The 64,163-nt window shown below is 42.3% G+C and overlaps 1 protein-coding gene across 6 annotated transcripts; it reads right to left on the minus strand.

Moving 5' to 3' along the window:
* Nucleotides 1-18,364: 18,364 nt before the first annotated feature.
* C8H10orf71 (chromosome 8 C10orf71 homolog) lies at nt 18,365-49,828 on the minus strand. Of its 6 annotated transcripts, none has more exons than XM_032694819.1 (4): nt 49,767-49,828; nt 34,867-35,097; nt 30,005-30,175; nt 18,365-28,247 (listed from the first exon to the last, which is right to left on the minus strand). In XM_032694819.1, exon 4 carries the CDS (start codon nt 28,069-28,071, stop codon nt 23,428-23,430), a length of 4,644 nt encoding a protein of 1,547 aa, XP_032550710.1. In that variant the 5' UTR covers nt 28,072-28,247; nt 30,005-30,175; nt 34,867-35,097; nt 49,767-49,828; the 3' UTR covers nt 18,365-23,427. The 6 variants fall into 6 exon arrangements, 5 of the variants coding, with proteins under 5 accessions (XP_032550710.1, XP_032550707.1, XP_032550706.1 ...); XM_032694816.1 differs by lacking the exon at nt 49,767-49,828 and adding an exon at nt 40,752-41,031 and having other exon boundaries at nt 30,072-30,175; XM_032694815.1 differs by lacking the exon at nt 49,767-49,828 and adding an exon at nt 40,752-41,031.
* Between the last annotated feature and the right edge of the window lie 14,335 nt (nt 49,829-64,163).

The following is a 64,163-nucleotide window of genomic DNA, read 5'->3' on the forward strand; positions in this document are numbered from 1 at the left end:
GATCAGTTTACCTGTGACTAAAATCCTTGCACTAGCCTCTATGTGAACATCAGTCTGTTGCTCTTGCCATTCCCTGGGTTAGATGTAAAAGACATATGACTTCAAAATGGCATTCATAGCTTCGAACTGTAATGCTGATATTTAATAAAGAGTGTGGTTGTCTCTAGATCTGCACAAGGCTGGGGGGTTTTAGCATCACTGTCTTAGAAAAAGAGACTGGAAGACAAAAGAATTCTGCATTGCAAAACTGGAAATATATCTTTCCATGTTTTGTGTTTAATAAAGAGTAAATTAAACTTGGAAGGGTATTCCTTTATGCCATCCAAAATCAGACTATTTCATTTACTGAAAACTTGTAATGAATCTAGGTATGAAAATGTATTAATTATTACAGAGTGGACACAGTGCACAGGAGAAATTGATGCTTTATGAAATATAGTATTATCTCACACCCAAACCTCCCCAAAGCAAAGAGGACTAAGATCTAAAGAGCAGTCATTTTAATCTGTTTTTTTCCATTTTAATCTGTTTTTTTAATCATATTTTTTCCATGGGAAATGCACATGCAGATTTAAACTTAGTAACAAGGACTTGCATTTTTCCGGTGCCACTTGCAGGCTCCTTAGACTTGTCCACAGATGTCCCTGGAGAACCTGGTGTAACAAACTGTTCTGAGACTTGACCAAGTAATGTGGAGGCTAGTGGAAGGATTCCTGTCACCTCTGATCCTGCATGTTTTCCCAAGGACCTCCTGTAATGTGCTGAGCACATGATTTTACATGGGGTTTTGTTCAGCTGTTTATAGGATCTAAGTTTGGGAATGTGCTTGGAAAGCAATCCTGAGTAATGCTGGCAGCAAAATTTTGTCTCCTCCACATAAGTGATCTCAGCCCATGAATTTCAGAGAACCTGGGACTTCTCTGGGGCTCTCAGGACCCTCCCACACACCCTGGTGCATGCCTTCCTTTCCATGAGGCAGGGTTTGGTGTCAGCATCCACTCAAAGGGTGGAAGCCCTGGTATTGGCAGCACCAAGCACTTTCATTGCTCCAGGTATGAAGGGTACCAGGCACGTCCAGAGTGCAGTTTGTGCCTTCCGGACACAAACCAGCAGAGAGGGCATTGCTGGCTCTGTCCTTTGATCTGAACATAAACAAAAGTCAGACAGGGCCAACATTCATCACCTGGAGTCATTTTGCTTTACTTTTGCCACACAGCGTGTTTCTTTTGGGGATCCTTAACTGTCCTAATTGCAGGGAGGGGAACATGCAGTAGTCTGACATCTGCCTTTGTGTTCCAGCTTCAGGAGCTGCTCTGCTGAACTGTGGGGGAGGTGGCTTCTCTGGCTGCAAGTTATGGCTTAGTTTAAACAACAGCAGCAACCTTTTTCTTCCACCAAAATAAAAGAGATCTCTGTGTGCTTTGTTGTGGGGAGTGGTTGGAGGAGAGAAAATCACTGTTTTGTCAGTGATCTTCCCAATTGTAATTTTTGTACCCTCCCTTTCCTAAAAAAAGACTAAAAATATATTCCAGTCCAAAGAGGCAGGCCCAACTTCATTTCAACATAATTACCTTGCATTCAGTTGAACTTCAGCCCTTCTGTACACTAACTCTTCAATCTAATTGTTTGATTAAACTCGTATTTCCTCCAGAAAGGTACATAAATAAGTGAATTGTTGAGCAAATTAAGAATACTTAACAGCATTGCATCTGAAAAGTAGTTATGCTGATTAAATTTTCTGTCCTTGAGGATTTTCAGGAAATTACTTTTGATCGTCAATAACACAATTAAGTAAACTACACGCACATTAGCATGAATAATTGATAAGAAATTATGTATTACCACGAAGCACTGATTTAATAATTCATGATGCGACACTCTAGTGACTGTGCAAAACTGGATAACATTGACAAGTCTGCCTGATGTTGCTGGAAATGCTGCAAATGCAAACAAGTCCACAGTTTTGTTGTACAATAAAGAAAAGTATCTGATGCATGCTGTAGTTTCTGTTTGTTTAATATTTGAATAAATTTAGAAAGAAGACCCTGAGAAGTTCCTGTACTCTTTTCGTTCAGATCAATTTATCTGTTCAAGCATCTGTTTTCACATTGACGGCTCTCCAGTTCTGCTTAGATCAAAGAGAGGTTGCAGAGTGGGGGAGGCTCTCCCCTGCACAACTGAAACCTCCAGGATGTCTCATAACCAGCAAAATTAGGGAACACAAACTTTACAGAGCCTCCTGTTAAAGGGGCAAAGCACCATCAGTCCCCCTGAAGACTGAGCACAAAATCTTTTAGACTCTTTAGTATCTGATGTGTCTGTGATTATAATTATGCAGTAAGATGATGTAGGTGGTTGCTCTGAGTCAGCCACAAATTAAGCTCTTAGATTTGTGTGTTTTGAGTCTACGCTATGCTGTGTTAAACCCTAGGCCAATTTGCCAACAATTCTTGCAACTTGCCTAGGGGAGGCAGATAGACGTTTGTGTTCTCTTTAGCATGTTGGGGAAAGCAGAGCATGGTGAGCCAGGTTTTCCTCTCAAGTTTTGATCCAAGACCCGTCTGCCTCAGGGCATTGCAACCCAAGGGAACTTGCTTGAGGTCACTCAGCAGTAGCACAAGGGCAAGAGTAAAACTCAAGAGATCTGTGTCTCTGTCATGCTTGTTTCTAGCCACCAGACCCTGCTCCCTTCCAGATAGGCTTTCCACTGCAGATCAACCACCTGCCTACTTTCTGTGCTGTCATATATCAGGGCTATGCCACTTAAACCACTCTGTAATGGCCATTTCAGTAGCTCTGATTAAGCCTGGTATTTAAAAGTTTATAACTCAGCTATAAAAAGTCACTCAGGCTGAACCCCAGCATGAGAGGCCCAAGCCCAAGGGGATGATTTACATGCAAGCTACTCCAAAATTAACCTGCATGATATTTTTTCAGTTATATGAGGGAAAAATGGAAACCCAAGGTGTGAGGGATGGATGTAAGACAAAGATGTTTTGTTTGACAGCTAACTGCATTTTCACCAGATCCTATGCAGTAATTTTCTCTGAATTTCCGTACTAGCATGATCCGTGCATAGCATCAGTGGTCACTGTGCAAATGTCAATTGTTCGGGTTTGGCAAAACATCGCCAGTCCTGGGCTCCTTTCTCAAGAAATTACAGACATCCACAACACTCGGATTTCCCCTCATCCCTCACCTTCCCCTCTTGGCCATCCCCCAGCATCCTATTCACGACCGCAGAAAGCCTATGGTCCTGCCTCCAGCTCTGGTGCTGACTTTTGGCTTGTGCTGTCCCCATGCTGCAGTTCCTCCTGATCCAGTGCTGAGCCTGGCAATAGGGAGACTACAGCAGGGCCATCTGGGACAGAGTCCATGCTCAGGACATGCTCAGGGCATGATTGCAGCATGTTGGACCAGGTTTTGTTAATGGGGATTGATGCACAGTACCAGACCATGGAACCTCTTTATAAGGTTGCATGCCTTTCTCTCAGCTCTCCAGGCTTGTTATCTCTTACACATCTTTTTAAGTCTCCTTATGCCTACTTACATTATAGCAGGAAATGTGGAGCTGTGAATGCACCTTTGCTCAGTTATGCCATAGGCTAGTCCTTCTTACACTGCATGTTGGATAGTAATGAGATTGTTGGTCTAATTGGCTCTTTATTAGGAGTATTATTTACAACAATGCTGAAGGCCATGTGCATGCAGATAAAGATCTTGGTTTACCATTAAACTCTTCCCTCTTGCAGTCAGTGCCCTCCCCTCTTCGATCCCCATAGATTGCTGCCCTTGGGGAGTTTGAGCTGACCTTCTCTCCACGTCCCAGAGGAGTCCCCCATCCCAGGTCATGGCCAGGGATAAAAGCTTGCTGTCTCTGGGAAGTCTGCCCTTCTGCTGCGTGCTCAAGCTTTCTGCTTCCCTGCAGCAGAAAGAAGGCAGCGCAGTGTGGGAGGAAGTCATTTGCTGCTGGGTGGACCACGAGGGAAAAAGGGATGGAGATTAAATGCTTGTGGTGTGCTGCTGTGGCACATTCTCCCTCTAAAAGAGCTGCTACTCGATAAAGATCCTGTTGTACCTGGCTGGCGGTGTGGTGGAAGCAGAGTGTGAAGCAGGGGAAGTGAGAAGCCCTGAACTGATACCTGAGCTCTGAGTACATAATTCAGACCTCTCCGCTGAAGAGTTTGACACCCCTCTCTGAGATCATAGTGTGGCCTGAGAGGGGGGGAGTTGCCTGCCACAATGCCATAAATAAAAGAGCGGTAGAGTACAATAAACAATGCTTTATTCTTTCCAGTTAAAAACTTCCTTTGCAATGTAGTAAAATATTGACTTTAGGTGACCATATTACCACAAAACAAGACCTTTTCCTGATAACAACCAAAGAAGCATTTACACAGATATGGCCTGTGAGAATGTGAATTTTATTGTCGTTTACTAACACTGAATTTCACTGGCATAGAGTATATAAAGCTTTAGTTGAGAGTGAGGTATTGACAGTATTTTAATAATCCAACCACAATGCCCTTGTTTTCTGCCCTAAGCTCTCTGCCACAAGTAGGTGCTGCTCTGCTGTTTCAGAAATCTGAGTGTCATATTTTGGAGCTGTGAGAAGTTTCCTGTGGTAAACTCATAATAGTTAAAAAACACACCAGGATTTAAAGTATTGGCCTGCATAACTCTTTTAGTATTTAATTTCGATGGCTTCTTCTGTAGTCAGTGTTTTTTATTGTAACATCCATAATATGAAACAGAGAAGTTAAAAAACACCACTGCTTGTGTCATTTTAGCCAAGAAGAGTTCTCACATGCAGAGCAACAAAAGGCAGCTCTTTTATGCAGGCTGAGTTACTTCTAGATCTAATGCCCACCCCAATCCTGTTCTGATGGCCTGGAAATTATTGAAGTTGTTTCTGGTCTTGGATAGTTCAGCTAAATCATCTTACAGTCACCTGGAGCACCTGAGACTGCGGCAGCTGTTTGTAAAGAGAAAATACCCACTCCTCTGGGCTGGTCTAATGTCAGGGTGGCTGCTTTCTAAGTTCCAGCACAAGCCAGTGTATTGTGGCATTAATGCTGTGTACAGGTGGACACCTGGGAGTATGTCATCCTTCACGACTTACACACCCATCTTCTGCCCCACCAGTGGCCTGAACATACATGGTTCATCAGCTGCCAAGGTCAATTCTGGTATGCAAGTACCTGTGCCTTCCGAGCAGCGCCTTCAGCCCAGGCTGGGAGACCTCTGATAGTATGGTCAGAAAATGCACCATGAGAGCAGCCTTCAGAAGGCAGGCCAGACAAAGCCAGCCTGAGAACCGGTCCTTGGGACTGGTCAAGGCCGGAAGAAAACTTTTAATTTCTAATTAAATTGTGTTTGCTTTCTCAGCTAAACCAGTTTACCTTTCAGTTCTCCTGTTTCAGAATTCTTTTTTATTAAACTCCAGCACTCAATGTTGGCCCTAGAGACTAACACTTGCTACAGTGGCAAATTTATTAGGACTCCCCTAGGTACAAATAGGCTGAGGTTTTTATTATGTGCACACAGCTTCTTTACACCCGCATTGTACATGAGGCGATGTGTTAAATAAGATCCAAAGCCCATTAAATGAAGAAGCCCATCTCTGCAAAGAAGACTCCCCAGGAACCTAAACTCTGTCTGTTATATCACAGCTGGCTCACCCTTGCTCCGTCGTGCTGGCTAAAGCCATCAGGTTTTGGCAGATGCTTGAAAACCAAGATGCTGATATGATCACCAGTCCTTGGCACAACACGGGTAGGAGCATCCCTGGGAGTTGTTAGTTTTTATTAGAAATATTTCTGTAGCAGTGCGCAAGAAATTGGCTGCTGGCAAGGAAGGGAGATGTACAGGAGAAAAGTGCTGATCCTATTTCTCCTCTGAACCATCACTTTAGAGCTAAACCCAGCTGAGATTGAGCCTGAGCTCCTCCAGGGAGGATCTGACAATCACCATCCAACAGGGGTCAGAAGAAAATCAAAGTCCCTCTCAGAAAGCCAAATACTTGAATACTTCTCCTGTGGCTCTGAACCAGGGAGTAAACCAGACCAATGTTGCAGCTTGTTGTTCAGACAAATAACACATACAACAAGCAGCCAGGCATTTGTGTGTGCGTGTCTGTGTGTCTGTGTGTGTCTGTTTGTGTGTATGTGTGTCTCTGTAGGCGCACACAAACTGCAATTTCATCTTTTTTTTTGGTGGGGTTTCCCTCCACAGGGGAGGAGCAGCATTTAGGTGAGTCAGCTTCGTGCACCCCACAGAGCACTTTGTCAGCAAAGCCCAGGACTCAAGGCACAATGTTTTATCCCTACCTCCACTGTGAGGCTGTGGGGTGGAGCTCACAACATGGGTCCAAGCTGGAAAGAAAGGGAGAAGGAGTGTTTTTTATTCAGTGGTTTTTTCCTAGTGATCTGTTTGCGCCATGACAAGCCAATGTGATCCCTATGTTACTCTGTTTTATTCAGTACAGACACATCAAAGGGAGGTATTCCTTGCTAAGGAGTCCCCCTTTTCAGTAACTGAACCAGCCTCCATAGCTTGGGAGGTGACTTGTCCCTTCATTGGGACCCCCAGTGACTCTGTGTCACCCTGCTGCTCAATGCCATACTGCCTTGTCTGCATCACATCATCACCAGAGATAAGTAGTAGTACAGCTGAAGATGAAAGTGATACTCTTTGTTCCTCACAAGGGATTACTCGATTTTAGCTGAAATTGAAGTAGCTGGTTGGTGGGATTAAATTTTTTGGGGTTAAAATATTGTAGGTCTGCTGCTCTGTACAAATCTCAAGTGCCTAGAGAATTGCTGAGACTGGGAAGCCACCTCTTGTGAAGGAAGGAAACTTTGTGTTTCTATCCAGTTCTGATCAAATCAGACTTTAAAAAATAAAATCCACTGAGTTAAGAGCTATGCCTTTGTACCAGTCTGATGAATCAGATACATATTAAAATTAGTGACACTGGGACTCTTCTGTTCTGCAATACACTGTTAGCCAGGCACTGTGAAAACAGTAGAGGAGTGAATAAATGAGAGTCGTTATTAACTAGATTTTAGAATTACATTAATGAGACAGGAAAAGAGGAGCCAAGGTACTAGAGACATCTTGCTCCTGCTGCAGCTGCATGGGCAGGTGATTTAGCTTAGATTTCATAGTCTCTGTGAGAAACTGAGAAAATGATTCGAGCTAATTAAGAGAAAACAGTGTAAGGTCAATATGACCTGGAGAGAGAAAAGAAAAACAAATTGTAAAACTTAATTGGGCCCCTACAAAGAGGTAAAACAAGTTACCTCCCTTTTACCTTGTGTAGGATTTATAGTGAGAGAATTTTGTTTAGTTAGCTAGATAATAGCACCTTTCTTAAAATTTATAGATAACAAGCAAACATCTGCTGAATGTCTGATTTAACAATATTATGCTTATAGATAACATTCTTGTTAAGAAATAATGTTTATACTCATGTACCTAACAATGTATAATGTTTATACTTATGTATAATGAATATTCATGTAGTAGCTGGAAATAAATGTAGAACAACTGTCTTCTTTGGGTGTGACAGGCGTTGGGAGTTGTTGAACCCCTTCCCTGATCACCCAGCGCTGATTTTGCTTTTATCATATAATAAATTCTGATTGGAAATTGCCCGATTGGGTTTCTATTTCTCACAAAACTTGGTGACTTCGCCCGACGTGATACCCTTTGTGTTCTGGGAGATACTTAGCGCCTGAGATAGGAGCGCGCCCGCTGTTTTTCAGCGGCCTATTCACAGGCCTAATATTTCAACAAGGGCCAAGGGTAACGCATGCATATGATAAAAGCAAGGAATTAAAAAGCTCCTGGAGTGCTGCAGCAAAAAGCCCATAATTCTTGTGCACGAAGACCCGAGTGAGAAAAACGGACTGTGAGTATCACTTCGGGGGGGCGGATAAAGAGGTCGGAGTGAATGAGTGAATGAGACGCAGCGTAGCTGTGAATCAAGAGTGGAGTCCTTCTAACCTCGTTTCTGTCTCGCCGCGAGGAGAGCAGCGGGTGAAGGGATGAAGCGGAAGAATTGATGAGGGGACCTCTGGGGTCGGTGAGAGTTTTTCAGGAAGGACCGCTGAGTCAGTGAAAAATCCTAAAAGGGATCCCAGAGGATCGGTGGGAAGGTAGGAAACTTTAGAAGGGACCTCAGGAATATGGGGCAGGGAATTAGTAAATTCAGTTGCCCCAGGAAGGAAAGGAGCAAGCAGGCATTGCCGGATATACCCTTAGACAGTCCTCTAGGGGTGGTACCTATTGGGTTAGTTAGCAGCTGCGGGAAAGTTTTGTGTTTTGTGTTCCGGGAGATAGGGAACACGGGTTCCTGAAAAGTTTGCTTAAAAGACTTGGGCCCTCGGAATAGTCGGAAAGTCACTTTTCAGGAGGCGAACGGGTAGTTCGCCATCCCAGGTCAGAACCAGTCAGCCTAGGGCTGTTTGGTTTGGAGGGGACGCCCTCCGGTGCTCTGACACTGTGGAAGAGCCGGTGGGGCTCTGGAGTCAGTGTGACTCGGTAAATAGCTGAGAGGTTACGTTAACAGCGTCGTAACCCCAAGGTAACAAATTCGAATCTCAGTTGTGTGACAGTGGTTTGTTTTTGTTTTGCAAGCATGGGTTGTGTGGATTCAAAATTTAAGATCCCTGAAGAATCCCCCCTAAGTCTGGTTTTAAAACATTGGAAGACTTTAACTGGTTCTGAAACAACTTTAAAGAAGGAAGAACTGTGTAGGCTGTCTATAAATACCTGGCCGTTGTTTGGACAAATGAGAGGAGTAGCATGGCCAGAATTTGGACCGTTTGAACTGAACGCAGTGTTTCAATTAATCTCGCTTTTACATGTAGAACAGAGGTGGCGGGAAATTTGATACGCAGAGTTGTTTTTATTCCTATTAACACGCCCTGGATTGGGGGTGGAAGATAAGAGAAACGAGAGCTCAGAAAGGGCAGAAAGATCAGAAGTAGAATTAGAAAAAGAGGGAAAAGATCGAGTTAAAACTACCCCCGTCTCACGAGTTTTATTTAAAAACATGGAGAATGGTGATGTAAATGTGTTAATATCACCGGATGGGAGAGAAAATAGCCCGGGAGCTGCAGGAGGAGCGGCCCCGGGACCGGCTCCTGCTGAGCCGGCAGGAGCCATTGGCGGACCCCCTGGTGTGGATATGGCTGCACCGGGAGGGATTAGGCAAATTAAGGCCTCTGGAGAAGTTAGCTCGGGTCCAGCGGGAGCAAGTCCTGTCGTTTTGGCTGGAGTACGCACAGAGGTGCAGGTGAAATCAGCTTTTGTTGAAGCTGCTTGCAGCGCGGCAGAGCAGAGCGAGAGTTATGCAGATGCGGCGGAGCTGGCTAGCCCAGAGATAACATCTAGTTTAGTTGCAACAGGAGTAATAGCAGGAGAAACTTCTGGCCCCACAGGGGCAATGGTTGCGGAAGCTGCCCTGCCTGTTCCAGTGAGCGGGGAAGCAGTCTGTAGCCCTGCAGCAGCTAGTAGCTTTGCCGGGGCAGATAAAGTTGTCATAGCAACAGCAGAAGTGAGCTCGGGAGTAGAGGAACAAGTAACAGCTGAAATTGATAGTTGTATCGGTAACGGAGTAGTGAAGGCTGAAAATTCAGCTTTTAGAAAGATTGCTTTTGATGTAGTAACATCAGAGAAAGTTATTATAGATGCGGCATCTGTTGTAGAAACAAGAGAAATTTTAGAAGTCACAGCGAAAGCACCGCCAGAATTGGCCAGTGCAAACGCAGAAGGCGTAGGAGTCGCTGATCTAGACAGTGACAGTGAAGCGAAGGCGTCGGCCCCAGGGGGGGTGACGGCCCCAAATGTAGAGGTGTTTGTGAGAGCGAGTAGCCCAGCACCACAGATGGGTGCTCAGGCAGTTGATTTAATCGGTGGCGATAGCAATACGAGAGTTGTAAGAACGGAGTTGCATGCCCCGAGTGCAAGACAGACCCTAAAGTTTACGGCGGACTGTGCTGTTGTAGAAACAAAGACAAGAGAAATGAGTTGGGTCAAAATGTGTGAAACCAGGCAAAAAGCAAATGAGTTGCCCAGACTTTTCGAACAGATTGAAAGATGTTGTTAGAAAATATATTGATATTGATTTAGGATCAGACTTGGGAAAGAGACACCTGGTATACCTGTTTGTGGGACAGCCCACAAACGATATAAAGAGGAAATTATTAGAGATAGCTTGGGCAGTATATCAGAACAGAGAGCAGAAAGCTAGTACGGTGGGCGGAGAGGCGCTTATAGGAACAGCCATTGCCGCGGCAACGGAACTCCCGGCTCAGAGAGCAGGGGAGGCTTCTGGAATGGCCGTTACCACGGCGACGGAACTGGCTGGCGCCGTGAAGAAAAAAGTGTTACCTGTGTGTGATACAGTGAGAATGCGTGTGACAGGAAAAGATCCGGGGACAGAGAAAGCGAACTTAGAGCAGAGAGCGATCCCGAAGTTTAAAACTGTGGCGAGCACAATAAAGCGGAGACAGGAAAAGCTAGTCCTAGTTGTTGCTCTGACTAGTGAAGAAGTTTTAGTTCCTGCTAGTGTGGTCCAGGCAGAGACAGCAGATGCGAGTGCCGGGGCAGCGTTAACCACGCGCACAGAAAGAATGGGTCCAACTGCGGGACAGGCAAAATCTGGGTTTGATACAGGAGCTGCTGCCGCCTTTGCAGACAGAGCGGGGGCCGCAGCGGGGGCAAAGGCAAATTATTTCCTGGCTGTGGCCAGCACGAGCGGAGCAACTCATAACACCTTAGCGGCTGCGAACAAGAGATCGGCTGGGGTGCAGAGGCTGCAAGAGAGCCTAGAATGGTGTCTGTGGCTGGAGTCCCAGCCCAACCTAACACAGGACCCTCTGGCTGCGCCACTGGGGGCGAAGACGGAGTTGTTGCTTCCACTCCAGCCCCCCCAAACCTGCATAATCCGTGCCCTCCCATCAGGCCGAAAGGGGGGAGGGGAAAACAAAATCAGTGTAAATTCCCGGCGAACACAAAAACTAAAACCCGCCGGTGCAAAATATGCCATAAGATGATAAGGTGATGCTTTGAAAACTGTGGGAGCTAAGTCTAAGGGAAAAGAAACTACCTACTAACCCTTGCATCCTCTGTCTTTTAAAACTGCCACAGGCTCATAACCTGTGAAAGAACATTCCTACCCTAACTCAGTAAGGGGGGAATACTGATTTGTCTTAAATATAGACTAACAACGTGTCAGAAGTTAGCTGTTCACAGACAGTTTGTTCCAGCAACCAGACCTGAAGCTGTACCACTAAAATTCAAGCTGAGAAGTCATGAGAACAACTTTTATGCAGAAGTAGACAAATGTCTCAACTGCAAATGAAAAACAGCACCATTAGATTTCAAGATACATAAAATAAACCCTGGGGATTGGGTCCTAATAAAGAGATGGAAAGAAACTTCTTTAACCCCATTTTGGGAAGATCCCTTCCAGGTACTGCTCACGACAGAGACCGCAGTGCATACAGCAGAACGAGGGTGAGCACACACGACCAGAGTGAAAGGACCTGTTGCTTCACCACCCCTGAAAGAGTGGACTGTGTCATCAACGCCTGGGGACCTACGACTTAAACTCCAAAAAAGACCTTTATGAATTCATCACCTGAATGGAGAAGACATATCGAAGGCTGGAATGAGTTATCCCCAGAACAAAGAGACTTAAAGGCCCGAGAGGTATTTCCTGAAAGTTTCTGTATAAAACCTAGCCAAAGATCTTGGTTTCAGTTAGTCCCAGGACAAATTCTTAGGAGACAGCGGTTTGTTTCCTGGAAAGAAGGAGCCATCCCCTGGCAGAGTGGGGGGTCAGGTGCATATTTTACTAATCGCTTAGTTAACCCCATCCTTGTGTTAGCTTGTGACCTTGAAAAAGAAGACATATACATTGCCCTGAGTGTCGTGACACGCAGGGAGATCCACCCCAATTAGAGTCAGTACAGATAAATAAGCTGTTTTGTGGGTGGGAATTGTTATTACCAGTAAATTGGGAAATATTTGAAACTGACTGGTATGCAGCATTAAGGTACAGTATGATGAAATTTTCTGGAGAAACAGCCCAAATTGACTGCCCGCTGGATGACTTTAACTTTATAGACCCCATGTAAAGAATGTCACAATGGCTAACAATTTATATATTGATTAATTAGTGGGAATAATAATTCTGTTGACAGAATCCGTTGTTGTGAGATAAAGTGAACCTTCACCTGGAAACGAAAAACTGGGCCTTAATTAAATTAGAAAACCTAAAAGGGGCAAGACCAGGTTAACCTCTGAACCTGCCACTGACAGCCAGCCACGGGATGCAACCCCGTTCGGGCATGGGCCGTGGAGGCTTAAGTTATGCTGGACCCTTTTGGATACTCTGCTGCTTTTGGGCTCACGTCCTGTCTGACAAGTGTACAAAATGCTACTAAACTACACGATATAAAGGCCGTATGATTCAAAGCTTAAGCTATCACTCATTTGTCAACAAAGTCTGCTATGACTATAGACAACTGAACACTTGCAACACGGGTTCTCGGCAACTATGGGTAGCACAAAATTTAGGAAAAGGGGGAACCAGGCTGGGACTTAGTTGTCCTAAGGGAGAGGAATGGATTTGTTTCACTCAAGAAGGCCATTGGGACATTTCTGACGGTGGTGGAATGCAGGACTTGAAAAGGGAGGAAATAATAAAAAAGAGGGTGCAAACTACATTAAAAGAAAGAACACAGGTGACTTATACCAGAAATTGAAAGACAAACTAGGAGAAGATTGGCAACTCCCGGGTTATGGAACTAACCTATATATTGATCTAATGGAACATATTATTCAAACCTTAAATTTATCCAAGTGCTGGATTTGTAGTGGACCTTTGATGACAGAAGAGTGGCCCTGGAAAGGTACTGGTCTCACCCCATGGGAAATTTTAAAATGGAATCACTCCCAGAAAGCATCAGAATCTAGGCCCCAAGGTTGGATTTTAATTTCTGATGTGGTTGGGCAAGAATGCATTGAACGGAGAGGTAGGGAAATATATAAAACCAAAGTAGGAGAGTCCCCATGCCTATCAGTGAAAATAATCAATACCACAGGAGAATACTGGTGGCCAAAAGAACCATTAGGGTATTGGACTAACAATATGACTGCAGACTGTACCTGGCATGATGAAGCTCAAAGCTGGTGGTGTAATGAAACAAATTTAAAAAAAACCCTTTTGAAGAGCATGAGAGAATTAAAAACATATTGGGACCAAGCAGGTAGTACCGATTTAGAATGGGTAGCTCCGGAAGGATTATTCTGGATATGTGGAAAGCGAGCATATACACAGCTCCCTAAAGACTGGAGAGGAGTCTGTACACTAGGTATAATCCAACCGGGGTTCTTTTTACTGCCCCCCAAAAAAGGTATGAGTTTAGGTGTACCTTTGTATGATGATTATGGAACCATACGCCGAGAAAAAAGGGATGACATTGGAGGAACCCAAAAGTGGTACGATGATGAATGGCCTCCTGAACGAATCATTGCTACTTACGGACCAGCTACTTGGGCCCAAGATGGGACCTGGGGTTATCGAACCCCCATGTACATACTAAATAGAATTATCCGCCTTCAAGCAGTCATGGAAATAGTAGCCAGTAAGACAATTCAAACTCTGGATCTAATCACAAGTCAGCAATCAAAAACTCGAGCAGCTGTGTATCAGAATCGGCTTGCCTTACATTATCTGCTAGCCAAGGAAGGGGGTGTGTGTGGTAAATTCAACACTTCAGATTGTTGTCTACAAATTGATGATAATAGACAGGCAGTTATGGATATTGCAAAGGATATCAGAAAACTGACTCATGTACCTGTACAAAAATGGAACTCTATGCTCGACAGCCAGTGGTGGGATAACTTGTTAGGAACAGCTTGGTGGAAGAAAGTAGGATTCTTTCTATTATGCGCGTTGGCCAGTATACTATTTTTACCATGTTTAATCCCTTGTTTCATTAGATTGATAGTTTCTGTAGTACAAAGAATGCAAATATCAACAATGCCGACAGATCCAAAGACGGCTCAAAGTGCCAAGGTACTGTTAGTCACCAGAACTCCACCTTCCCAAGATGAAGAAAATGTCAAATTAATATTGTCCAGATTAGAGCAAAAAACTCGAATCAATAATTTTATAGAAAGAGAGGAGGGATTGTGAGAAACTGAGAAAATGATTCGAGCTAATTAAGAGAAAACAGTGTAAGGTCAATATGACCTGGAGAGAGAAAAGAAAAACAAATTGTAAAACTTAATTGGGCCCCTACAAAGAGGTAAAACAAGTTACCTCCCTTTTACCTTGTGTAGGATTTATAGTGAGAGAATTTTGTTTAGTTAGCTAGATAATAGCACCTTTCTTAAAATTTATAGATAACAAGCAAACATCTGCTGAATGTCTGATTTAACAATATTATGCTTATAGATAACATTCTTGTTAAGAAATAATGTTTATACTCATGTACCTAACAATGTATAATGTTTATACTTATGTATAATGAATATTCATGTAGTAGCTGGAAATAAATGTAGAACAACTGTCTTCTTTGGGTGTGACAGGCGTTGGGAGTTGTTGAACCCCTTCCCTGATCACCCAGCGCTGATTTTGCTTTTATCATATAATAAATTCTGATTGGAAATTGCCCGATTGGGTTTCTATTTCTCACAGTCTCTGTCTCTGGGACTTATATGTGCCCAAAGAAAATAGCTCCTGCATGTCAGGATGGGTATATTTGGGCCACAAATTAACAAGGCTCATAGGAAAGCAAACTTTAGTACCTGCTGGAAGGGAGAATTGCATTGGCCAGAAACCACTTCTGTAAATGATTACACCTCTGAAGCACATTGCTCTTACTTCATCCTTTCCCCCTGTCCTCTGCCAGTGCTTCTGCCAGCAGAGATGGCAATAAGTGGTGAGGAAAAGAAAAAGTCTTAAAACAGCCCAGCATGGTATGGAAGATGATGTCTGCTGTGTGCTGCATTAGTTGACAGCATACACACAGCAATGTGAGCATTAATCTAGGGGAATTAGGAATGAGCGAGGGTTTGGTTTGATTCAGGCTGGATTTAGGATTAGCTGTAGTAAAAAGCACGTGTTGGGATCTGTGTGGTTTTATCTGTGGCCTCTGAGCATCACAGGCTTCCTCCTGCTCAGCCCTATCAGGCAAACGCGATCGTGGCTGACAATGCTGTTCCAGCAAATGCCCACAGTATAGACACAGTCACATTTATAAAACCTTAGTTTTACCACTGGGTCAGCTTTATTTACAGGGTGGCCTTACTACCACTGTCCTTTGTTCATTTTACTGACAAAGCTGCACGTGCTGAAGGAGCATTTCAAGCATAGTGTGGATGTACTATCGCCCTCACGTTAGTGCCACTCCCACAGCGAGCGTGACTCGAAGCTTTCCAAGGACCAGACTGTTGTTTGGGTTTCTCAGATGAGAAGTGTAAAAATCAACAAGTGCAAACCACGCAGATAGTGTCCTGCTGAGCCTGATCAGATAACCTCTCTTAGTATACTCCAGGGATGCAGATATTGCACACCACTAAACATGTCTTAGATGCCCACAAGGATATAAAACTACAACCAGGTTCCTCTGCCACTTGAAAACACAGTGAGTCATCAGCAGGAACATCCCCCCCACACAGTGTCAATAAGAAGATTGTCAGCACAGAGCTAGTACCATGGCAGCTGTATCCAGAGCCACAGACAGTACAGCAAAAGAGGGAGCTCCAGAGTGGCTCATCTGTGACAGCCAGTGCTGGGAGCACTTGTCTGTGACTCAGAAACTGGTTTCTCCTCACATAGCGATTTTGATGATGGTGACATCTCTTCCTCATTCCAAAATGGATTAAAAAACCCACAACCAACCATCCCCACCATAACAACAACAAAACAAAACAAAACAAAAACCCAACAAAACCCCAAACAAAAACAAAACAAAAAACAAACATGGGGAAAACAAAAGTCAAAACAATATTCAGCCCAACAAACTACAAAGTAATAAACAAATATAGACTATTGGAAACACTTTGAGATATCTGAAAACTTTTGCATTAGTTTCAAATTTTTAATACCTGTTTTTAAATTAATGATTTCTTTAAAAATTGTTTCAGTCCAAAAGAAAAGGTCCAGGACTGTTTACTCAGATGTCCATGTAAACAAATGAGGACTTCTCAATAATTTTTGAGCAAATTTCCCAGCTCAAAAGACAGCAGTTGGAAAAAACAACACTCCAAATGTACAAATTTTTTTTTACCAGCAATTTCAGTGTTGTCAAAGCAATCTCCTTTACAGCCAGGAAGCTGTTTTACTGGAAAATTCTTGCTAAGGTGCAGGCATGTGACTTGGTTGTGTCAGTAGGTTTTTGGTCCAGTACTCCAGCTGGTATTTGATCGTGCTTGGTTTATGTTAGGGCTCATCTGGTTGCTAAGGTAAGGAGTTTACTGTGAGCAGGATCAGTGCTAAGGCCAGTTCTGCTGCTGGGTTGAACTCTTGGGGCTGATCCCGTTGCCAGGAGAAGTGCTTGCTGTCTCAGGTTGATAATGCAGGTGTTTCACAAAGTGGGAGTCTTAAGCAAAAGGGCATCTCCATCTCCCTTCACAGTTCTGCCTGGCCCAGTCCACCTGCCTGGCTCAGGACTCACCAACTGCACCACCTTCAGCAAGAGGAGACTGTGTGGGCAACCACTCACTCCTCCAGCAGAAATGCAGGTATGGGGGCATCCCAGGTACAACCCTAGCCCTGGCAAGAGTATGGAAAGAGGCAAACGTTCATCTCCCTGGGGTAGTGGAACACCGGAATCCCCGAGGAAAATGGAGCTCTCCTGGGGCAGACCTGACAAATAAAAGAATATGTGGACTGACAGGTGGGAGATGCAAAGAATAGTTCAAGAGCACTTTTTAGACTATGTCCAGACACTTCAGAAGAACATGAATACTGTATCTCATTTTATAGACTTGTAGACGTACTTAGATACACCTCTATACAGGTAAACATCCATATTGATAAACAATAACATTGTCTTATTATAAAGTGATATGACATTCTCCTTTCATTTTTTTCTGACTGTTCCTTTTGAAAACTTCAAATAGCACAGTTTTGGCAAAGAATAATGCTGGAATGTTTTCACCCACATTCATGGAATGCAGTCTCAGGGGACCTGTTCAGGCAGTCAGTGCTTGCCAGCAGAAACTGATTCTGCCAATAGACTTTGAGCAATCTCAGTGCAATCAAAGAAAGATTCTCTCTTGGGTCATATCCACTTCTCATCCCCCACAGCTTATCAGTGCTAGGAGCAGAAAGAAGGATCAATGTTTATCTCAGAGTCTGTCTGCCATCTGTGGTCTGTCATTGTAAGGAAGATCCTGAAGAAGGCTACCTTAGCTCATCTGAAATGTTCCATGTTTTTTGTGACAATACTGAGAACTCTGGCATAGTAGTAATTCCACTTTTATGTGCTCTGAATGCTACCACTTCCTGTGCCAGTTTTAACCAACCAAAGGGACAGTTGTGATAAGACGAAGCTCTGACACTGAATGCCAGTGGGCAGGAGTGTGAACACACTGGGGAGCTCCAGGATAAGGGAGTCCAAGCCAGCACAGGGAAGAGTCAGCCTGTCAGGCAGCTTTGCCTTTGACAAGGCCTGACTTTTCAAAGTGCATCTCCAGCTTTGAACATTTTTTTACTTTTTGCTGGAAATCAACTTCTTTCCATTGCTAGAAGGATTTCAAAGACTGTCCTTGCTTCTCACAGCGTCTTCCCACTCTCCTTCTTTCAAAGTACTCAGGTCTCAATTTGTTCAATATGGACTTCGACAGGGGAAAATGCTTATGTTTTAGGACTGAAATCTGCTTCCTCAAGGCTTGAGTTAAATCTGCTTTAATAAAAACACGGAGCTTTAGTCAGTTGGGACATAAATGATTTCTCTTCTGCGCTATTGAAATGTTGCTTTCTAAGTATGTTCAATAACATATTAAAAGAAGTCTCTAATTGGCCATAGAGTACCAAAGACCTGACTATTTAATGTGAAAAAGCAACATCATGAAAACTTTGAGAATATCAAAAGAAGCAAGGGAAGACCACAGGTCATTTTCAGCCATTCCCTATCCATTTAAACCCCATAATTACAATATTACGTTTAATATCAGGGGACAGAGGTAAATGTGAGATCATCATAAGACCCGACTAATCATCCTAAAGACAAAAATCAATCAATCATTGACCTCTGCTGTTATAATGAGCATTTTACAAAAAAACAAAAACCCCCACATTCAAGTTCAATTTACACAAGTGTTCCACATTCTATCTCCTATAAGGCTCTGAAGCAGAGTTTCTTTAATAAAAATGACTGATGTACACCAGTTCCTCCAAATTACACATTTGTATGTATTCACTAGAGCCCACGTAACCCATCATGTACAATATCACTAGCTTCTGATGCTGCTTTTCAGTGAGAGAGGGGATCAAACTTAAAGTTCTTTATTTACTCAGAAAGGAAACAGAGTGTATCCCCCAAATACACATACGCAAATCTCTCAGTGTATTTCTGGTAAAAACCATAACTAGCCAACTATTCTCCATATGGTCTGTTATATTCAAATCACAGTAACACTTCCGCTGTCAGCAAGGACTGCTTGGCTAGTCAGGGACCAAAGTAGAGCAGACCTAAAGAAAATTGACAGTCTGGACAAGGATTGAGCCAAAATCGCTTTGAGAAGAGTCCGTGCTGTGTTTAGTAATGCAACATACAGTAAGAGAAACTGAGGAGAAATGTGAAAAAAAAGCAAGTTACACCAAGTTACACTCCTGGTAGCTTCCCCGAGATGGATGGGGCATAGGGAATACAAAAGCCCTGATGTCCTCAGGGTGATGGTAAGAAGGTGATCCTCTTTCAGTGCTTTTCGACTGGGTGCTGGCACCACATTCCCAAGGTCCTCTGGTCAGACCACTGTCCTTGCACAGCAGGGAGGGGTGAGAATGACCACAGGAGTCCTGGACTAAAGGTGTTTCTGCCCAGCTTTCTGTTCCCTCTCTTTAGGAACAGGAGGAAGGGGAATGGAGTCCTGCATCCTGTCATCTCCTAGATCTTTTAACTGTGTACCACACACATGTACATGCACAATTCCCTCTTGTCAACTTTTTCTGCCAGCATAACTGGAGACAAAATTACAAAGACATATAATTGCAATGAAAAAGCTGGCTAAAAGGCATTCAAGTATTGCAAAACAAGTCCCATTTATTTTGTTTATTAATTAATAAATAATTACCTATTTGCAAATACAGTTGCATTAATGGAACGTGCCAATGACACACATCTTCTTGAACAAATTACTTAGGAAGGCACTGAACACCCAAGGAGGAGTTGACAAAAATCCATGCCTGTAGGCCATTTTAATTAAACCGAATTCTCTAAAACAAATCCAGCATTTTGCATGAGGAAATGTAAGCCCTTGGGACAAAGCCATGGCTGTGGGATTGCAGTCCAAGTCTGCCATGTGACAGCTTGACTGGAGGCATTGCAGTTGCCCCAGGAGGAGGAGGTCCAAAAGGTGGAAGTTCTGGCCCTAGAACCAAGGACTAAGTGTAAGTCAGGTTCGACCTCAGCCACATCTGCCAAGGAAGAATCACCACTGTAAACAAGCCTCAGGGCATCAAGAAATAAAACATGCAAAAAGGTCACATGCAGGAGAAGGGAAACAGTGAAAACAATGGCCTCTGTTACTTTCAGCCTACCGTGCTTCCACACACGTAAAAAACCTGCTGTGTTCTTTAGTCCTAATTCCCGTCTGCTAGTGAGGCAGAATTTAGCTTAGTTTGTCTCAGCATCTCCTTAACCTATGATTTAATGTCACTGTCATGAAACAGTGCTTTCCTACAACTGCTTTCATGACTATTATTGCACATTTCCCATAGCACCCCTTCCCCAAAGAAAGGGATCAATTTACAGCTGTCATTTTGCCTGGTGTTGACCTCTTCCAGCCTTATTTCCCACAGCAGCAATGGAAAATATCCCCCCAACAAACACAAACAAAAAAAGGCCAAGGAAAGAAAAATATTTGTTATTTCAAAGGTGTACTTTGTCTTTCCTTCAACACATAAACATTTTGTGTTTATAATATCATTCAATCTCTGTGGCAAAGTGCTCTAGGGAAAGCTCTGGATACATGAAAAGAACCACTTCCTCATCTGTTCTGTTTGTTTCATTTCGTAGAATCATTAAGGTTGTAAAAGACCTCTAAAATAATTGAGTCCAGCAGTTAACCTAGCATCAAGTGTTCACCACACCTTATGAACACTTCCAAGGATGGTGATTCCACGACTTGCCCGGGCAGCTTATTCCTATGACTGAACACACTTTCAGTGAAGAAATTTTTCCCAGCAGTTAATCTAAACCTCCCATGGAGCAACCTGAGGTCATTTCCTCAGGTCTTGTCACTTATTACCTTGGAGAAGACCCCCCACCTTGCTACAAAAGTTTAGCTACAAATTCTCTATTTTGAAACTCCCTCTGGGACAAGTTCAGAGACACAGTCCACCGTGAACGCAGCTCCCTGAAGCTAGCAGAAAGGATAGACCAAAATGAAGAAGTCCTGCTTGAAATGTATGTGTTATTCAAGTTAGGACTCCTTTCTAGGTGCCCATGTTTCAGTTTACCTTCACAGCAGAGTGAAAAGTACACCCTGCTTTCCTCACATACCTAGAAGTAGTATAATGGAGCATCCCATTCTCCACAAGAAGAGTTTAAGAAGACCCTTCATAAAAGGGTGCAGAAGTGTGCATATCTACAAAACAAATGACAGTTAACAAAGTAAAAGGGATTTTTTTTAATACAGTCATACATTTTTGTTATCATATTACCATTTCTTTTTTATCTGTACACAGATACTTTGTATCCATAGTCTTCCCTTGGAAAGCAAGTGTTTATCGTGTCCTCTGAGAGCCTACTCCTTGACTTGCGCCTGTTAAGGGCATTTAAATTTGTAATATCACACAAAAAAAAATTGTTTGCACGCTCCACTAGGCTTTCGGATTACATAGGTTTTGTCTAAATACACCATGGAAACCTAATAGATCTATTTGTCTATATTTTAACATGGATTAGATTCTGCTCTATCCTGGATAGATGTTATGCTCCATAGAGTGACAAAGAAGGGCAACATGAATAGCACCATCAGTTTAGCAAAATATTTGTGACAAAAAAAAGAAAAATTTTTATAATACGAGCCATTTCCCTTAATTTAACAACTTGAAAATTAGTCTTTGTTCTTGAAACAATATTGATTTTCATTTTTTTTTATTTCTTTCAAAAAGATCCCTTTCCCAGGGGAGACTGTATTTTCTGAGTTCCAAGTCAAAGTTGATTTAAAAATCTTAATGTTTGCAGAACAGGGTCATAGGTTAATTCAGGCTGCAAAAGATCTCAGGAGGTCTCTGCATGAACCTCCTGCTCAAGTAGGGTCAGTTTGGAGGCCAGCCCAGGTTGTTTAGGGCTTTATCCAGTCAGATGTTGAAAACTTCCAAGGGCAGAGACTGAACAATAAATGTTTATTCAAATATGGGCATTTGGCTGAATATGCTCAAAACCCAAACCATACCAGTACAAGCTTCTCCATTTCCACCCCAAACCCCTGCTGCAACCAAACCTACCAAATCACAAAATGTATAACAAGTGAAATGAACCTCAGAAAATCATTAAAGGCTACATTCAAACCCCACTGAAATCAATGAAGCAATGCCCTTAGTATTTGTCTAGCACCTCTAAGGGAAACGTTTTAGCAAATGACACTGATGAAAGGAAGTGTCTGGTGGGATCAGGGCAGGTTGTGAATACATGGCTCTTGTCAGGGATGGAGGAAGGCTGAGAGCTGAATTCAGGTTAAGGAAAGAGTCAAAGCACCAAGTGTTGCTCTGCGTTCTGAGAGCAGCCTCAATCCTGGTAAATTTACTGAAAACCTCTGCCATAAATATTAGCACTGAGAGTGGAGCAGTGTCTGTATTTATTGTCAAAAGGCCTGATTCTTCCCTTTCTTTTCAGGAAGTCAAGAGCTGCTTCACTGAAAGCAATCCTGTAAAAACAGCCTAAGATGTGAATCAGGCTGAAAGTCACTGGCTTAATTCTTCCTTAAAGCTTCTGCACTTCAGTTTTAACTGGGAAAACAGTATGAAAATGAGACAGAAAAAACCTAAACCAATACTTCAAGTACAGATATTTATAAGCAGGCACATTACATTTAAGTCTTTCATCTTTTCACCTAGGTTCCCTCATTATCTATGACGATAAAAAAGAGCTTACACAAGGATGAGTGATATTTTGATACAGATCTTTTAAAGAAAACTGATAATTTCAAGAAACATTTTTCTAGAAATTAATACTTTGGATGTTTTGCATCTTTTGTTTGTTTTAAATCACAGAATTCACAAGATCAAAATTAGGTACATTTTTTAGGTTTTAAAAGTTAGCGCCATGTTTCAGTGGGAGCCTGAAAACAAAACAAAACACATTTCAATTACAATAAGCAAAGAACTGCTTGTCCTAACAAACAATTAAATACTGTTATGGGATTTCATTCAACCTTGTTACTCACCAAAATATTTCAGGCCAAGTATCAAGATAACTTGAAGTTTTAAGTTGCATTATAAATAAACTCTGACCCTGGGGGAACCCATTTGGATATTATCAGAAATATAAAGAATTCAGCAGCATGTTAGTGGACACTGCAAAAGTATATGAGAAGTCTAGAGCAGCTGCAACTGTATTTTGGTTGTTTAAAATTTGGTGGGGTTTGACATGGCTGTTGTATTGTGCATCCCGTATACAATCTTCTTGTCAATAACATTGGGGCAATCGATGTGTGCAAAAATGAATCTTGCTAATATGGCATATTTGTAGCCACATACTTTCTACCTGTCAATATAGTTCAAAGGCAGTGAGTGAGGAAAGTTCAGTAGATGCAGCATCTGTCCTAGGTATCATAGGATGGATAGGATGGTCTCACAGTTTTATTTTGTCTCATGTGTCATGCAACATATCTGGGTAAAAGGACACTTGCTTTGGCTATCCCAGCCTCCTTAATGGCAAAACAGAAGCAGCAGCAAGCAGTGGCTTCATACTGTCATATGCATTTGTCTAGCTGGCATTGCCCCTTCATCTCACTGATAATTTGGTGCTTCCTAAATTTCACTCTTCTTCAGAGTGCTCATCACCTTGCATCTTTCAGCATGGTCAGCTTTCATTTTCCTTCCCACCCAAACCACAATGAGATTCAGACAAAGTGTACAAACATCAAATCTGCATGTGCTTTTGTGTGCATATGTCTGTCCAAACAGTTCTTAAAAACACTAGCTGGCACATTTTGTTATTTCAGTTTTCAAGATACTCCTTCAGCAGCAAAATCATCTAAATCAGTGAGGGTCACTATGCCAGTATTTGGGGTTGGGCTCATGTCCTTTCCTAAGTGAACCTGAATTTCTTCAGCATCTTGACTGTAAGAGTAAGAGGCTGGTTCAATGTAGGGCTGAGTGTCCACAGATTCAGTGTATCTGTAGTCCTGCTGGATGTCTTCAGGTAGTTCAGCTGGTCCTGGTACAGCAGATGTTGACCAGGTAGGTTTAGAGAACTGAGAAGGTGACTTCAGCACTGCTACTGAGGAAGCTGGTAAAGGGAACACTCTAGGGTAGGAGGCATAGGGAGAATTCTTAATTTCTGAAGAGGAGGACTGGTATAAATTCTGTTCCAAGGAAGGGATTGAGACTTGAACATATTTGCCAGTTTCTGGGTCATAAAATGTCTTTAAATTAACTTCAGCTGGTAAATCAACCACATAGTATTGACCAGAGTCAGGGTCTTGGAGGAGTTTACGCTGGGTTGAAGAGGGTGAAGGGCTTACTGCTGGTGCAACACTAGGTCTTTCAGTACTAGTTTCTGTGGGAGTAAAACTTGAGTGAAGGTGAGGATGGAGGGGAGAATATCCCAAGGGTGAAGCAGATGCTATCGTCTGTCCAGAATGAGAAGGATTTCTCCCTACAGCATCTGTATGCTCAGTCTGATGTTTTTTCTGCTGCTCTTGCATTTTCTTTCTCCTGCTTGCCAGCTTTTTAGCCCGACGCAGAGCCTTTTCTGTTTTTGGTGGTACAGTGGGTGGCTTGCCTGTTGGTCTCTCACCAAGTGCCTCGGGCTCCAGCCTCACAACTTCCCCTGCAACATCAGAAAGCAGGTTCTTCTGTGCTAAATCAGGTGTCTCTTCTGCAGGCATATAAGCTTGCCTCTTTAGTGCCATGTTCAGCAAGGCAGGGTTTATAACATCCTCTGTCTCTCTAAGGCCAGAAATAGTTGGTTTATCTGACAATGAACTGGCAGCAAGAGAGGGCATTGTGCTGCCTGACCTGGGGCTTGGAACAGCAGAGCATATAAGATTGTCTAACAAAACTGGTGCACCTTCTGTATGTAGGATGTCCTCTAAAGCATCATGGGATACAGAAGAATATGTGTGGTCCTCTGATATGGAGCCAGTCACAGGGGAAATTGTCTCCCTAGTGATTATTTTTTTCGCACAAGAGCCACCTTTGCGGTTAGATAAATGATGATTCTTAAAGTAGTTCGCTTTAATTTCTGCGGGATAGCTGGGGCTGGTTTGTGCTTGGTCATTTTCCAGACCTATAGTTGGCTGTGTTAAGCTGTGTCTTGCCTTTGTATTCTGAGTCTTCTCCTTATTTCTGCAGATTCTTTCCTCATTCCTTTTCCCACCTTTAGTTAACAAAACAAAAGTCTTTCTATCTTCTTCCATCAGTTTCCCTAATGAAAAGGTCTCCGTACCTTCCAGAAGATGGGGATCCAGTGTTGCTGAAGTAGATTCAGGCTCACTGGCTTCTTTCTCTCTTTCAGTTGCTCCATCCTTCACATTCTGCTGTCCTCTGTGTCTTGATGCCAACCAGCCTATCTCCTGGGCATGCAACAAGTTTCGGTGCTGATTGTTGTAAACTGCTGGGGGCATATACCTACGTTCCATTTCCTTATAACTGCTGCTAACTGTATCATCCAGGGAAAAGGACCTGAATAGGGGCAGCTTGACAGCCCTTATTACTTGAGGTGATCTGAATGTGTTATCTTTAATCATAAACAGGCTGGGTTTGGTTGAGCTTGAAGATGATGGTGTTTGCGGTTCCTCACACCTGGGGATTGACATGTCCCTTATACTGTCAGAAGCAGAATTTGTGCTATTGGCCTCTTCCCTTTTCTCTCTCCCTACTTTCTCTTTCATTAAGCTCCTCTGTTCATTCCCAGTAACCTTTCCCTCCCTCTTCTCTGCTGCATTAATATCAGGACTGATACAAGCACAATATTGCAGTTCATCTTCACCAACCTCTTTCCCTCTCTCCGTGTCTCTTTGCTTACTATCTGCATCCATTTCACTCTCAGTCCTCTGGCTTTCTTGAAGGCATGCTGTCTGCATCCTGGGCACTTGTAGAAATGGCTCCCCCTGAAGTGGCTGTTCTACTGTGGAGACATAAGATTGCTCCGAAGAACTAGTGCTTCTTTTGCATTGTGCTTCGTGGCCAGATACCACAATGTTGGTTTGGGTGTCACTGTAAGGTACATCTTCTACTGGTGAGAGTTGGCTTAGGAGTGTTTTGAAGGCAAAATTTTCATTCTGAATAGCAGCTTGTCTCTCATTTTCCTCACTCTGGGCACTGTGATTTTGCATGGGCTGCCCAGGTGTTTTGTCCACATTGTTTCTACTGAACGGTCTCTGTGCTGGATACTGCAGATGTTTTTCTAAATCAGGTTCATGTGATTCATGTCTGAACGACGATAAGTTTTCATTATCCCTTGTGTTTTTAACCAGTTCTTCATGTTTTGAATCATCTTGCTGCAAGCTGTCTCCAGTTTGGTAAAAGGAAAGGTCTGCTGTTGTCTGGGGTGATCTCAAAGTCAGGTAATTGTCTGCAAAGTGTCCAGTTGGGTCAGTTTTATCGTCCTTTTCCTGAACACCACTAGACAGAACGGAAGCTATATCACTCAATTCATCTTTCTCTGTAATATTTTTCTTACTTTTTTCATGCAAAGTCGAGAGTGAGGCATTCATTTTTGTACTCTCCTGTATATTTTCCCTAGTTTTATTTTTCTCCTCCAAGGCCCTTAACAGGGGAGAAGGGGTATAGATGCTTTTAACACGTTTACGCACATCCTTCAAGTTGAATAACAGACTTGATGCGGTCAATTTGTAATTATCCCAAGACCTGTAATCGCCCAAGCTGCTCTCCTCATGGTCTCTCGATGATGTGCTCTCAGTGGGAGGAGGTGTCAGTGGGATCAGCTCGCTTTCAACAGTGTCCACCCCTTGTTTTGGTGGTATGACAGGTGTTAGGAGTTCGGTGATGTTGAAAGAGGGACTGATTGATCTAGGGGAGTTTACCTGTTTAGCCAGAGGAGTCACATCCAGACCAGGTTTGGCACCAGTCGGCTTTTCAGACAAAGAACATGTCTTATGTCTGTCTGTGAACTTCTCCTTTGCAGCCTGTCTCCTCTCTGTTGTCCCTTCTGCAACCCTCTGTCTTCTCCAGGGTGGACAGGTATTGCCCAGTTGGGGGCTGGGGGATTCCTCTTCAGTTAAAATGGGCTGGGGTCTTGGTGGAGGTGGGCTGGGTACCTGGAACGTTAGTGAGGGTGAAACCATCCTACAGGACATAGACTGGGGTGAGATAGAGGCTTGGGACATGGCAGTGGGAGAAAGTCGAGCTGGCACTGGGGGTGGTGGCACGGGAGGGGCATCAGACGTGGGGGGTGTTGGAGGATGGCCCTCCTGGGTTGGGGGTGGAAGAGGAAGTGCCTGTGTGGCCGGGGGTGGCCGAGGGGGACCCTGGTGTGCATGGTTCCTAGGGGGAGGTGTGGGAGGAAAAGCAGCAGCAAATTTGTTTTCTGAAGGGAGGGGACCCTGAGGTACATATATAGCTGGGAGAGGGAAAGCAGTTTCTGGTGGAATTGGCTTCATCTGAAAATCTTTCTCTTGCTTCTTAGCAACAGTGGTCGTGACAGGTGACAATTTATGTTCACCTGTGTGGGATCCTTTAATAAATGGTGCTTCTTCCAGGTATGAAAGACCTTCCTTTTTCACTTTTATATCAACAAATTCCTCCTTTTCAGTCAATTTTTTATGATGAACATTCCATGATTCAAAAGCACTATTCTCACTGTGAAGAAAATTACCTTTTTTTGCTGGTTCATTAACTTTCACGTTTCTGTTTTTTAAGGCCTTTTTAGAAGAACGGGAAAAATTTGACTTGGCTACTTTTGACATCTCAATCAGCACAGGATAATAACCATCAGAGCCACCATAACCCATGTCCACTTTATTAGGTCTTTCCTGTGGCTCATGTTTGCCACTGAGACAGTGACTACCTGGACTAGCTTCAGAAAATTCAGAAAGTTCCTGATGGATGCTTAAAATGTCTGTATCATCCCAGCAAGCAATATCATTTCCATGATTTATTTTATGTTTTTGAAAGCTATTCTTAATGGGCTGCTTATTTGCTGTCAGAGAACTTCCTGACCCTTGGTCTGCAGTCTTATCAAATGTCTTAATCAATGAGGACACTTTTGAAACATGCTTATTATTTGTTGGACCAGGGACCGGCAAATTCAGTGTTTTCCTTTCCATGGCAAAGGTGTTATTTTTAGCAATCCTTTTCTCCTCCAGAGCACACTTTGGTAACTGTCGGAATGTTGAAGCCCATATTGTATGTTCGTTGTTTCTTGCTGTTAGCTTGTCACAGACATTGCTTTTCCTGATGTCATGGTTTAATGTCCCTGAGTGAATTTTAGCAGACAACTGGAGGGCAAAGTCTGGTGAAATGGCAAGTTCTGGTTCATTGTAAGAGTCTTCGAGTTCTGCTACACACAAACTTTTGAAGGCCCGATCTGTGAGGCTGCTCACCTCTCTGTCTGCGTCATCCAGGAGACTCCCAATACTTGAGGAATCACTGTGTCCTTCTGTGTGTTTCTTATTTCCCTGCATTGTTCATGTGAGTCATTAATGAATTATCCAGAGGATTAACTTCAGATGTTGAACAGGTAGGTGGCTGTGTGAGGCAGTTCCAGCTGTTTGCAATTCACAAGCACAAAACCATTCCTCTGGACAGTGGGGCTGCACATTGACTCATCTTACAGAATAGCTGAAGGAAATTTTCTTCTCTGCAAAGCCAAAAATAATAAATTATCATTTTTCTATATTAACACTACCAGATAGAGAACATTTTCCAGATATATCAGTCATTGACTAATTTGCTCCTACATGTATTCTAAACAAGATGCTAGCAACATAATAAACAACATTAAAAATCATTGTTATTTTGGTCAATTCAAATAGCTCATGGTAGATAATTTCATTTCTGGGAAGAGCCATTAAAAAAAAAAGGTTTAACTCGTATTTTTTACTTCTACTCTTAAACAAGGACATGAGAGACAAATTTCAAATATTTCTCTTTCCATATCTCCAACCATAAACAATTTCAAGTGCTGCACATGCATTTAGCAAAGAAGGTTAGCCATTTTTGACCAGGAAGAATTAGTAACAAAAATAACTTAAAAAAAGATGTCACTGAGTACATCATTGCACACTATGTCCAAAATGAAAGAAAAGCTGACAAAACTCAATTGTCATAGCTTTGTCATGACAATTGCTGTGAACACAACCCTTGTTTGAGAAAGCCAAATGGCTCCACAGGTAAAGAGGGTTTGCTGTGCGTGTTCCAGGCAAATATTGCTCGGGTGCAGTCCTTTAGCCACCCACAGCAGAATACGGTTGGGTTGGGTTGGTGTGTTGAAGCTGAAGTGGCTGCTAACATCAGCTTAGCCAGCAGAAGGCAGAAGTGTCTAGGGGACTCTAGCAGACCCACTGAAGTAGCATAGGGAACATTTGGTTTCAGTTCCAGAATGGCTGAGAGCTAAAGGCAATCCATTCAACACAACTATAAAATATCACAGCCTTCCATTAATCCCTGACTATGAGACACAGTCAGGGCCCACAGCCTGGGGTTTTTGTCTGTCTCCATGTCAGTCTGAGTACAGGATGGGGGAATCTTTGGATGGAACAAGAAAAGCAAAATAGACTCTTCAGCTATACTTGAAATCTATACATTAAAACTCCTTACAATTTTTCTCTGTAAACTCTTCAGATGTTCATTCTCATGTTTAAGGACTTGAGCAGGGTATTGAGTAAACTACTAGGAGGCTCAGTGTAAAAGCATACTCAAGAGCTGTCTAAAACTCTTTCTGTAAGGAAAGTCTGATTTGTATCTCCGTTTCCTCAAACAATAGCATTACAAACCTGTGATGGGCTGAAACAACACAGTTCAGACCTGTAGCAGCTTCTGTGCAAGTGGAAGATATCTCCATCTCAAGTTTGGATCCTCTGTAGAATTGAGCAATGAAATTCAGATCTGGATTTCAGCCTCTCCAGCTGTCCAAATCTATGATTCTATCTTTGCCCATCTCAGTGAGACTCTTGGAAAGGGTCTGTTTTTCCCTATTGGTGCTGGTCAAAATATGAAAATTCAGAGCTGAGCTTGATCAGCTTATCAGCTGAATTACTTGGGCTCAATTGTTTTTTCAAATGAAAACACTCCTCACCTTCCTTTTCTATTTAAAAAAATCTCAGCCAACCTATTTTTAGACTCCAAGTGTCATAGTGAATCTAGATCCTGTTTTTCCAGCCATGCAATTCCAATGACTTATGCATAACTACAACAGATTTACACCAGAAATAACATAAGCTTAATAGAGCTTCTCCATCTTACTTTGTACAAAGATTTTTCAAAAGTGAGTTTTACCTCCCCCTCCCCCATTTTTGTGCATAATGCAGCAAGATAAAAGAGAAGACAAATTAAAGACCATCCTGCTCCTGGTTTTGATTCTTAACTATTATAAAAATCGGAAATACAGGTACATACTTGCCACGTAATTTGCTTCTTCTCTTTAGAACTCACTCTCATACTTGTATTTGGCTTCTTTTCTAACCATCTTTAGTGAGAAGGTAGAAATAGTCCAGTGATGTAAATTCGATAGAAGTAGTGTCCCAGGATGTTTCTGAGCTTCAGCATTTTTTTGATCTTAAGTGAAGTCTACAATTTGAAAACAAAGACATTCGTCTGAATGATCTGAAGATTGTCTCCTATTTGTTCATTAATTTGTTCATTCACATTTTGCAACCATTTTAGGAGTGATTTACAGGATTTCTTACAAAAAGACAGGCAAATATCCATCCCAGAGCAACAATAGCCAAATACCTGGAGGATTTGATATCTTGTGGAGTGCAGTCAGGTTCCTAGCAAACAACTATCACAATCTCCAGCACACTCTGGTAGCCCCAGCAGAGACTAACATTTGAGTGAGCAGTGGTTTCCTGACATGCTGCCCATTGCAAAGGCTGGGTGGCAACTCCTGGTTAAAAAGAAGGGTTGTGCCAGAAGATTTCTTCCCTGCTGCTGTCTACATCCCTACTGTGCTACCCTTTCAGAGGGACTCAGAGGAAAATATGTGCCTCCACTCCACCTGTATATGACTTTCTACTGTCAATAAATACAGACATCAATCTGGTAAACTGGGAACTAATGTAGCTGATGTTTGAAAGTCCATGGTTTTCACAGTCCCTGTGGTAAAGGAGAGGAAAGGTGGACAGCTGGGATAGTAAGGAGCAGTAAACAAAACATCTTTTTGCTTCCATGCGTGAATCAGAGTCAGGAGATGCTAAAGGAAAGCTCAGCTACGGTGAACATACATTGCTGTCGTTCTTTTGCTGTGGAAACTCCCAAGGTTCAGGCTAGTTTGCTTAATCTTTGCAAGAATATATTGATTTCCTGCCTGGTCCTGAGGTAATACAAATAGCACAGTCTTCTCTAAGGAAACTTTTGAGTCAGCTCACGATATTAAAAACCTACCGGCAAAAGTGGCAACAAGGGCCCACCCACTGTGATGGTCTGCTGGACCTTACCTGAGGAATGACAGTTATCAGTGTGTTTAGGGATAAGCTTGTACCAATCAGAGCTTTCTGTGGTCTGCTTAAGAAGTCTGGGTAAAAAAATGTAAAACTAAAGGAAAAAAATTCAAAAAACAATGCTACATCTGGCTGCAGACAGATGTAAAAGGGCATCCTCTCTTCAGAGATGTGCGCTCAGTTCTTTGCTCAGAGGTTAAATTTCAATTTTACTGCTTCTGTGGTACTCTTAACTGTGCAAAACCACCACAGCTGTGGGAGATGGTGATTATGTTCTGCTCACTCATCAACGGGCCGCTGACTAAATTACAGCAGCACAATATTTATTGGCATTTAGGTGGTGCCTGAACTAGGAGGAAGCTTGCCTTTCAGGTCTCCTGGATAGAGGTCTGGAGAAACATACTGTCCCTTGTAAACTGAGAACTTTTGCTGAAAAGTGAGTAGAGTAACTATAAACATTTTCCTAGATGGAAATTGTTTTCCTAGATGGAGTCACTGTTACAAAAACAACTTGGCGCCACTGATCAAGAAAAGAATAGTGACTGTCACTGACTCTGAAACCTTTGTGATGATCCTTGTCTTGCCTGGACACAATACTTGTACTTGGGCAGAGTAATGTTTCAAGCTAGAAAAGCTGTATCTGCACCAAGTGTTCAAGGTGTAGATCATTACTGGGACTGGATGGAAACAGCAGCACTGTACTGATCTAGCTATGCCTTGTATAGGTATGACAGCAACTTCTGAACTAGGCAAAGAAGCTGTTCATGCCTGGTTTAATAACCTGGTAAAGCCCCATTTCTTCACCTTTCTGGACAAACATGGCAGCCAGCAAGCAAGGTGCAGTGTTTGAGCTCAGGTCAGGATTCAGCTAGTTCAAACATTTAAGGATGTCTGAATTTAGTCTATTTTAAAGACAGAGGAAAGCAATACTGGGCATTTGGAACTACTTGGAAATGCTGAGGAATGTGTGAGGGGTTAACAATAGGCATCATCTGATATGAGCTACTGAAAAAGCTCGCAGGAACAAAGATTTCAAGCAGCCTAATCAGAAACCAACCTCCCCTCTTTTAAATAGGAGGCTTTTTTCAGTGTCTCTCTTAAGTACATAGCAAGTTGTGATGAGGAGGTTAAATTACAGACTATTCCTGGCCTGGCACAGACTGAATGTCAACCTTTTTTTTCACTAGACAGGAGCTGGGCAAACCAGCAAACTTGGCTGGAGTGTATGACATCACTGCTGCTGCAATATATAAAGGGCCAGTTGGTTCCCCCACCCCCTTTGGGTGGTATTTGGCTGAAGTGTTGTACCATGAGACATTACAGTGGCATTTTGGCAGCACCCTTGGGTGTTGCATAGCAGTTCAAAGTCAGTAGCACTGCACTACCCATGAGAATGGGAAGAGAAGGGAAAGGGAGGAAAGATTTTTTTTTTAATCTTTGTGAGCTGATTTTTTTTTATGTGGTGCTCTCTATAGAGCATCCATCCACATTTCCAGCCGAAAACTTAGAGCCCTATGGTGACTGCTGGCTGAGGTTTATTCAGCAGTGTGCTCTACTTCCACACATGCTGCTGCTTTGGGTTTCCAGGGGCTCATCACGACAATGAATAGTTAGTGCTTCTTACCATGGGAAATAGGAGGATCCCTAATGAATTGGTGACTTTTTGCATAGGTGCATATTTGTTCATGGCACACACAGGAGTCCATAATCAGATGAGAGGGCTGGATGGAAACAGGCCTGGTCAGCAGGCTGAGACAACACTCCCAGTCAATGGCAGCTCCTCCTTAGCCTGAGTGGGGCTGGCTCAGTGAGCTCTCTTGGATATTGCCAAAAAACATGGCTCCAGTCATCAGCACATGAATGGCTATGGAAGATGCTGCTGTTGGTCAATGATCGCAGCACTGATGTCTTCATTGTGCAGATAAGAAGGAAAACAGATAAGAAGGTGTCAGGGAATTAAGTGTCAGGTGTCAGGGTGTGAGTCCCTACCAGAGACAAGGAGCCAGAAGGATGTCCAGGAGAACTAACGAAAAACCCTTGTGGTCTGGTGTAGAATACTTGAATATCCCTTGTGTGAGGCTGCTTGGACTGCCAGGGTGTGTGGGCTGGTCATATTGGGCTGTATTGGAGAAAATTGCTCTCTCTGATCTGCCCTGATGCCTGGGCTGCTCCAGGCACACAACCTCTCTGAGCAGCCCTTGGGGCATATGGACCCGAGGGAGGATCACAACACCCTCAATGAGGAGGGGAGCTGCCTGCCAAGAGAGTCACTGGTGCTCAAGCCACATTTCCCTGAACTATCAAGAAAGGCAACATCTGGATTGCCATGGCCATAAAATTAAAGCTATTAGCACAAGCCTCTGTTTCCCTCATCCAAGATCACTTGCACCTATGCTTTGCAGTCATAAAGGGAAGCCAAAGTGAATTGTCCTGCTATTGACCTCAGCTATTCCAGCATCAGATCTTTGATCATTGCACTGGAAAGCAAGGCAAAGGAACCATTTGTCTTTACCAAACCAGCATGGTAGACTGGGTCCATTTGTCTTGAGGATTTGGTCTGGCAATTGTGTCTCGAACAGCTTGTTCTGGGCCAGAGAAGAGGAGAGACTGTTCTTGACTTTGGGCCAGCTTCTGTTCTCAGTTACACTGGCATAAATCTAGAGTCATTTTACTGACGTCAGCAGAATAACAGAACAGAATTGGTGACTCTGAATACATCTACTTCCTAAGCCAACACTGGTGCACTATCCAGAAGCTACATACGCAACTGTAACCACAGGAAAGTGAAATTCAACAGCTGTGAAGAGCCAAACCTCACCCCCACGAGGTATTCAGACCAACATGCAAAGGAAAGGGATGTGGAACCAATACCATGTTGTTGGGCCACCAAATCGTATCCCCTAGATAATTCTGATTTTCTAACCTGTATCGCTCATTGCTGACAATAGCAGTGCATTTGAGATAAAGTAATTTTCCTCTTTTCTGCAATATTTACTGGAATACCTAGACCTAAGAGTGGTGTGGTCCCAAACATGGTATGGTCCCAGACATGCAATAGTCCCAGACTGGATGAACAGAGCTGGCTGCCAATCTGTATTGCCATCCTGTGGACAATATCATCCTTTGGAAATGTGTTTGTGTATGTGTTAGGGGATGTTGTTCTCATTTAGATAGTTTCTGAAATTTCACATGGAATAAAGATTCTGAAGAGAAATTATAAATTTCAAAATTTCATTTAAAATTAAAAAAAATCTTTTCATTTCAGATTATTTCACTATTTTTACACTATGGACCATGAGAAATAACATGTAAATATACTATAATAGTTAAAATACTATGTTATTACTGTCCTTAAATTAGAGAGGGTGTATGCTACTTAACATTAACTGAAACTTTTCATTTTATTTTCTATGTCAAACAATACTCTGATGATAATGCAACAGCGTGATCTTGTTTTGAAATTTCCCTAAGTAAATATTTCAAATTATAAACCCCATAAATTTCCCATTATCTCTCTAGTGGAAATGTCATTAAAATGAATATGATTGTGATTTTATTTGTTTAATCAACCCCCTTTTTTTTTCTGAAGAAAAGGGCTGAAGTCTTTTTCTTCCAGTGAGCTCTACTGAAGCTACAGTATCTGTTGCCATGGGAGTCGGAACCAGGGACTCATCAGTTCAAAGAAGGTCAGTGCAGCCTGGTGGAAGTATGAATGCAAGGAGGGAGTGTACCTAGCTAACGACCATGTGTTATGTGTCCTGCTCTGCGTCCTTTCCCCAAAGGATGTGAATGTCTTCCAGCCCCAGCTGAAACGCTTACCTCTTCAGCTCAGACCACAAAGCTTCAAGCACTGCGAGATGAAGACCTCACGTGAAGAAAAATGGGAGGAATAGAGATTGCTTGCGACAGCTATGGAGAATCATGGCAAGTGTCTCTACCTTTCCCTTTCTGGTTCAATGGCAAAGACCCAACAGTTATTTCCAGCCGGTCTCCGGACTGCCTTTCCCAATGTCCTCCAAATGCCCCATCCTGCCAACAGGCCTGTTAAGTCTGGAAGAAGGAGATGTCTCTCAGAAAGAGTTGTACCTGGACTGAGGCTTTCTTGCAACTCCTGTTCACCCCTTCCATCACATGAGCCCTATTCACTGCCTTTGAAGAGCCAGTAACATGCAGACGTGACAGGGGAAGCCAAAGACACAGAGCACATGACTAACACAGGCAAAGGGCAGGTGCAGCACTTGACAAACAGCACAAGTCCATGAGAAACACAAGGCAAAGGGACAGTGCTCCTCCCATGACCCAAAGTCAGCACAGACAAGTGACATTTAAGCAACTGAACCCAAACAGTGCACTTCTTGGCATTAAATGTCTGCCTGGAAAAGGCCACTGTCTGTAACTAGGTCAGTCACTATACACCAAGATATTTATACAGCTCCCCAGCAATATGGTACATGAACACCTCGTGGCTATTTATCTTTATAAACTCTCCTACTGCAAGGAGGATTTCTGTCTCATTTACAGATCAGCAGCTAAGGCCCAGGTTCAACTGACTGATTTGCTCAAGACCAAACAGGGCATCTGTGGCAGGGCATGGAACCAAATCTAAGTTTTATGAATCACACAAGAAGAGCTTAACTTTTGTCAGTTAAGGCAAAAATATTCCTTCCCACTGCCTTTCGTAAGTGATGGTACTTTAATCTCTGCAAAAAACCCCCCACCTTCAACTGAGTATAGTACTGTAGCTTGACATTATATTGTACAGTGAAATCCATCCAGATTTGCAGGTGAATAACTGCAAAGATATCTGCTTTGCCTCAGGTGCTTGATACCTATATCTCGTTGAGATCATTAAAACTCAAACCTTCCTCACTAGTTCATGGTGACAACTGACTTTGCAATGGTACAGCCCCCTCGCTGAGCACTGGCAGGATTTTGGCTGATGAGACAAGTATTCATCTCTTTCCATTCAGTCTCAAGAAAGGTTTAGATGATGAAATCTGAGTTTTCACTTCCTGAATGGGAGAGAGACCTTCCCACAGGAGAGGGAAAGTTGTAGAGTACCACAGGATTGTAATGGCTTGAGATGGGAGATGACAGAGGGGGAAGGGAAATAAAATACATGGACAAGAAAACAAATGTAATGGTTTGGGTGCCTTGTAATCAGGAGCACGCCACACAGTCCCAGCCCCTGTCATGGGAAAATTGTAATGATACCAGCAAGTATGTAAGACACAAGAGGGAAGCAGGTGCATTCTCCTCTGTGACCTACCCAAGGAAATTTGCAGCTAGCAACCAGCCATGCCTCACTTTTCCTTCCAGACTTACACTGCCCTCTCCTCGTCCACCCCAACACACCAATACCATCTGCACTGTCAAGTTTACACTCAAGCTTACATTTAAGCTTCTTGACAAGGAGAGTCTGACCCACACCCACTCATACAGGATACAGTCTCAGGAAACAACAGGCTTGCAGAAAACAAGTATTACTCTTTTACTGGTAGTCTCGCTCCTTTCCTTTATAACTTCTGGGTACTTTCAAGGTTTGGACAAAGACTTTGTAGATCCGTTTTCTATAAAGAAAAAAATTCAAGCCACTTGTACATGCTAGGTTCATAATTGTTCCAAGTTCTAAGTAGTCTTCTCACCCACTGAATTCTACAGAATTTAGGGACAGGCAATATCCTGAAATACCTGTATTATGTTACCAAAGACAAATAGGTATGTGTATCAGGAGTAAGGGAGAAGGTGGAGGCTTTGGTTTTCAAAATTTTCTGGCTCAGGCTGCAGGAATAGAGTTACTTCTTGCTTACATCTTGCTACAGCTTACAAATGCAGTCTAAAGAACTCTGTTCTTGGGAGTGTGGGTAGGAGGGTAATACACACATACATGCCAGAGCATATGACTCAAGCACATAACCATCCTTTCACATAACATTTCTCCTCTGATGACAAAGCACTTCCCATTTGTGATTATAGCAGAGCCATTCAAGTTGAAGGACAAAAGCTGTGGCTTGCCTTTTGCTTGCTGTATGGAAGATGGCCATGGGACAGCTACACAGCTATGGGAGGACTCTGAGAGGGACAGCAGGGGAGAGCCCACTCACCCTTGCCCCCAGGTATCTCTGGAGGCCATACTACTTTCCTCTTTTTGTGGAGCAAAACCAGGAGAAAAATCTCACCCTGAGCAAGATGGAAGCTCCTTCCAGTTCCCTCTTCACTGTGCACAGGAGTTGTTTTGATTTTGCCCTGGGTAATGCAGACTCCCTCTTCCTATTCAGAGATTGATTAATTGTTATGATTAAATAGTGTGTCCCCAAGGCAATTCCTCATTCTTTCACAGTTAATGCGTATGCTATGGTGTTTCTTGCAATGCTTCTGTAAAGGATATATGCAAAAGACTGAAAGGAAAACATCAGGAGTTTTAATCAGAATCCACACTTTTTCCCAAAGAGATACACTGATAACTTTGGCTTAGTCATTCCCTCAGCAACTTCAATGCTGCTGTCATCACAGTGCTTTTCCAGACCACCCAGACCCTCTGAAGAAGTTTGCAGGCAGACAATAGCATCACCATCAGGCCAGTGCTATCACCAACTACTTCTTCCCCAGCCCTTCTCCTCAGTTTTCCCACATAACCAAAGTGGCAATTCTAGCTACTTATCTATGGCTTCATTCAGTTCACAAGCATGGGCAAAGAATAATTTCTCAGTTTTGGAGAAACAGACCAAGTCCTAATGTCACTACTTCAAAGTAGATCAGTCAAAACAAAGAGTTTCAGTGAACAACAACATCATGATAAGTAATCCTGCCCCACTGCCTCAGCACAAACCCTGGGTGCAGCTTGCAGGGGTCAGTTCCCTCTGAGTATGTTTTTTCTTCTGTGCCAGCATCCAGTTTCTGCACAGCAGAGCTCTGTGCTCTGAAAACATCTAAAGGATGAGAGGGACACATGAACTAAGTATCAACAGAACAAAAGCCATCAGAAGCATGCGAAATTGTACATGGGTCTATAATGAAGCTGACAGGCAGGCCAAGCTGGCCTTAAGGTATGAGAGCTTATGTCTGATCCAAGTAAAGATGATATAGGCCCATCTGAGACTATGGACCTGCAGAAGCTGCAAACTGCTGGACACTACTCTTTGCTGACTTCGCATGTTAAGATGTAGCCAAATATTTACCACATCCATGCCTTTTAGAGATTCTTCAAAAAATTGCAGAGATTTTAATATCTATCTTTTCCAAATGGAAAGTATGAATTAGGTACCCTTTGTGTACCTGACTGTCATAGTCCTATGATAGTCCCCCCCAAAACAGCCTTTGGCATAGTGTATAAGTAACAGGGAAAGCATCCTTGAAATTAATGGGATGTAGATATGTGAGAGGCTGAAAATAAAGATGCATCCCTATTTGACCTGCTTGGGTCATAAAAAGATTGGTCTGACTGTTACCAGATGATTTAGACTAATCATTACTAGCTACTGCCTTCTTGTATATTGTTATTTGCAAGCACAGGAGATGGATGATAAAGAAACCTAGGACAGCAATTAAATATCTGCTTTTTATTCCTGTCCAAAAAGGGTCATTTGGCAGGGAAACCCAAGGGAGAGGAAACCTTACTTCTGTGTAAGGGTTGTCCTCTTACGGCTTCGGTGCTCCTCAGTTTCTCTGAGGCTGGTAAAGGACAGGGGTCTTGGTGGCAGTCTCTCCCACCACACACACTTGAGAGCCATAAAAACCTGGCAAGCACCAAGACAGTCACAAAACAGCAAGCTTGACATGCACACACAAATATACATACATACATACATATATACATATATATATACACACACACAACTTTAGATATATATGTGTAAGCAATCACTGACCCGTCCAAAAACATATGCAGGCTTGATTGAAGAGGATCAACCTTTTCTCAAGGGTAAAGTTTCCCTACCAGTGTACACACACAGCTCCCACTTTGGTTGTTTTCCCCACACACCTGTCAGCTGGCTCACAGACACATGATCCCAAAATGTGACACTACCTCAAGCAATGCACGCTACCTCTAAAAGCAATGAACTCACCCATTTGCTTATAGTAGACAAAGCTCTGTGTGACCTGGCACCCTGGCTGCAGGCAAGTCAGCACAGTGAAGCCTGCAGCTAAAAACCATTTGCAGATTTTGCCTCTGCCAGCAAGTTTCCGTGTCTGTAAACTCAGCTGGACTAAAGAACAGAAAGACTGATTATGGATGCGTGGTATTTTCTCCCAACATGGTTCACAGGGTTAGTTGGCTTTTTCCCTGATCTTGGAGGGATATACATTTTCATGGACATTTTGCACACCTCTAGTAATGCAAATACAAGCAAGACAAGCATTTCAGAGAAGCGGGTAGGAATAAGGGGCTACAGAGCAAAATTTCTGTGTGCTTTTGGTTTGCAGTGCTGGGGTGCAATTACACCTGCATACCTCTACCCAGCTGTGGTTTCGAGTTCACCAGAGGCGCCCTGTTACAACTGTTTTGGTAACTAAGTTGATAATATGTATATAAATACCTTCCTAGTGACAAGCGTGGAAGGATGGAGAAACGTAGCTGGTTTGGGGCTCCAATGTACGGGGAATCTTTTACTTGTTAGGATTTGTCACAGACCTCATCCTTCAAGCATTTAACTGAGAGCATTTGCTTTTCACACAGACAGTTCCTCGAAGAAGTGAAGGTAGAGAGCCATAGCCTTTGATCCTGCCCAGAAAGCTTATTTGTCCTTATCTCTTCTCACTTTTCCTTCTCCCCAGCAATGTCAGAGGACCACTGAGGAGGCCTATAGCTGGTACTGTACTGGTCAGTGTGAACCAATTGCTTTGGTCTTTTGCTGCAAAACTTTTCCTTACTCAGATTTAATCACGTTGCCTGTTCACAGGCCATTTAAAAAAGCATAACCAGTTTGTCTTCTCGAGCTCAATTTTAATTATTTCTGTTCTTATTTTGCTTCTCAGTTCTGCAGCTAGGCTAATAAAATCCAGTTCCTTGGGATAGAGATTAAGTTCTGCAACAACTGGAGGCAGAAAAGCTTATGCCATTTAAGAAATTTTCCAGCGATTAAAATTGGATACAAGTCATAGTCACAGTCATTTATAGTGGCCTCTTAGCACTGACTAAGTATTTGAATTATTTTACTTTTTCAGATTCTGTAGTATACTAACTGCTTTCTATAAAATATTTAAATTATTTTATTCCTATTTATTCCAAAAAAGAAAACAAAAATGCCTCAGACCCCTATACAAATCACAAAAGTTTTTAAAAGTAGCTTATCTGTAGGCAGTAATCATCTGGAAAATACAATTAATGTATTTGCTTAAAGTTACTTACAGAACAATGCACCAGACAATTAAATGGAGCTTCATAGCAATTTAGTGGTCTTTTAAGAAGATCATGCCCCTTTATAAAATAATTATATGTCATAAACAGTAATCACTGCATACAAATCTTTCCACGCACAAACTTTCAGAGACAATTTTGCATTTCTCAGAGCAGAAAAAAGCTGGACAAAACGAAAGGACTTTCCAACTCTAATCACCAAAGAAAATATTTAAATGCTGTTTCATTTCTCTTACCTGATCAATCACACAACTGATCCTTGAGTGCACACACATTCACATGCTCAGAAACCACCATTCCTTAACAATTTCCCTGTTTTAAAAACATCCATATGCTTCTCTCTTACCTTCTGTGCTCCAGCTTCCTGATAGGGATAGTGCAGGGCTGCACTTTCTTCCCTTAAGTCAAAGCCCCAGCAAGTTTTACAGTAACCTGCTTACTATTAGCACTTCCCATTATTTATGTGTGTCCGACTCTTCTTCTGAACATGGTTATCTTAATAAAAATGATGACTGAAAAATAAATAAAACAGCAAAAGTGGAGGAGCTAACCCTTGAGCCCTCGCAGACCTGCCCAGCCAGGTGAAGTGAAATGAGCAAGGAATCCGAAGTTAGTAAAATGTATTTAAATAGTTATCAGGCAAGGGGAAACCAAACGGAGATCATGGTGGGGAAGAGGCAAACATACGTATTGGAATAACCATGCGGTGTCAAGTAACAGACAGATGAAACAAACAGTCATCAGCTATTTTTACACTCAGATTCGCCACTGGTAATGCTTCAGAGATAACTAATACAGAAAGCAGTGCTGTGCAATTGGCTCACTACTGCCAATGAATCAAACCTCAGAGCACTGCATTTTTGTGCCTACAGGTGCGAGTCAAAGTGTTTATTAAGGTCACCACTAAAAATACTGTGTAAGTCTGCACACAAGCAACACATTACTGTCTTATGGGTGCTTTTTCATAAATAGCTCATTTCATCATCAAGGCTGGACAAATGTAGCCGGTGTTCTTGGAGTAAGGACCCCATTCCACAGTCCTTCCAAAGCAAACAAGATCAGCCATACTCCTGGGAGATACATGCTGGCATTGGGTTTCATTTGGCACACTGCAATAGGATGTTGAATAATAGGGGAAATATGCCATGAAGTCAACAAGCTAAGTTTTTGTACTGCAGATCTAAACAATGGATTGCACCTTGGGCCAAGTGGTACATACAGCTCCTTACTGAAGTCATGAGACTCTATTGAGGCTCGGCATCACATTGGACTTGAACCACAGCCTGTAGCAAAATAAGAAGCAGGATCTCCTGTGATTACAGCCCAACTCCTGCTTCCATGACAGAGCAGGACTCCACATGAGCCCAGTGTCATTTACATTTTAAAAAGGGCTGCTAATTACATTGCTACAGCATGAACAAGGTAACAACCACACAGTAGCTGCTGCCTGAGACTCTCCAAGCACCAGGACGCTTGTGATGAACTAATTGTCCCTGAGATCCAAGAGCAGCCCAGGCCCATCCCTCCTTGGAGTGACAATGATCTGCCTTCTCCAAAGCAATCTTCAGCTTTGAATTCCCCACCTGAGAGAAGTGTATTGTTCAATTTAGCTACCAGCAGGAAGATTTTACGAAGACCATTCCCCTAAACTCCTGGTCTGGGCTTTTGGTGCTCCAGTGTTTCTTCTAACACAGTCCAAGCTGAATGCTGGTCTTGCCAAACATCAGGGCACTTCTGCTAAGTTCTGGCCTGGAACTACACGGTTCCAACAGTTTCCCATGTCCTCCACCTGTAAGAGTACTTATGCACAAAGGTCTGGTGTATCATGAGTCACAGCACCTATGAACTCAGATGTTGGAGAAAGCAGGTGCATACTGAAAAAAACCAAGTTTGGGATTAAAACAGACAGTGCAAAAGTAGTTTTCAGGCACCCACTACCACTGATGTAGGCAAAACTGTCTGTATATGTGCCTATCTCTCCCACACGTTTCTGAAGAGGAGTGGAATGTATTTCTGGAATACTTGTGCTAAAAATAAACCCATCCTTGCTGTCTATGAAGTGAGGCAGGTATAGCCCTGCTTTCTATAAGCCCGTGAACTTGTGAACTGCTTAGAACTGAATCACAACTAGAAAGACCCCATGGAAATTGTAACTGCTAGTGCAGGAAGGGTGGTTGATTGTTCGGTAAATCCAAAACAAGCCTCTCACATGAAAGCAGCTGGGATTAACACCATTCATCATGATGAATGTGCTTCACAGACTGCAGCTTTGAAAGTACTCAAATCTTGGGATAGCCTTACTCAAATATGGTGATAATAAAGATATATACTTGCAAATTCAGTGCTCAGATGAGACTCTGGGATCAGATGGCCTGTCATTAAAATAAAGCCACTTCTGGGGAAAATTACTGAATAATGCACAGCAAACATGACCCAGCGGAACTTAGATGTTGTTATCCTGCTCCCAGGAAATTTACAAAGCAAAAATTCCTGCTGCTTCCATTCAGTGAGTGTAGAGCAACAACAGATCACACTGAACTTTCGTAGACAGCAATTTAGACTGAAATTTTAAATCTATATGAAAAGAGTATGCAAATTCCACAAATACGTCAATGGAAAATGTATGTATGTATGTATGTATAATGAATGCATCTTTCACACATACACACACACTTGAAACTTTGTATGCTTGGCAATGCTGAGAATACAGACATGTGAGCCTTATGCAAGAGGAGTAGCTTTCAGCTTTTTCTGACTTGTCTGCCATCCCTGAACACTTTCTCCAGGGAAATAAATGGAGCTCTGCCCTACTGAAAGAGACAGGTTTTTTTCCTTTGTTACCTTAGTTGCAAATCCCAGAGTAGCAGTATGCAGACCCCAAGGGGTCAATGCACGAATCACATGTGAAAAGTTGCTGGTATATGGAAAGCAAAAAGTGGAACTGATTATAAACAGAAATGAAAACATCACCCTGGCTTAGGAAAATGCAAACATCAAACTGTTTTGGTGGTAGAAAGTAAATGTTTACAATTCTCATGGCACTAACAAGCAAGAGGTCTATTTAGAAACCCATGAGAGCAATAGGACTATATTGAGTTCTCAGTTGTTTGCTTACAGCACTTTTTGTCCAGCCGAGGAATGCAGGTTCAATTCTTACCTGGCAGCTACAGATTGAATGATTTGTTGACTATTATCACAATGAGTGGAATAACTTGATCTCTGGGCACTGGACAGATGAGTGTAGAACATTGGCTGGACAGAGCAGCCTCAGGGTCGTATCAGCCAAACAAAGGCAGTGAAGCAAGGAAGTATTGCTTATAGGCATTTTCTCTCACAAAGGGGAACAAGATCAAGGCTGCATTTTCTGCTAAGCACCTTCTGTTAGCCAACACAGGCTGTTTTGCACCTGGTATTAGAAGAAATGACAGGTAGATCTCTGAGATATTTCTCCTCTCTCTCTGTGTCCTCTTCTGGGCCCAGCCCCTTACACATCCTGGTTTGAACCAGTTTCTGTCCTGACAAACCCAGCTGAGATGTAGGTGAAGAAAGAAAGGTCCCCAGTACCTGAGAACCATTAGCAGTCCTACAGCCTCTTCCCTTGGGGCCATTTCTCTACCTTACTGGAAGGGCTACTTATCCACCCCTTGTGCAGAATATGTGCAATGAGACCAGGGTAGGACTCATCCACAACCTCTCTCCAGGGTTCAACCCTACTCCTTAGGGTTCAAACTTTGTCAGTAGCCGGAGTTTGTCAGTCCCAGCTCCAGGGACTCCTAGAGCTCTGACAAGGAGAGAAGTTTTTTCTATTTGTCCTTACTGAAGCTTTGAATGAAGCCTAGCAAAGTAAAAAGTCTCTGTAAAAGGAAGCTCTGGAATAAATTTCAGAATAGTTCAAGAAAAAGAAATATTTCCTTAATTTAATCTTTCATAATAATTTTATAATATGGTATTTAATATAATACAATATCAAAATTATTTTCATCCTGCCCTCAGAAAGAGTAAAAGATATTATTTCTTAAAAAGAATTGCTATGTTTCTTCTCTGAACTCAGATTTCTTATGAAACCAACCAACTTTGCTACATTTCAGCTTTGATTGCATTATGATCACTGGCAGACATTGGTTCCACCAACTTTTTGTCCATTTGTGAATAAGACATTAAAATCAATTTTAAAAGAATTTCTAATCTCCTGATCTCCTCTCCCTGCTGCTGTGCCATCAATAGCACCCAGACTCAGCTGACTCAGAAATGACTTGTCTGGATTCCAGCTCTGAACACTCATCCCGAAACTCTGGGAGGTGCCTGGCCATTGCACCAGAACAGAATACAGATTAGAAGGACCCTAAAAACACAGCCTCAGTGACAGTTTTGGCAAGGATGTCAGTCACAAACTCATCCTACTTATTTTCCCCATAATCAAACTGACTTTTCAGTCAGGAGCAGTCATGCTTTTGCCAGTAACACAGCTATCCCACATACTGCAATCACATCTGCAGAACCCCAAAAATATGCTTTTGTATAATTGTTTCACTATTAAACACTCTGCAAAGAGTGGAAGACAGCTGTGGTAGAAAAGAAACTTACTACGGGACATGCAAAACACCAGAAGAGGACTAAATTATTCTACAAGTAAGCGATTAATCCTGCAAAGGAATGTTCTACCTGGGCCCATTTTTCAAAGGGATTGTGCTAAGATAGCCAAAAACATGTTAGGTACCTCTGCCATCTGAGATCTGATTTACCTTGGAAATCTTTCCCTTCTCATCAGGAATTGTCAGCAGAAACTGACAGCACTTTGCCATTTGCAGAAAAAGTTCAGCCTGTCCCAGGACACTCAATGAACCACTCTTTCAACCAAAGGTTAAGAAATGAGCCCACTTGCGACATATCAGACGAGGCAAAAAAACCTGTAAGTAGTCTGAGTGATCTAAAAATTAGTTCCCATTATTATGTCGAAGCCAGCAGCATTTAGAGAGATTAGGACAGATGCATTAGGTAATTTATAAACATAGCTGTAATCCATCTAGTTTAAGGAGAGGTTGGAAGAATGTGGAGTTACTGGCCTAGCGTAAATATTTCCAATTTACGAATCACAAAGTGAAAACTGGAGACCACAGGCTAATTAAAATAGCTGGAAACCCACGATGGGAAGCATAAGGTGCTATTTTTAGGGGGATCGTATGAGAGCCCAGGCAGCCAGAAGTCTAGTCAATCCAGAGGTGTCACATGGCTGTTCTCAGAGTCCTTTGCACTCTATCACCCCACTACAGACAAGGTGAACCAGACAGTATGATTTTTGTTCCTACCCCCCACATCCCCTCCAGATTTCATGCGATATTTTACATTTCACGCAACACACTGGATGATTTTCCATGGAAGTTTCCACAGAACCACTGTCCCTATCATGTGCCAGGTTCCTTCACAACTGAGAGATGGGGTTTGAGCAGTCTGTGCAGGACTGACTCCCTCCAGATGCTGGAAAATGCCAGTGTTTTACAAGAGGAAGTTGTGGTACGCTGCATTACAAGAGGAAGTTGTGTTATGCTGCAGTACAGCTGGTACTGCAGAGGTAGCTGCGGTTCAAACGTGTGCTTATCTCTGGGTGAGGAAAGGTAAAGAGAGAAATAAAACATTAAAACTTGTCATAAGCCAATGGGTTTGCCTGAATTACATGAGTTTTCATTTTGTGGTTTGTAGAATACGCTTGCTGTGGGCCAAGAAGAGGAAGGAGTGAAGCACAGCAGAAGAAAATATGATCATTTTATTCCTCAGCAGTCAATGAAGTTTCAAAACATACCTGCATTATCTCAAAAACTCGGGGTCCTGCAAATGTGTTCAGAAGATACTGGGGTGCAAAATGTTTTCCTGCATGGTTTTGTACTGGAGCACCAGTGGGCAGTGAGGGGAGACCAGCTCGGCTTCGGAGAAAGATTTCAGCCCAGATGTGAATCAGACAGGGAAGAAATTTAAATTTGCATTTCCTCCTTCTCAAACCAACTTTATTTCTAGCTCAGAAGCCTTCTCAGGAAAGGATTGCTGGAAACCATGAAGGTTTTGAAAAATATTTCAGTTTTGCGTGTCTTGGCAGAAAAACAGCTATCATGAGTATTCAAGCCACAGCAAACACAATTGCCTAACCTGCTTCCAGTCCACCAGCAGATCAGAGCACACCCATTAACTGCAAGAAGCAACGTAGCTATTTGCCTTTTTCGCATTCCAGTAATCCAAGTAATTATAACACCATCTTTCTAAAGAGATATGACTTTGTCATATTTAAGAAAAGTAAGCAATCTAAAACTGGCATTCAGTAAACCAGAAAGCACTAGAGAGGGAACTAGAGTTTATGCCCAGCCTTTCAGAAAAAGCCAATGTGTAATTGTTCAAGGTTTTGCTGAATGTCAGGAATGGAAGATTAACAAGCAGTGAGATTATCAGTGTTAGTGGGAGGAATTTGCGCAAACACAGGAAGGCCAAGAGCAGCTAAAAACCTGGTCTGAAAGATAGCAAATATGCTTCTCTGTAGAACAGTGCTAAATAATGACTGTGAAGAAAGGAGCCAAATGAGGAACAGAAAGCAACTGCTGCAGAAAAGTGAGGAAACAGAAATAGGGCAATCAGAAACAGAACTTGGTTGTGCTGCTTCGCTGCAGGAATCAGTCCCAGCTCCTCCACATGCAGTACACCCGGGCTGGCTGACACACACGGACCTGGCCAAAACGTCCTTGGAAAAATCTGGCTAGTGGACTGGGCAACTAGAGATGGATTTTCACACTTTCCCTGTAGCTGCACTTAGAAAGTAGGGTCAGTGAGATATGTGAGGTAGATAGGAAGACAGCATCAGAGAGCCCCCTAGGAATCCTGTAGGCCTAAAAACTATGTCACATCCCCTTAATGAGGATTAACCAGATGAGTCCCAAGTAATCAGAGATTACTCTTAGCAGTAAAGTGATTCCTGGGACTGAAGGTCACGGTACCAAATGTACTAAAGTGGCTGGTATCAATAAACTGACAAATGCAAACAAAGGAATTCTTTAATCTCATTCCATTAAGGAAAAGGCATGTGGTTTGAATTATGATCATTTAAACCACTGCCTTCAGGCACTTTTTGAAGGTTTGTAGTCTGCTAAACTCATTAGAAAATTCATGCTGTCAAATATTTGAAGAAAAATATAATGAATATAATGAATAAAGAGATAACTATTGTCTTTTCAAAAAAGCCACAACTGACTTCTTTTAAACTTTACAAAGGCATTTTAGGGAAAAAAAACCAAACACAAACCAATAATAAAATTATTACTGATGAAAATTCTAATGTTCCAAACATGTACATGATTAATTATCTTCCTGCAGAGATTAGGGACTCTTCTCCTAGGAATAAGACTAAACAAATTTGCAAAATCAAGACTTTAAGCAGATCCATAATGGCAGTCATACAGATATCCTGCTTGATTTCAGAAGTGTTTACACACAATACAGAGCACAGGGTGAAGCATTTAAGCACTGTAAACTCAAAGTGCATTTTCATTGCTATCTTTCAGTTAGTGTCAGAAAGTATTGCTGTTTCCAAACACAGCAGTAATTCCCACTTCCAAAGTGTATCTGAAATCCATTAAGAAAATGACTGTGTATGCAGGCAGGCCTGAACTAAGAGGTAAGGTTTGATGTCTAGACTGGCAACACTTTCAACAGCATCCATGTCATTTGGGATCACAAGTCCCACTGATTTAAGTATTTCAACTCTGCTGAAGGACAGTAGCCTCTCAGATATTTCAAAGTGGCACATGAAAGCTGGATATTTTTGAAATCGATGTTTAGTGTAGAAGCAGCCTGGCTGATGCAGCTGTGCTAGCTCCAGTCAACAGAAACCCTTCCACAGACATGACTGGGAGCTGGAACATTCTCTGCTTGCTTAATGCTTCAAAGACAGAATTTGTGATGTCCTCACAGGAGGCATGCTAATGAGACCCTGGAACAGGTGGTGTAAATAGAAATGCATAAAATTCAAACATTTAAACAAGAATATTTTTACACTGTTCAACATTAGATATGTTAATGAATGGTTGATTCCAGCATCCTATTCACATTCTCCTTTGTACCTTTCCCAGCTTTACCATTTATTTTAGCATTAATGTAAAAAATTATAGTCAGCAAATTTCATAGTTCCTTCAAAAATCATTTGCAGACTCATAGCTTCCACAAAATAGTTCAGATATAATCACACAGTCCTTATATTTACTATTTGAGCTACATTAGTTTGTTAAGTCCATGAGATGTTACTAAGAGTCATTCACTATATTAGGGGTTTCCACTGTGTCCAGTACCAAAGTGAGCAAATACCTACTCTTGCGCTTAGAGATGATGATTTGTAAATCCAGGCCCATGTACACATGGTGCTTTTGCTTAAGACAAAAAAAAAACAACCACTGCCCATTTGAATAAAATCACCCTGCAAAACACATAGAGATTCATATCAAATACTTCTATTGGAATTCTTTCCAGATCTCACCTTTAAACACCTACAACACACTTTGTAGACATGTTGTTAGCTTTAGAGCAACTGAACTATATGCTCAAGTTACACTGGGAACCTACAGAAAAGCTAGCTTTCTCCTTTTCTGGTATTATGGACTATTCATCAGCTTATGCTGAGTCCTAGATGGGAAAACCTCCAAGGCAGGATTTTTAGTAGCACATTCTGCCTTCTGCAAATTACTATGGTATGATCATAATGCCTTTGTGCTTTCGTCTAACTGTTGGTAGTATTTTAAAAGTGCCTATTGCTCTTTAGTCTAGAGCTGCATAAAGAACAACAATAATAATTAATAACTTTTGCAATTATCTCCTGCCAAATGAAATCTCATTTTCAGCTTCAAGTGGATACATTCATATGTCTTAAGTTGTTGTCTAGGGTTTCTATGCACTAACTGTTAGTATGTTCCATCCCAAAGGTGGTTCTTTGGGAAACTTTGATGCTCTATAAATAGAAGATATTTATTACTATTGGGGGGCACAGGAATGCAACAATTCACCCTCAAGGGACAGAGACACTTAAGAATGCTTGCTTCAGTATTGGATGCATGAATAGTTCATAATCAGTGATGTGCGAGAGAGAAATGCTCTAGTACAAAATATCCTGTATGAGCAAGAAAGTGAGATCCAGTGGACAAAATCTATCACACCCAGTGCTGGCCTTTTACAAGTTTAAACTGGCCATCTCAGCTCCCTTTCTCTTAAACCTCTGGCAAATTCGAGCAAGACAGGGTGCCATACCTCACCAGCAACAAGCTCATATAAGCAAAAGGTTCAAAATCAGTGAGGAAACAGCGTTTCACCCAGAAAGTTGAACTAAAGAGATACATACCCAGTTGTCTCCATAGGGAAAATCTGCCCGAACCGATGCCCTCCTTCCCCTGCCGTGGGCAGAAGACTGTGAGATGGCCGGGCCAGAGTGTCTGGAGGGAGCAGAGGGTGCTGAGTGGTGCTGGCAACGATGCCCCAGGGCTGACACCAAACCCCCCTTCGCTTGCCCCAGGGCCTGCCAGAGCTGCGGGTGCTGCAGCACGACCTCACAGCTCCCCCTAACACCATCAGGTGCCTAAAGGGCCTTCCAGGCAGAGCCCATGCTGCTGACAGGAGTGACAAGCAAACACTGCCTTCGCCTAAAAAGACAGGTGCTGTTTTCCAGTTAAATGAGCATTGAAGTCTGTTTCCTTTCACTGGTCATTTGACAGCCCGGGAAAAAGTGCATGTCCTCAGCTCTTGGTGTGCTGAGCACAAGGATTGGGGGATGGAGGAGAGGGTGGCCATGGCTTGGCCCCGCTACAGCAGCTCTCCGCCTGGAAGCAGCAAGAGGAATGAGTAGTTACAGTTCAACTCTCTTTCACCAAGTGAAAAATTCACCTCTACCTCATTCTTCTCCAGAAGTCCAACAAAGGGTTAAGGTGATGTAACCTGCTGGCCGAAGACAACAGCAACCAAACTCTCTCTTGCTTGGGTCAGGGAGTTCAGGTATGAAGTGAAAGGTCACACAACAGCACTGGAGCTGATGGTCTGACCAGCAAGGCCCAAAAAGAGGATGGAAAAGCAGTGGCAATGAGAAGTGGACATTAGCCATTTGTCTTCTGAGAAATGCTGCTAGTTAGAAGATCTTTGATTAATGCTAATAAAGACATGAATCCCTGCCCATCTAGAGCCAGACATCTGTTGCCTAGTAAAAATGCCAGGATGGAAACTATTTATGCAGCCTCTATCAAAGAGTCAAATTTTTTTGAGCCCTCTGTAGGGACTGTACTGTCCACAGAATGGGACAGACCACCAAATCCAGGCTGATGCGGGTACCATGATTCAGCCCAGCCTTCCTCAAATGCTGTCTGGCATTTGTTAGGATGTGCCTCAGCAAGTCAGCCAAAGAAAAAGATTTAAGGAGGTCCTTTGTGCACCAATTTCACTTATCTTTGTTCCAGATAATCAGTGTAAACTCTAACCCTCTCTCCCACACAAATCCTATTTTTCAGTTTCTTGCAAGAGCATAAAAAAAAAAAAAGTCAGAGACTGTGGCCAGGATTATCTTTCTGCTGGTTTTCACTTTATGGCCTGTAGTTCCTAGATTGTGGAAAAGGTAAAAAAAAAACCCAAACCAAACCCTATCACTCTGTCTCCTAGTCTAAAAAAATCCTTTTTATTTAATTTCTTCTCATGGAAGAAAATATTCTGTATTTCTCCACACTTCTATTCTCTGTATCTTCTTTAATCTACTCTTATGACTGTTTTTGAGGTGACAATAATTGCCATAGACAGTATTCAGAATGGATTTATGTGGGGACACAATACTATTCTTGGTCCCTTTCCCAGTCTTCTATTTGCCTTTCTAACCACTGAGCATGAAGCAGAGATTTTGGAGGCATGAGTGTAGCCTACCAGCATGGAGACACACATACCCAAGCCAACACAACAATATACTTGAGAAAAGCATTTTGGAAAACCCTGCTCCTTTTAGCTCTCTGCCAAGACAGCCTCTCCAGGCTGCCCCACGAGTGCCTGCTACATCCACAGCAGAGCTGAGGCTTCAGTAACTCCGGATGCTGCGTGTAGAATATACCGTTCAGTTTAGCTTCTCCTTAACTACTCCCATTCCTCATGCTTTATATTAATCCTAGCAACTACCCCTAACAAAAACCTCTTTTACCCCAATTTTTACCATTCATTGTCAAAGCCCCACAGGTAGGGAGCTCTGAACTTGTGCCCATTACTTACACTGTGCAGTCTCTGTAAATTGTACCATTAACGCAGATGAGTCCTACAAGTGCCTAAGCACAGGGATAAAGGAATGAGTCAGATGAGAAAAGACATCTTCAAGTACCTATAACCTTGGCTGGCACTGGTAACTTCAGGGCTTTATGCAATAATCAGTACAAGGTGCATTCTGTCAGTCTTTGATGACGCAGCTCAGAGGTACAAATGAAAATGACTGGCCATTTCTAGGTCCACATCTTAGTTCTTGAAGTGTTTGTAGAGTTACAAGGATCTGGTTTAGATTGCACTGAACTGAATTCAATCCCACCAGATGCCTTTCTGTTGGTTGCTATGGGTTTTGAGTGCCTCCTTACCAAGTGATTTTTGCCAGTGTGCGCTGCACTGGGAGGTGTGAAGGAGGGACCTCGGCCTGGCACTTATCACCTTCACTCTGGCATTGGAAGGTATACCAGCACACCAGTGCTAGCAGAGCCGTTCAGGGGGAATCACGTGCATCCTGGGGGTTGCTGTAGCTCAGGTGGTGGTGTTCCCAGGTGTCTGCACCACACTCTGCACCACAGACACACAACACTGACAGCTGGGGTCCCTCGGGGTCATGACACCTAAGCACGCACACGTATCGTGGCAAGACACCTGGGAAAACCTTCTCCTAGAAGTTCTTGGATATCTGTCATGTTGCTAATCATTTTATCCCAAGCATGAGCTCTTTGCCTTGAAGTCAGAAATGCCTTCCATTGTGGAGTTAATTCACAATCTTAACAACACTAGAAGGCAGGTTTTTGTGGTCAAATATATTGCCACATTAATAACTTCAGAATATTACATGAAGCACAAAAAAGAAAAGAAGTGAATAAATTAACAGAAGAAGGCAGCATGGCACACTAGAGAATTAAAGTGCCATTTTATTACACACACCTCAGAGTTAAAGTTTTAATTTTCTTTTAAAAGATCGCAATATGTCATTTTCATCCTCCATATTCAAAAACACTTAGAGAGGATGATTTGTTCTTTTGTTGTAATCTACAAGACAAACAAAGTTGTAGGCAAGTGATGCTGACCAAATCCCTGCAATTTCCCAGTGATAATAGAATTGTTATTATTTTTTGTATTCATTATTGCTCTAATAAGGAACTTTTCTCCAAGGATCCTGATGTACTTTAAATACAAACGAATGAGTCTTCCCTAATCCCTTGTGAACTGTTCTGCAGTCTTGTTCTACAAACAGATTAAAAATGAGGACACTGAGGCAGAGAGGGGTTATTTACACAGGAACTGACTTTGAAACAGTTCTAGTTAGTGGTTTGGCTCAAGTCAAAGCTCTAACTCTAAGTCAGAGGCGGCTCCAGAAATTATTCCCAGACCCCTGCTTGGTACATGCCTCCTTGTCCAGATGTATGTCTGCATGAATCCATACAGTATAAGTACAGTAAGCACTGACACTTGTGGGTTTCACTTGCTCTGCTGAGCCGGCACTGAGGAGCTTTTAAAAGTGGAAAGGTATTCAGAGGCATCTTTTTCTTTTACAAGCTGCAGACATTTGCCTCTTAGCGAAGAAGGTCATCAACTAGGCATAGAAATCTCGGTGGATATCACTGCAGCAGTTTCCAAATGGTTCCTTGATGCAGCAGCTCTCCCCACTGCCTTATATTGCAGACCAGCAGAGTTATATTTGGAAACAGATACCGGGGTTAAGTTCCTAAGAGCCTCTGATGGAGTAAGTTCAGAGTGTGTTGTCATGATGGACATGCACACATGTGCCCTAGGAGAGTGGAGGTCAGCCATCATTCATGAATATGTGGAGACCACTTACAGTCCAGTTGCAGCATATGCTAGTAACACGTGTTCCCCACACACCCTGTTTTCTCCCCAGTGGGCTGCTATATTTTTAATGTCTCCATTAGCTCTTGGAACAACTGACAGCTCTAAGTTTTTCCCTGCACTGAGCTCCAATCTTGGTTGGAGCATGGTGCTAATAACATCAAGGTTGTGGGTTGGCCCTGTATGGACCATTCACTTGAGAGTTGGACTCAATGATCCTTGTGAGTCCCTTCCAAGTTAGGAAATTCTGTGAAATCTGTGAAATGTGGAAAAGTCAGACAGCTTTCAATCACAAGCCAAATGGCTAAAGATTTTAAGATGAGATTTCAATTCCAGAATAGGAAGCCTGCCCAGTCAACCTTACACCTTTAATGCAATTATTAGTTATTCATAAACAACCATAAATGCACCTAGTTCATGCAGTACCATTTGTCTTCCAGAATGCCTTGCTGAAATTGCAGGTAAGTGTCTGGGTTTTTCTCTTTCAGTGCACCTGTACCTAAGACAAGGTTTGCTGCCCCTCATGCTTCTATTGAGAGACAAAAGATTCAGCATTTAATTCAGAGACACCAACTTATCTGCCAAACATATAAATTTTTACATTTCTTTTAGCACAAGAAATGATTCTTTCATTTAAAGGGAGGAAAGTGTCATTAAATGGTTTCTACATAAGGCTATCAAACCTCAGTCCCTCCAAAACCACGAGTTCACACTCACAGCTCAGATGAAAGATCTGAAGTTGGTTAGTGTTGCAAAGGTTCAAAGTGCCAAGCAAGCAGAAGTAATATGAAGCATCTGCTCTCCTGAAGTCTTGTGTCTTTAAGAGATGCTGTCAGCCCTACCAGCAATGAAAGATATGCACTGGTATGAGATAAAATGATGTTTCTCTAAGAGCTATGTGATTTAGTCTGGGAGCAGAAAGTCAACCTAGGCTCTTAATTTAAACATCACTGATAATTACAGTTTTGTTATCAAAAGTTGGCTCAGTTTTAGTGGAAATGCCAAGCTGTAGAAGTACATGAAGCTTGTGTCCTCTCAGGTGGTTCAATTCTGCGGAGCTACCAGGAATAGAAAGAGGTAAAATCATATTTCTGTCACTGAAGGAAGCAGACTTTGAACAGCAATTTAATTCAATTTAGAAAATGATTCTGTTAAAACAGATCCGTCCCTTGGTATAATTTCTTTGATTCTAGCTTTACAGAAGTATTTTGACTACGAGACTACTGACTGAAGAAAGAGCAAAGCAGGTCACTGAAGCTGCAATTACATGTGCTGTGCCGACTGCTGTCAGGCCATTGAGGGCATTAGTCCCCAGCAGTTTTCTGGCTCAGCGTTACTGGCCCATCTTCCCTCTCCGGATCTTGCTTCCCTCTTTGGATGCCCCAAGTCTGACTCTGCAGAAACAGCACAGACTGAAAGTCCTCCCAGTAAGAACTTAAACTAAACTTTATCTTTCTGGTGGAACTGGCCTACGAAGAAATCCCACATAATTATGTTGGCAGCCAAGGGAGGAGAATAAGACCCATGGTAAGTAGTGATATGTGGTAACCCGTATGCTACAGGAACACAGACCTTGGTCTGAGCGCTGTTATACTGTTTATACAAAACTTGGCATCTTGTTTGACTTGGTTCAACAGTTTATGACAAACTTTTGTGTAATACACTAAACCTGCAGTCAGATGTGTTCCTGTGGCAAACCAGGTTACAAGTCTATCACAAACACCGCATATCAACTGAACCATGCTAACTAGCCACAGATTCACTGCTGCAGCATACAGCAAATAACATGTAAAATGTGTTGGCTTAAATTCCAGTGAAACAAGTGATGTTAGACCCACTTTAGTTAAGCCATGCTGGCCTGTATGGACACAGTTTTACTGTTTGAAACCTTGCTGGCATGTTTAACTGTAAATACCAGTGGAAGCCAGAATGCTCTGCATTCAATTTTATCTAACAGATACATCCACCCCATATGTTGGTTTCGGCAAACCATTTAACTTGAGCTTTTGGGAGGCACCAGTATGTTCCCAGAGGTGAAGAAAGATATGTACTCATAGGGAAAGGAAACCAAGTAAGAGAGAGATATTTATGTGGGAAGGTGTGGTTAGCTGAAAGTGATAAGAGAGCTTACTGATTTTAATCTTAAATAACAGTTGCATTTGGAGTAAGAAATGCATCTAAACTGCTCATTTTCATGCTGTGGTATTGTCAACTGCAGCAAGACACTACAGGGAACTCTGGTGACATGAAGCCTCAAGGTAATTATGTCCCTGTTGCTGTTGTGTTTGTTTCTTGATGGTGCCCTTCCCAACAGAGGCACAGCCCAGCTAGGAGCTGTGCTTCCAGATCAAAGAAAGGGTCCTCCATCATGCCACACATGCCTGTGGCTAGAGGCTGTATAACCCTGTCACACTGTCAGGATATGAGTCTGATATTGCTTTCAGTTCATGTGAGGCTTATCTCCACTTTTCGCAGATAAGCAAGGAGATAGCATCCCTCATTTCCCTGTCTTGTCCTCCACCCCATCTACATTCATGATTTCTGAAGGAATAAAAATCTTCTTGTTTTTTTCCCACTTGGGAGAAAACAAGTTAGTTAGCTACAACTTCCCAGCAGGAGCACTTTGAACAAATACATTTCAGCTGTTGGCCATGTGGTTTGGAGGTTACCATTCACAATTACACTCCCATGCAACAAATGAATCACAAACACGAAGGAAACCAGCACAAGAGCATTACTGAAACCAGCTCAATGATATTAATCTTCAAGAAACTTCTGCTGCAGAGAAATGTTCTCGCAAAAAATTCTACACATCGTGTGAGATCACAAAAGTTAAGAAAATGGTCATAATTCCCATCAATCAAGACACCCATCCACTAAAGGTCTCTATTCAGGCAGCTAGGTAGGCAGGAAAAAATAGAGATATTTAAACATAGTGGAGGTGGAGAGTTTTATTTTTACAATACTACACAGCTGGAGAGAGTCCTGGGACCACTGAGTGAAGTCCTGACCCTCAGTACCCAATCTGTCTCCTGCATGATTCTCCCAGCACCAACTGCAGCGAGAAGAGACTTTGATGATGCAACTTCCTTCTCGCATTTACTGAATTGCTTTGGTTTTCAAGTAGGTCTACATTACCAAAACTGCTTGATTTAGGTATAGCAGTATGAGTTTAGCTCCCATCTGGCTTGATGACTTCATAAAGGAAAAAGCTCTGTGAGGACCTGCCTCTTGGAGAAGAGGTGAGTTGTGGGTTCTGCATGAGGAAATACTGCCTATATCAGGTCCCCAGAGCAGGGGCTCCACGTAAGGTATTTCCAACTCTCCACTGCCTGGGCCATGGGGCTGGTGCTCTGCAATCAAGTCACTCATTGTTCTCTTGAACTTAGACCCTGCAGGCAATGATGAAGCAAGCAATCACACATCATCCCTTTATCTTCATGGTCACACTCCAAACTCCTTTTTTTCAAAAACAATGTGAGAACTTACGAGAGTAAGTCTCAATGAAAATTCCTTTTTGTAAGTGGCATTAAATCTCTTTTGAACTTTCACAGTTGTATCTTGACCTCTCTTGTGCATTATGGCTGGCAAATCCTTTCATCCAGCTGCTGACAGCCTATCTGCAGAGCACAGCTCTTCAGGCTACTAGAAAATGTCCATTTCTAAACAAGACAAAGCCCAAACTGACCAGATCCAGTGTCAGCAATAGACAAGCTCTGAGGAAGAGTTTGGGCAAGAAATTCTGGAGCTTTCTTGCTACCAATGCTTCCACGATTTCTATGCCTTAGGAAGGAGAAGGTGTTGGCAAGATTCCACATCAGTCTTACAGCATGGTAGGGTCTAGTCTTTTCTAGCATCTTTCAACAGGAAGATACCCAGATTATCTACAACCCAATTTATTTCAGTCTCCACTCAGGCGCTGAAACACACCACAGGGTGACAAAATCTCTCCCCTAAATCTTCCCTATCAGGGAATTAAGAGTGAGATGTGAGATGCACCTAGTTCATTGTGATAGAAGACTTTGAGATGTGCAGTCTTCATATCTACATTGGAAAGGGCAGGTCTTGCCCTTCTCCTGAGATAAAAAAATGGAGAGAAAGAAGGCATTTTTGCTGAAGACTAACAGATTAGACATTTCTGCGGTAGTACAATAGAGTTCAAGAGAGGTTTTATGTACACTCAAAGGAATGAGCAAATCTTTGTAAATGCTGATAGACTGTAGATAAATAAATGAAGTATTAATCATCACTGCCATCAAACTCTGGGAGAAATACATCTTTGTATTATTAGGATAAGATTCTGTCATTAGTTCAGCCTTGCCATTTTTAGAGATTATTAGAGTTTTATAGCAGGTCTGAAACTCTACACCGGTGAGACTGTGATTTTAATGCATATTAATGGGAGAAATGGGGGAGGGGAAAGGAAGTTGGTGTGATTCCCTTATAGAGCACAATACTAAATAAGAAGATTCCAGCTGTGCAACAGGAAAGTTAAAATGGTTTGTTTGGATCATTAATATTGCAATGAAAACTAATTAAACCTAGAGCTACAAGGAGGAGCTCATTAGAGATTTGAATAGAGGCAGCATAACACTCAGCAGCCTCCAGTTTTAGCAGTTTCTTTTATCACACCAAGTGGGATAGCAAGAGTTCACTGAACAAACACAGGGTAGTCTGAAGAGACAAGTGGATACGGATGCCCAGTCCAGGGGATGCAACTGCAAGAGGTACCTGACTGATACAGGGCTTCTTTGGAAAACACTTCATGAGCTTTGTAGCTCCATAGAATGAGCCAAGCCCTTTCACTGGGTCTCTGCTCAGACTAACATCACTGCTATGTTACAAATCTTTCCCTTGTCTGACCTGACATTTGAAACTTTGCCTAAAATTTCCTTAGCCCAAGAACCCCCAAATAAGCTTTACAAAATATATCTATCTACTTGTATAGCATTAGTCCCTATATGCCCAACCCCAGTCATGGCACTTCATAGTCTGTAGTTTAAGTGTGACCCTCGGTTTTGCACTTCCTTTTTTCTTTACCATGCCGTGCCACTTTTGCTGTAGTCAAAGAAGGTGTCCCTGCCCCTGTTCCATGACCATCAGCATTTTTCTAACAGCTATTTAACTCTTCTCACTTCTGATACTGTCATTCCCTCCCCCATGGCCTCCCTACATCCCAACCCCCACCAAACCCTGCTCGCAGCTTCACAGAGAAGCCAGGGACTATATTAACCTCTTCCATAGACATTTGTCTCAGAAGTGAATAATGGTCAGATTGGGCTTCCCTAAGTCCTGCATCCTTGCAAACTCAAGTAAATACCACAGCCCTAACTAAGCTCCTAATTATCTATGATAAGTGATGGTAACAGTGCTTGCATTTCATCCCAAGAAAGGCTGACAGGGTGACGGAATGACCTCTTAATGCTGATCGTAAAGGATTTTGTGGAGAAGAGCCCTTACAGACAAAAGATATCTTGTAATTTTACTAATGTTGCCTAAATGTTGCTGGATTGGGATCCTACTGATGACCTGGGAAATGTAAAAATCCTTTAGTCATGGAGAAAACAGAACCGTACACATGTAACTTAGACTAGAATGATCTTTAAGGTTCTTTTCAGGCCTAACTGTTCTACGATTCTATGATTCTGTGAAATGAACCCTTGCCTCCCTTAATTACAGTGTCAGATCACCTGAACATGTGGATGACTGAGAAATTTTCCATTTTCAAGTCAGAAATTTCCCACCACTAGGAGGTACTGATTCAGGGTTTTATTCATTTTGGGCATCAGGGAAATAAATCTTGAACAAAACTCTCTGCTGCATTCACTGCTAGGTGATAGTACAGCCAAAGGAGTTGAAAGGAGAGGACAAAAGCTCAGAAAAGGAGAAAATGGACAATTAATACTGAAGATCCCAAGATATGAGAATGGATCCAAGTAAGACAACAATACAGCAGTTGCAGCCCAGCCTGCGTCTCCAGGCAGGTGTTCTCAAGGAATGGACTTCCTTAGGTAATAAAGGCGAAGAAAAGCATGGAAAATGCTGTAAAAGTAAGTTACTGGAGATGAAAAATTATTCTTGAATATGACATTTAGGTATCAGTCTACTCAACCTATGCCTCAGGAGAGTGAAGACCCTCAGAAATACCTCTGCTCTGGTATTTCATGGTGGGAGGCACAGAACACAGAGAGGCTGTTGGACAATGAAGAACACTGAACACCCTGCAGAGTCAAACCCAGCAGCCACGGGGCACAGGGACTTCTGTGCAGACACTGAAGAGATGACAGATGGCTCCTGTCTGTTCAGCACTGTGTAATAAAACCAATTGAAATGCTTTAGAGAAAGGCTGCCAGTCAGAACCTAAAGCTGTGTGCTATAGGAAGAAACAGCCCCACAGGCTAGAGGAGTGGCATTTAAGGATAGTCATCACCAAAAGGGGATGATTTTGATTTTCTGTGGCCACAACATGGATATGTATATGTGATCTCTTCCTCACTCCTCATCCTGCAAGCCCTTTCTTTGCTGAACCCATGAAGAGATTTGGTGTACGTGAGCAGGCTCAGGTTACAGCAAGCCCAGAGAGAGAACAAGAGCTGAAGTGAGGCAAAAGTGTACTTCAGATTGCCCTGGTACACAGAAGTCCTAAGTTTAGATGCATGTATGTACACTGAACAGATTTATACAAACCCTGCAAAATTCACACCAAGAGAGCCGAGGTAGTGTTATGTGTACTGTTTCCATCTTTTCCCTCAGGGAGAAATAGATGACTTTGTCATGATGGTACTTGTGCCTCTTAATAGCAATCCTGAGGACCTACATTCCAGTTTCTGTTTTCCCCTCTCTGATGTTCCCCCTCAACCAAAGTCCTCAACAGCATAGTTTTGGAATGACAAATATCTGCTTAGGCTTGAGTGACTGCAGTAACCTCACATTCCCTTTCCTGGTGCAGCTTGCATATCACAAATTCACATAGCTCAAAGACAGCCCTTGAATACTTCAAATGCTGGTCCTGCTCCTTCCCCCCACAGTATCAACACCTTTAAGCAACCCTTCCATCTGATATATTTTTGATTGACAAACAAGGAGAGTGACAATGGGGAAGAAAATCAAGAAACATGCTATGGCCAAGTGCTTGATTTCTACAGAGTGGTGAAGACCAAAGAAGACATTACCTTCACATAAGCTGCCATCAGTGGCCACCTCACATTTATTGTCCACCACATAAGGCTTTCAAGGACATCTTCAAATGAATCTCATTCACAAAGTTCTCTGTGAGAGAGGAATCAGGAGTGCAGAAGACCACAAGCTCAGTAGATGGACAATGCAGGGGAATGGCATCCACCTGAACCTGTGAGGCACCTACCTGAACTTCAAGGATTTAGTGGAAAAGGTAGTCTTGTTTCAGATCCCTCCCATAAGATTAATCTGGGTCGTGATGTAGGCAGATGTTAGTAATGTAGTAAGAGTTGAATGCCTTGGCTGTCATTTGATCCCACATAGTGATGATTTTACTAGCAAAGTGCCTATGCACTGAGATGATGTTTCTGCTAATTGCCTATCATTAACACTGCTTCCATATGAAAGACTTCAGGACTCATCCATCAGAAAAACAATGTCAGGTAAATTCTATAACCTAATATAAGTATCTTAAACCATAAGGTAGGTGCTTAAATTCCTGTTGAAGGAGTTATAACAGATGTTTACCTCCCTAAATCTATATATGAGAGCTTAAAGAAAGCAGCGAGGTAACTAGAAACATATTTAATTCTCCAGTTTCAGCCATCTAAATTTGAATTTTGGTGCCCTTCTTCCTTGTTTATCCATAAACATCTCTCCACTCTCTCTGCTTGGCATGCCAGAGCTAGGCAGGCACAGTCCCACTGTGCAGAGACTGAGATTTTTGAAAAGCCTGTGTCAGAAGCCAAAAGCTTTCAGCTTTCTACAGCACCATGCACAAGAGCAAAAGGGCTGTCCTCATAGGCAGATAATGTATCTGGGGGGAATCTGCATGGAAATTAATGCTGAATGGTTGTTTTATTTTAACTTGGTGTTTATGAAGATGGCTTCTAATGCTTTTTGGTGTTTGTTAGATGAAAAAAAAGAGAAAAACTATACCATTCTACCCCAAAATAGAGGATTGGCTGGTTTATGCCTATTATATTCCATTAAAGATGCAACATCTGCTTTATCTCAAGAGAAGTCCCAGCTTCTTTCATGCCTTGTGTAAGGGTAAATATTAGTCAGCACCAAAATGGAATGCAGTTAGGTCTAATGTCATGTCACCAGCATTGCTCATATTATAAAGAAAGTAAGTGGCAATTACTTTGAATCGGAACTGCATAGTTTGTTCAAGTAGCTCTGCTTTCTGTGCATTCAAAATTTGCTTTCAACAACAGAATTTCAAGAGTAAAATACAACATGTTTGTATATGCAAGGAATAATACAAATACACTGTAGGAGCCTCTTTGTCCACTATTCACTAGTCATAGTTGTCCTTGACCAGCAGTCTGGCATCAAATGCTTCCTATTCACTAAAACAAACAAACACATCCCCAAACATACAAGTTGAACATTTCTATCCAGAAACTTAACAGACTTTCTTGTGGCAGTTACATATCTGGCATTTCATGTCCCCTCTTTTGATGGCTGAATTGACTAGTAAAAAAAAATAATCCTTGAATGCATCAAATTTTTGCTGTGCTAGTGCAATGGACCATTCTGTCCTCTGGTTACAGCACTTGGTAAGAATGCAATTCAGCAGGTGACCCAGCCAAGAGAGGATAACAGGGACATGAACTACCTGAATTACCATCCTTATAGGGCACTGCATCTATATTCTCAAAAAGGAACAACTGATGTTTCTCAGGGGTTTGTTCCTGGTAGAGAAGCCCAACCTTTTCACATTTATGGCAGAGTTTCTTCAAAGATTTATTATTTCTAAAATCCTATTTCACACTTGGGAACAGAAGAGACAAAAAAGTTTCTTCCACTCTAATACCCATGTTCTTTAGTAGGTCATTTGGAGGAAACAACTTGCAAACAAGTTTCTTTTTTTCTGCCATGAGGAAACTAACTTATCCTGCCCAGGGTGAAAGCAGCAATGGACCCTAAGCCTTCCATAAATTGCCCAGCCACTAAAGCTGCAAAGTGATTTCAGAAGAGCATCATATATTTATAGTGCTCTGTACCTGTAGCAGCTGCTATGAGCAGTGTGTTATGATACCCATTATTTCCTGAAAACATATTATTACTGAATGCAAATGTTACTTTTATCTTTAGATATGGCCCAGAATTTGCTACATCACTGGTTTTAATCTGTCAACTGGTCATGCCCACTTAAACTTATTCTCACCTTTATAAAGTTGGGGATTTGAGATAAGCAGACAAACAATGGACAAATTTCTTTGTACTAAATCAGAAAGACATAAGGACATTTGTGTACTTTGGAGATACCTAGGGACTAAGGAGAACTGCAGTCAGAAAAACTTCTACAAGAGAAATCAACAACAGAATCATAGAAAGATAAATTCTCTCTTTAAATGCTCTATCCTCAGAGACAGATACCATCCCTTTGACACCATTATTCTTGAAATTCTAATAAACCACTTAAACCACCGCATAGTGAAAAGCTTGCTGCACATTCAGCACTCAGCACAGTAAATGACCTTTTTGCTACTCACAGAAGCCAGTAAGTGTAGATTCTCCTAGACCAATGAAAGGAGAAGCCAGAGAGGTAATCCTGTGTCCTGCCCTTCCTCTGTGAAAGAGTGAGGCTGTTCCTTCAAGCACCTCCCTACACTGAAGTTGTTGCATAGAAAGAAATAGTCTCTGTGACTGTATTAGCAAAATGGTTTAAAGTAAGTTTCCCAGTTCTCCTACTACTTTCAAAACTGCATCCTGTCCTATGCATGACTCAAAGGACCTATTTCACTTTCCTGACACAAGCATAATTAAAACAGGACAACACACACACATAGACAAGAGCACAGCACAAGATCACCTCCACAGCAACTGAAAGCAAGTAAAAAAAAAAAGATCAACTCTGCCATCTTCTTCTCCCACCCTCCCTCCTTGACTTTTCCCTTCAAAGCCTAATTGATACATTAAAAATAAGTATTATTGTACGTGAGCAATTTATTTTTGCCATGCTCTTATTGGTCACCCTTAAATCAAAAGGTTACTTAGTACTCCCAAAAACTGTTAATATCCCAAATAACTGAAGACACGGTACAATTACAAGGCAAACACATCAAGAAAAGTCAAAGCTAAAAGATAGGAACTGTCATTACACCAGGTGTTCTGTCCTGCTCAATTCATGTCCTACTTTCAATTAGGTAAGTGCTAATACCTAAAACCTGAAGTGTTTTAGGAAAACGACTACAGAAAGGCTGTGTTTTGGTTATGGTGCAATTACTTTCATATCATTTGACTTCCTGGGCACCCTTAGGTTTACTGTTGCAGCTTTTTGCATTCATATTCTTACAAACACTGGTAAAAGATTATGCTCCATCTCCTGAGTTAGCATGAGGTGAAACAGGCTCATTTTCAGAGATGAAGAGCAGAAAATGATGCAGCAGCAGCAGCAGCAGCAGCAGCAGGAATTTAAAGTGAACAGGATACAACCTGAAAGTGGCAAGGATCTGCCTGTCAGTCCTGAACCGCAGAACTGTCAACAACATCTGCAAAA

The sequence above is a fragment of the Chiroxiphia lanceolata genome, chromosome 8, assembly GCF_009829145.1.
Source record: "Chiroxiphia lanceolata isolate bChiLan1 chromosome 8, bChiLan1.pri, whole genome shotgun sequence".
Lineage (NCBI taxonomy): Eukaryota > Metazoa > Chordata > Aves > Passeriformes > Pipridae > Chiroxiphia > Chiroxiphia lanceolata.

Bases quoted from the DNA above. Each gene is read 5' to 3' on its own strand.
- C8H10orf71 (XM_032694819.1), bottom strand. From the start codon at position 28,071: ATGCAGGGAAATAAGAAACACACAGAAGGACACAGTGATTCCTCAAGT.